At 42.1% G+C, this 61203-nt stretch overlaps 1 protein-coding gene across 1 annotated transcript; it reads right to left on the reverse strand.

Annotated features, from left to right (window-relative positions):
* Positions 1-30723: 30723 nt before the first annotated feature.
* nsmfb (NMDA receptor synaptonuclear signaling and neuronal migration factor b) lies at positions 30724-56711 on the reverse strand (the record flags this gene model as incomplete). The annotated part of the gene is made up of 15 exons (XM_071518365.1): positions 30724-30821; positions 31871-31946; positions 37261-37363; positions 38089-38168; positions 38704-38774; positions 39064-39097; positions 41286-41369; positions 41976-42103; positions 42734-42823; positions 44203-44255; positions 48237-48305; positions 51065-51070; positions 53275-53347; positions 54138-54908; positions 56624-56711. Coding segments are annotated over 15 exons (1824 nt in total), but the record flags the coding sequence as incomplete, so codon positions are not given.
* Positions 56712-61203: the final 4492 nt, after the last annotated feature.

The raw sequence follows: 61203 nt of genomic DNA on the forward strand, positions 1-61203 counted from the left end.
TCTAATATTTTCTAATATATGCGTATGCGTTTTGATACTTTCACCATGTTTAGATAGACCATCCAACTCCTTTATAATCACAGAGGCAAGGGAAATCCTGTTTTACACATATGGGACCTTTAATGTAATAATAGTGTCTACTGTGAGTTCTATATTAATGCAGAAAACGGACAAATGAGATATTACTAAAGTGAACTTATTTTATATACTCACTGCATTGTTTTGTCCTTATATTGTTCTGTGTGCTGAATTTACAAAACATTAGTGACACTTTCCAAATATTGAGTAGCATTTTTAACCATCAATATATAATTTTCAAATTAACTGTGAAACCTTGGTATAATTACAGTAAACAAATGAGACCATGGCTGCACCGCCAGTGGCATTGTGTCCTTCCACCATTCTGCCTCTACAGAGGGAAGGAAAGAAGGATGGAAGAAAGAAAGAGAAACAAAGAAAATAGTAAAAATATGAAATAAATTGACTCCTCCCCATCATCTACAGTACATTCCTCCTTGAGAATGAAATGGATTTAATGGGTGTAATCTGTATCGGATCATGGCCGCCACCTTGAGTCTTTCTCATGAAAAAAGTATTTTTATTTTTTTTTCTGCATATTTGCATACTGTAAGACTATATCACTGACGAGGACCAGCTGCCTTCACTCCAGATTCGCTGATATGGGCTACCAAGCTCTTGCAAGGTGAATAAATATATGTGTGTGTTTGTGTGTGTGTGAGTGTGTGCCTTCATTTTAAGACTACCTGAGTGCCGCTGAGATTTAGCTTTGATGAAGTTCATCCTTGTTATTAAACTACAAGTGGGTCTTTGTCCCAGTTGGGTGTTTGAGGTGGTTAAAGTTCGTATAGCAAACAGCCAAAGTGTGTGTGTGTGTGTGTGTGTGTGTGTGTGTGTGTAGGCGGTTCTATACAGGTGTGTATGCAGCACCCTGAGACATGGATTTGAATGTGATGAGCCCACACCTGGCCAGATAATGAGTTTCTGGACTTCTGGGCGAGAACCATAAAGATTAATCAGAGATTTCCGTCTCACTGAGCACATGCGGAAAGCTATAAAAAACCACCGGGGTGATTAAACAATACACATGTGCGGACACTGTGTGTGTGTGTGTGTGTGTGCATGGCCTGTGTGTGTGTGTTTGTGTATAGGAGCGTGTGTGTGTGTGGATGCCTGAGTGATTCTGTAGCTTTGTGAATGTGTTTGTACTGTGCGTGTATATTATGCATGCGTGCCTCTTTATCTGTGTGATATATATTCATATGCGTGTGTGAGTGTGTGTGTTTTTCTATCTGTGTGTGTGTGTGTGTGTGTGTGTGTGTGTGTGTTAATGTGTGTCATAAAGGCCTGGGAATTGAAGCTGGAGTGCCATATAAAATGGACACGTAGTGTTTTTTATGAGCCTCTGTCTTTCTGCTCTGGGACATTCAGCAGGAGTAATCAGCACTGGCCAGACTGAATGGCTTCCAGTTTAATGTGCTGTGTAGAATGGAGCAGATAACAGGGAGTCTGCAGGAGGAGGAGGTGATTTCACCCCAGGAAGGGTGAGGCGTGTCCAGGCTGACCTTCAGCTTATCTCCCCCCTCTGTGGAGAACCTGCATGTGCACGTGAAAAGTAACTAATTACAACAAGACAGATATAGGCAGGGTCTGACATTAACACCCGCCAAGTGCAGAATGCTGGTCAAATTGTTTTGGGTAATCAATAAGAGTCACCCACCTCACTGTAACTTTATGAGACGATAACACTTGAATGCCTATATGAAGTCTTTGGTCTTCGCCTGGTGTAAACCTTTGCATTCATGAGTTACAAATGTGATCCACTGTCTAAGTGAGTGAGAAGTTTTAAATTAACACACAGTACCTGATTCTGTACATGAAGTTATTTTGAAAACAGGTAGGATGACATATTCCTATGAAATATTCCTATGTTTTGGCAGGTAAAAATTATTCTTGGCAGGTCATTTTATTTTAGTTTACGAGGCCTCGGCACCGGAAACACGCACTCCACTATCACTCAACATAGTTTATGCTAAAGTGTTAGCATGGAGCCTACTATCACTCAACATAGTTTATGCTAAAGTGTTAGCATGGAGCCTACTATCACTCAACATAGTGTATGCTGACGATATTAGCATGGAGCCTACTATCACTCAAACCTAAAATGCCTCTGCATGTAACTGATTGACTCTTTCAGGACTATATTTTATTATATTTATCTACATATTGTTGTTCAAATAGACTGTTATGCCTTTTTATGTTGTCCTTGTATGTACTTCGGTTGTTTTTCTGTTTTTTATTATGGATATCTTGGATGTTTTGTCTGTTTTTATTATACTGCCCTCTTGGCCAGGTCTGTCTTGTAACAGAGGTTTTTTTTTTAAATCTAAATTAGACTTTTTTACCTGGTTAAAGAGGTTAGAGGTTAAAGGTTAAAAATTTTTTTTAGCATGGGGCCTACTACCACTCAACATAGTGTATGCTAAGTATTAGCATGGACCATGAGAATCAATCTATGTAGATTTCTATGTAGAAATCTACTAGGGACACATGGATGGATGTAAGTTTCAATGACATTTTTTTTTAGATAGCCACAACTGTCCCCGAACAAAATAAATGTAGCCTGTATACTTTTGCTGCTTTTGCTTTTGCAGTTGGCTCCAATCTATTTTGCTGATCTTTCAAACATTGCAGTAATGTTTCAATAGTCAACCAGAGTCAACCTGGCAGGAAGCAAAAGAATGGGACAAATATTGTATTCTAGTTATATGTTATTTGTGATTCGTATATCTTTACTGACTCATTGTTTACACGGCTGTTAGTGTAGTAACATTATTAGCAACGGGTAGCTAATCAGCTAGCTAATTAGCCTTTTACAGAGTAGGCTAACATTCATTTTCAGTGCCAGTCACTCACTTCTATTTTAACAAGCTATTTTGACATTTTGTTTGTGGCCACAGTATCATTATATGACCATAAATGAGTGCTACAAAAATACAATTTTTTTTTACAAAGTTACCCTGCTTGAAGACATTTTCCTTTATTTCCCTGACTGTTTCTATAGAACAGTTACAACCAGTGTGTGCCAGCCAATCTCCCTGTATTCCTTCAACTTTTATTATCAGAATATTTGCAAACTTTTGTAATCGTCTAGACTTCAGAATGAAAAATAGCTCTAATACCCTAATACTTTTACATGAGTGACATATTTCAGTCCTCTCTCCACCTCTGCCAGTACGGGTCTGGTTCTGTCAGACATACCAACCGGCTCTTGGAGCCTGTGATCGATGAGCGGCCTGGAAATGTCAAACCCCAGGCATGGAAAGAGCCGGCCAGAGGGGTACAGGAGCATTCTGCATGGCATCAAATCAGCTCCCCGCGGAATCACAATGAATGGCCTGCGTGATTCAGTCAGATTAGGCGCCTGTGAAATAGTGCATGACAGTGTGTGTGTGTGTGTGTGGGAGAGGCATTTTTAGATCAATAGTTAGAGGCACTGGTTGATTGCAATCTCTTATGATTGTAATGGCGGGTATTTAGTGTATGTGTGTGTATGATATGTGCTGATGTGTTCTGTGTGTGATATAAGTTGAAGAGGAAGGGGGTTGTCACATGCTATAACAGTTTTTTAATCACATTCGATGGCACAGAGGGCAGAGTTTGTTTTGCGACTGTCCGTTTTTCGTTTTCAGGTCAGAGTCAAGCGTCAAGAATTGCTTTTGTGTGTGTGTGTGTGACTCAAGTAGGCCAGGAGGAGACTTTTTGGGCAGCAGAGAGGGGACTATAGCAAAGGTGACCTAATACCAGAGAGCGAAACCCAAATTGATTTTGGAGGACGGATTAAGGAGGACATTCTTGTCAGGCCCAGTTGGCTCACAGGCCAGCAGTATCTATATTTCTGTGTAGGTGTATCAGTAGCCCCCTCTGTGCAAGAGCCAAGCAGAAAGGCAAGACTCTTTTCTTTAAAAAGGATAGAGAAATCTGATTTTTTTTAACCCTTTGTGGCACAGGGAGAAATCAGATTCAATGTTAAAGGTTAAAAATCTGGTTTTCTGTTTCTGTGTAAATTGGAGATGATATACAGTAGAGTGATATATCAGGTTGCCAATATATTGGGCTGATGTTTGCCTTTTGTTAACAATTGGATATCAGACAGTGTGGTACCACCTCTGATATGATGGATTATGGATATGATGCAGTTTGATTGATTACATATTTATTGTCGAACACATCAATACTACACTGGTTGTCTATGGGAAGCCCTTAAGTCTAAATGCTTTTTCAGAAGCTTTCCACCCATCTAAGAATATTCCTACATTCTGGAGGAAACTCTGAAAATGGTCAAAAGATATTGAATTTTGGCACAAAATATCAGTTGCAGGCGGCTTCAATCCAAAAATATTGAAGTTGTCCTTCAAAAACCCATACCAGTCGAACCCTAGGCAGGACATTAACTATGAGGCCGCTGCTCTGGCATCCGTCTCAGTTCTCTACACTCATTCATTTACATGTCACGTGTCTTTCAACCATTCCTCAGCACACACACACACACACATCTGTAATCCTTACCGCCGACTCCCCCCCCCTCGCGTAAAAGTGGCTGCGCGCTCGATCGGAGTTAACGAACAAGAACCGATTTGCGCCAACTCCTTAACGTAACATTTTTTTTTCTAGAGAGACAGAGACACCGGTATCGGGTCCCCCTCAGCAGACCAGCCGTTCAATTAATGGCTCCGGGGGGGGGGGGGGGGCCTTCGCGAGGGCCCGGGCTATCCATTTGTCTCCTCACGCGGACGACCCCTTAAAGTGCTGAGAGAGCTGGAAGGCAGGGTGGAATGTGGCTGACTGTTAATGGATAGTTGGAAGGAGATATCTATAAAGCTTACAGTAGTGGAGGGCAGATCGAGAAAAGGAAAAGAGGGAGTCTGGCCAATCCTGGAGGTCATCCAGTACAGATGATACCCACCCCCCACCCCCCAACACACACACACACACACACACAAGCGTCATCAGTATTCTGGGAAGGCTCCGCCGCTGCCTTCTGCAGGTGTAAACGGGGGGGTTGTACATTACAGTTGTTTTTCCCGTAATTGGAGTGCAGCGGCTGACGGAGGATTTACCGATGTGCCAATAGCGGACGATTGAAGATAGATCAGAGCTGGCACGGCGGCGGAGAAGGATTGTTGTCGGGCCTCGGTGACAGAGCCGTTTGTTATCCGCTGACCACAAAGCCAAATCCGAGGGAAGGAAAACGTGAGCGAGCGGCGATGAAACGAAAGACCAAGAGGGATTTTGAAAGTGGCAGCAGGGGAGAAGAAGATGGTGGGTCGTTCCTCCAAATAGGTGCCGTTTGAGGAGTCCTAGTGGATCGGTATCCGGCCCGCGATCTTTGCCGCGTGTCATCTCCCTCTCTCTCCCGGTCGTCCCCTGGTTGTCGCGACTTGATACCGCCTAATAAATGTGAAAATGGCAAAAAAAAAAAAAAAAGGCACCTAAATCCTGTAGATTTTGTGCAGATGCTTGATACACAAACCATAAATTATGTCAACCCTGTTAGCGTCAAAAATTGCACAAAACTGTTTGAACGTGATTTCAGTGCATCTTTATATAACTTTTACACGTTTTCCTACAAATTGTCACTTATTCTACCATCATAATCTGTAAAACAATAGATAATAATGACATTATTATCAAATGAAAAATGCATAAATAATGATAAGTGATATTATATATTGATATATATTATAATGAAAGAAAGAAAACTAAGGAAATACAACATTTATTCAAGTGTTATATTATTTGTAGATTTTATTAGTTTTATTTCTATTAGAAGTTGAATGAACATACTTGGGGACATTGCAAATGACGTATTTTCAATCAAAAAAAGGTGGTTATAATTAATAGAACACACACAACACAAATTGTGCTTTATTATATTGAAATATGTGTGCTTGTGGATGACTCTTGCATTGCATCCAAATTCTAACAGATAAAAGTAGACTCACAAGCAAACACACACACACACTAGGCTAATATTTTTTGGATTAAACCTTGCTGATATTGAAAATTGTTAAATTTGACCATTTGCACAGCAGCAATTTCCAAAAACAAGTATTCAGTTTTCTTGGCAGGATGGAGATGCCTCTGAAACAGTGTTTAGACCATGTGACACTTAAACTCTAACATTCATGCATTCTTGAGGAATCTTGTGGAATCTGATCAATATATTGCATTAGAATCAATTCAGGTTCAGGATTTCCCATTGATCTGGCTCTATATCCCTACTATACTCCTGACCTTTTAACCTATAGGTTTAAGACTAAAGGTGACCAGGCTTTTGGCTTTGGAACAATCTGCCTAAGGGTCAGAGCTAGTAATAGACCCTGATAACACCTAATATGCATCCAGACCAGGTAAACTAATGTTAAATTGAAACTATACAGGTAGAATACTGGATCTGGAATAAAGTTGCGGATTAGTGGCAAAGTAAAAACTCTTCCTGTTTTGTGCCATAAAGGAATCCAGCAGATTTCCCACAAAATCTGAGAAGCTGACAATCTTCTTGGAAGTGGTCTACTTTGTTTGTGATACTTATACTAATGTCTCAAAATTAATATGATAATCATGTATTGATGTTAAAATGCACCTTTGAATGACTTTTACCATTGGAGTTTTTTTGCCCTCTTGTTTTACTTGTTCTATACAGTATTTCACGAGTTTGATGTTTGCTTTTATTTGATTGTTAAAGCACTTTGTGAAGCATTTTAAAAAAAGTGCTATTATAAATAAAGTTTTTTTATTATTTTAGTTAGTTTTTTTTTATTATTATTGCATACTCAAGGTAATGAATTGCAGTTAATGGGGGACATGTCTGATCTCACTGTAGGCAACGGGAGAAGAGGATGGAGGAGTAATTACTGCAACTGCTTTGAGAAAATGTGTCAGGTCGGCTCAAAGGAAGGTCAGCGAAAGGACATGGAAGTAGATCAGTAGCCTGGGTGCACACACACACACACACACACACACACACACACACACACACACACACACACACACACAGAGAGAGAGACGCCCATCACTCTGGGTTTTGATGTCATAAATGTTGGAAGAAAGTACAAGGAAGTTGATCTGCAGCAAGAACAAAATTCTGCGGGAAACACTGAAAAATGTTTTGTTTTGAAAGTGCTGGCATGAAAACAGTCAAATGTAAAGATACTGAATATTGCACCTTCAATCCAGCAAATATCTGTATCCCTGTTTTGTACCATCAAGTCACAGTGTGTGAAGAGAAATGGCTGCGAGAGGAGGCGAGTCGCGGTAAATAAAAGGGACAGATAGCAAAACGGATGATGTAGAGCGTCCCCCTGCGCAAATGTGATATGACTCTGGAGAGAGGGAAGTAATGAGAGGGGAGAGGAGGAGGGAAGTGGAGGAGTAAAGGAGTGGAATGATGAATGTTGGACTAGAAGCAGGGAGGCATATAGGCGGCCATACATTTTCTGGGCGTGAACTGACAGTGGCAGATGTATAGGGAGGGAAACTGATGTGTGTGTGTGTGTGTGTGTGTGTGTGAATCGCTGTGGTTTGGCATGTGGGCCGTTCATTTTCTGTACTTAAAAGGAAGAGTCATTTGTGTTAGTTAATGAGAGGCAAAATGATGAGAGAGAACAACAGAGGGAGAGAGAGTGTGTGGGAGTAGCTGAGCAGAGGCTTCCATAAAACCTTGCATTCTGGTTCTGTGATATTGAAGAAAAAGGATTTGTGCATGAGCTGGAGTAGCTTTCATGAAAAATATGAATGAGTTCACATCACAGAGCGAGGGAATTCCAGTAACGGAGAGAAACTCTCTGTGGTGCAGAAAAATGACTGTATATGCACTGGGTGGTCATATAAAAAAAAAAAAAATCCATTTTAACATTGCAAGAGTTTGGGGTTGAAGTCCCACTGGGCCCCCCCCATACTCAAACTGTACACGCTCATGGCACCATGAGGTGTTATGGGTAAAAGTGTCCACCAAACATGTTTTCTTAATTCTCATTTTGACCTAGATTCAATCAAATTCTAATCTTCCTTATATCACCTGTTCTTATTTTAGCTGCACTTGTACAGTGATGTCTAAAATAGTTTCTCATAATCAGCCCTGTGTGTCTCCATCTGTGGCTCCACTCATCAGCCTCTGCCCACAGGGATCTAATTTAACCGGCCACACCGGGAAGAATTAAATCCTGAATCCTTGCGTGAAATTATTCAACTTTAAAGAGTACCAAATCTGCAGTGAAGCCTGACATCTAATGGTGAAAAGTAGGGAACTGCACTGGCCGTCTGCTATTGGCTGGTCTTTGTGCCAGGTGATGTCACCTTCTATAGAGTACAACAGGTGGTGACATCACCTGGCACAAAGATCAGCCAATAGCAGATTGCCAGTTCAGTACCCTACTTTTCGCCATTAGATGTCGTCAGGCTTCACCACAGATTTGGGTTTGGGGTTCAGTTACTCTTTAAAAGGTATTGAATGTCTGGGCAAAATACTGGTTTCAATCCAAAAAAATTTTTGGTCAAACACCTAATCAATGCAAAATAGTGCTTTGAACTACTCTAATGTAACTTTGTAAATTTTGTAATTAATGTAAATTTGATTTAACCTTTATTTCACGTCAGAGTCAAAAGCAGTCTTTCCTAGATCAGAGTTAACATGTGGTACAGTACCTGGCACAATAAGCTCCAACTCTCCAGTCAAGTATCACACTAAATAAGGGGGACAATTTACACAAAAGGGCTTTGTAAATGAATATAAGATAAGATAGATAAGATATCCTGATTTATGGGTACATTGTGAATGAGTACTGGACTGTGGTCACTGATTGACTTTGGGTCGAATATCATCTCCTCAGTTTTTTTCACATTCACAATAAGGTAGTGAGCATCACACCAATCCACAAACTGTTTGATTTCGGAGTGGCAAAGTGATGTGTCTTGATCTCTGTATAATAAGCCAAGAATGGCGGTGTCATCAGAGAATTTCACAACGTAATTTTGTGGGTTTTTGCTCACACACCCGTTCGTGTATAATGTGAAGAGAACTGGGGAGCTCACACACACTTGGGGGGCCTGTTAGACCCGCAAACGTAACAACATCCCACAAACGTAATAAACCACAAACGTAATACAAATCTGCAGCTTTTAATGTAATAATCCCATTAACGTAATAAGTTTCCCACAAACGTAATAGCAGTTGACTACCACAAACGTAATACGTCATTTGTTACATTTGCGGGAAGGTGAAAATCTTCAGCTTTCAAAATTGTAATAACTTCCCACAAATGTAATAAATCACTAACATAATCGAAATCTGCAGCTTATACAAGTTGCTAACTCTAAATGTCTTCAACCGCCAATGACATTTTCTTCCCACATATTCTTGTCCTTTTGGTTCTTGCCTGTTTAGACTGATCAAGTGTTGTTGCAATTAAACCCCATCAGATTAATTCCAGATTTATTCCAGGTTTTATTACAAAGCCAAAAAATGACGGGAAATGACGTATTACGTTTGTAGGAAACTTATTACGTTAGTGGGATTATTACATTAAAAACTGCAGATTTGTATTACGTGTGTGGTTTATTACATTTGTGGGATGTTGTTACGTTTGTGGGTCTAACAGGGCCCCTGTACTAATAGATTTAGGGTCAGATATTGCCCTATTTACCTTTACATGTTGGACTCTGTTAGTTAAAAAAGAAAAATACCATTTGATAATAAAAGAATTTACATTCATCTGTTTCAATTTGTCCAGTAATAAATACGGCTGAAGAGTATTAAAAGCTGAGCTAAAATCAATGAAAAGTAAGCCTGCATATGCCTTAGTGTCCTCCAAGTGTTTAAGGATGAAGTGGATGGTACTGCTGACTGCATCATCTGTGCTCCTTCCTTGTCTATAAGCAAACTGCCAAGGGTCTAACTCTGGGTTTACCTCAGTTTTCAGTAAAGACACAATATATTTCTCAAAAGAATTTAATCACAATTGAGGTCAATGCTACAGGCCTGTAATCATTGTTCTCAACTGGGCAGGACTTCTTTGGAACTGGAGTGATAACTAGTGATAAATAGTGTTTTTTTTTACAGACAGAATCCTCTGTACTTGAGAGATTATTGGACGACAAACTTTTAAATCGTGATATATTTTGGAGCATTCTGGAACAGATCCTTATTCGGCATTCACCTTACCTGCCATGTCTTTATTTAGGAGCGCAATTATAATCAACACTGCGCCTCACACAGCGCTGCGAACGCGGCACTCCACGGCGGATTGATCGTTAAGTGTGGCGAAAAGGTCAAGTGCTGTACACACACGTGATTGTGTTGCATAATCTGGTCCTGAAATATTAATCAGGTCCTTGACCAAGAGAAAGGCCACTTCTCACTGTTGATGAATAGCGTGCTGGAGCCAGCGAGCAGATAAATATGTTTGAATGGAGTGTCCTTACAAGTGTTCCCTCTGCTGAGTGGATTTGAATTTATTTTGGCACGGTAATCGGCGCGCTCTGCAACTTCTTTTCTTATTATTCTGAAGCATCTGCATTAATAACTTTTCAAAGAGCGGGTCATCCAGACGTTTGAAAGTTGAAGTTATAATAATAATAATAATAATAATAAACTTTATTTGTATAGCACCTTTCATACAAGAAATGCAGCTCAAAGTGCTTTACAGCAAAGAAATTACATGCATGAAAATAGACATAGAATGAGCATGACATAAGATGGAAAATAAAACCCACTGAATAATAATACAAATAAAGTTAAGAAATACATAGTACATAGAATGCATAAAATCAAGTAAAATACAACATTTTAAAAGAAGTGCAGCAGTGCAGAAGTGCGAGCAAGTGCAAAAAAAACTTTAAGGCCTGTATCAGGAAAGTCATAGCTAGTTAAAGGCTAAAGTGAAGAGATAAGTTTTTAGCTTTCTTTTAAAAATATTTAGCGAGCTGGCTTCCCTGATATCTATAGGTAGTGTGTTCCATAACTTTGGGGCGTAATTAACAAAGGCTGCATCCCCGATTTTCTTTCGGCTGTTGCTGGGAACCTCCAATAAACCAGCAGCTGATGATTGCAGTCTTCTTGAAGGCAAGTAGTGAACAAGGGAGTTAGCAATGTAGCTTGGTCCTAGCCCATTAAGGGCTTTGTATATAAGGAGGAGGACCTTAAAATCAGTTCTAAATGTTACAGGAAGCCAGTGTAGAGCAGCTAAAACTGGACTAATGTGTTCTCTCCTCTTGGTTCTGGTTAATAGTCCAGCTGCAGGGTTTTGAATAAGCTGAAGTCTCTCAGTGTTTTTTTTTCGGGAGACCAGTGAAAAGTGCGTTACAGTAATCAAGTCAGCTGGAAATAAAGGCATGAATCAGTTTTTCAGCGTCTTTTCGATTTATAAATGGTCGTACTTTAGCTATGTTTCTCAGGTGGAAAAATGATGTTTTCGTCACCTTGTTAATGTGGGACTTGAAGCTTAGATCTGAATCTAGGATAACACCAAGACTTGTAAGTTGTGTAACGTGAACACGTTGCCCAAGAAGACTTAACCTGACCTGGGGCTGCATGGAAAGAGCTGTGTTGGATTGAGGAAGATGGACTGCTGGAAGGACAAAGTATAGGCTGATAGTTACTGGCAAGCCCATTGGCCTCAATGGCTTGGTCCCAAGTACTGGATAAAGTGACTCTACTTTAACCCCCTTAATGGAGCCTAGACTCACACAGCATTAAGTGAGGGCCAGCGGGGAGTAAGGGTGGGGTGCAACAGTTTCATTAATTTTCTTTACCAGCTTATTCCTATTTAGGGTCACAGGGCCTGTGGCCTATCCCAGCGTGCATTGAGGCAGTTGCCTAAATCAGGGGTTCTCAAATGTTTTCATGTCCTGGACCCCCCCACCCAAATAGATCCACATTCAAGACCCAGAGACCCATATGGGGAGATTTTTGTTAATGTTGATTTAGTGTTGAATTGTAACAGTGATAACAGTGGTCAGAGTAAAGCTTCATCAGATTACAATAATCATTCTTGTACATTCTCTAGTTGGGATCATTTCTAGTATAATTAAACTATTCCTCATTTTACACCGTATGGATTGTTTGTTGGGGACAGTCTGAAGATGCTGTGTACCAGGTTTGGTGACAATTGAACAAAAAATTGAGCAAAATTTTGTGCATTTTCATTTATGGGAAGGCAGTTACGAAAGAAAGAAAGAAAGAAAGAAAGAAAGAAAGAAAGAAAGAAAGACAATACCAGCAAAAAGACAGGCTACCAGCCCTGCGGGCCCGGTCGCCTAACAAAATGGCAGTTATGTACACATACTCAGCTGACTAAATATCAATGTATGGATCAAAGTATGAAAAAATAATGGTTTATATACTAGAATACATTTGTGTTCTTGTTTCCCCAGCCTGCCCTGGTTTGACTCGGTTTACAATCCCAAATGACTCACTGTTATAAAAGATAAGCGGTGAGATGATTCTCTCTCAACAAGTGTCATCAGGATGCCAATTAGTCCTGGGAGTAGCTGATTTCTGGAAGCATGAAGCTGAGTTTGCTAGAAATGTGCCGTCCCCTCGGTGCCCGGCAGGCCCCTCTGTCTCTGTGTTATTATACCAAGAGACAAGAGAGCGCCTCGGAGGAAGACAACCGACTCCGACGGCGATGAAAATAAACGCTTAGAGGCTGACGGGTGCTTAGAGGCTCCGCCGTCTCCGCCGTCACGACAGTCTCGTCCACCTCTGTCATGTAGGTCAGGCTATTTTGTAGGTACTGCTGAAAGAAAGAGAGGGAGGGAAGGGGGGAAAGGGAAGAGGGATGGGGGAGTGAGGGGGATAAAGAGTGGGGAGAAGGCAGAAATATTGAGTAAGACAGTAGCAGCTACAGTAGGCTATAGACCAAGGAGTCAAGGAGACAGCAACAAAGAGCGTTCACCTCTACAAACAGCCCAATAAGTCGTTACATAACACAACACACTATAACCTTTCCACCGACCCGCTCAGACGCCAAGTGACTAATTTCTTTGACAAATCCGCTGACGCTTCACGATGTGAGACTGGGTGACGTCTGGCTCGGGGCTCGTCTTCCTCTATTTTAGCTAGTGATGGAAAATAAAGCTGGTCAAACTACCCTATGAGAACCAGTTGGTGGTCAACAAAAATCAATCGTTTGTCATTGTCACTACCTCACCTTACAGCCAAGAAATTCAACGACTCTTGAAGGCTGATGGATGTTCTAACAACCTGCTTTATTGGTACAGAAAATCCAACGTATTTCGGTAGAAAGCCCCCAGTGGATCTTACATGTTTGTTTGCACATTAGTTTGGCAGTAGCCTAATATGTAGAGCCTGCATAAACAGGGCCTCTGTGTAATCATGTGACCCAAATCTGAGAATATTTTTATTGTTAGATACAATTTTGTCCAGAATCCCATGACTATCTGTATTGTAGGTAGAGAGATAACAGTGAAACTATGATCAAAACAGTCATTCTTCTACATTCTCTAATTGTGTTAACTTCTTGTAAATGAAATAATGCTGAAGTTTAACAATTCATCAATTTGCTGGGGACCCCCTGGAACCCACTCAAGGACCCCTGGTGGTCCCCAGACCCCACATTGAGAACCACTGCTGTACATAACACATTACATGACAAACATTAAATTACATTAATATACACTAAATTACATCAATATACATTAATATAAAAAAAAAATGCAAGCTTACATTCATATGAAATAAAAAAAAACAAAAAAACATTCATATACAATTCAAAGCCAGTCAACACTGAACGTACATTTAGGCAGAATACTAATTAAAAATCAATATATAGATAATATTTAAAAAGAATGAGAATTATACAACCCATATATAAGCGGAACACGAATATTGAAACCTGGTACAGAGTTATACCTCCTACTATTCAGTCTGTCATCTGCATGCCAATAAATGCCTCTGCATAATCTTTTTGAAGGATGATTAATTTGTTATTAGGCGGATATTAAAAAGTAAATTATTCCAGTTTGTTATGGCTCTGTAAACGACAGTTTTTTTCCACGAGTTAGTCCTTAGGCTGGGTACCACAATATGATCGCTACCGGCAAATCTGGTGTTGTGGTTATGTATGTTATTGCAGTAAACTATTTGGTCGAGTAAAAATGTGAGTGACCAATGGGAGCATGGTAGGAAATGACAGCATATTACCGTGCCCGCTGTGTAAAAACTAAACAAAACCAAACATGTGCCGAAATCCGTTGGGAATACAATAAAAGGGGCTTCTCAAGGCAAAACACTGCCACATTACATCGCTACAGTCAATCAAGATTTTACCTCTCTCCAATTGCACAGTCTGACATAAAGGAGGTCACAGTCTCACAGTCTGCAAACAGCTTTAGTTAGATAAACAGTGAGGGCGGCTGGACTGCTGAGCGGGCCATGGCATCCAGATGAAGCTGCCAGACAAGCCAGCAGGGCCAGTCAGACTTAGCAGCCTAAGCAGATGCAATGTGAATATGCAGACTGCTGAGTTTAATTCTAAATACTTATATTATATACGTATAATATTATATAATATTTCTGTCAAAATGGCCACCTTAGTCAGAAAATAGGTTAAAGATGTTAAAGATCAGTGTCTTAGAAATGACAATGAAGCTTTAAACCTACTGCATGCAATATAATAACTGAATCTTTTCCCTGTAGCATTGGCCACAGAGGTAAAATCAGATGTAGTGGAGGGTAAAACCACCTAAAAATCAATTTACCTACCTTTTTATCAGCAGAATAGTTTACCCAGATGACATAAATCGTTGTCACTCATGTCATTTGAATATATGATGTAATTTCACAGCATGCATCATAGTAAATAGCCTCAAGCTGGTGTAAGTTATACGAGGATAGGAGAAAAACAAAGACAGGCAGAACAGAACAGATCCTCAGCGCAAATTCACAGCGAGACGTGTTTGCTGAGGAGTTAAGAAATTACCACTTCACATCAGTGTTTGGTATGATTTTCCGTTACCGGGTGCCAATTTCGGCGCGGGCTCCTGCTGCCACCGAGGGCCCAGCATGCACAGCTTCCGCCCACCACTGTTTTGCGGTGGGAACACTTAAGATGTGGAAAACCTTCCCAGCTAGATCCCCTCGCCTGTTTGCCCGAGGCGCCGCAGCGAGGCCTTCCTGTCCCCACACTGTGCTCGCTCTCTCCCCTGCCGGCCCCTGCTGTCCCGCCCCCCAACCCCCCACCCCCCGCACCCCCCCCAACCCCTTCCGTCTCGCCCAGCCCCGCGGCAATTAAAAACACTGATTAGGCAAATGAGCAGCGCAATCAAAAGTGCGAATTAGCGACGTGGACCCAGCTGGAAGAGGCATCGGGAGAGGTCGGCTCAATTACATACCCTGAAGAGGATGTTATGCAATCTTTGTTCACAGATTGTAAATATAGACTGCATATAGTTAAGGGTAACTGATATTGCTTATTTATATAAGTTGGGCTTCAATGTTGAAAATTCCCCCCCAAAAATTCTGTGTTTTTGGATTGAAGATGCTGATATGTTGCCAATATGTAGTATATTCAAGAACTTAAAATTCATGTCAGAAAGTTCCAAAAAATTCCACATTTTCACTGTTTCCCCCAGAATTGTATTATTGTCAGATGGAAAAATCTTGTCTGTAAACTCACCGGAAAATCCATTGGCTTGCTTTTATTTACCAAACTCTCCTCGGACTGACACCCCCAGTCTGAGAAATTTGTTACAAATCTCATCAGCTTCCCCAACACTACGTCTGCTAAATGTCCCCAGAGTTCAAACCTCCCTTGGCCATTCCTCATTCCAGCTGGACTGGAATGACTTGCATGCAAAAGACTCCAAGATTGGACAACTTCATCTTTCTCTCTCTCTGTCTGCCTTCCAGGACTCTATCACAGACATTAGGCACACATGCCTCAGCAAAATGATGACACAGACTTCTCTATCGGTGCTGCCGTATGTTTTTCATTTTAGTGGTGTCCTTGTTGCCGGAGGTATTTGTTACGCTGTTTGCTGTCTCCAAGTCTTAATATGTGACCGTCCAGCTGATGCCTGGCCTACTTTACTCTCTCTGTCAACATTTCTGTCGCCTTCTGTGAACTGCTGGCACTTCTTGTCTCGTCTCCCTGTTTCTTTTGTTTTTGTCCCCTCCCCCAGTTCCCCATTAAAAGGCCTGTTGTCATCATTATAAATAACATTTTGGTCTTAATTTACTCGCCTGGTTGAATAAAGGGTAAAGTTAATTAGAACTCTGAAACCCATAATAATAATTATACTCCTAATCATAAAAAACATTGATGCATACTCAATTATACCACAAATATGCAAACAAATTGCATCATATAACTGGCCAATCCATTTCTGTTTTAGTTTTTTTTTAAGATTAGGTTTTTCCCATGGCGCAGCCGAGGGCATCGGGAGGCAAATTCAGGTCAGGCAGTCAGTCAGTCAGTCAGGTAATGCTTAGTGAGATGATGTGCTTCGTCAGATGGCCTCTAGAGGGCGTTTTCGACTGTGAGATGTAGTGTTTCCCATACAGAGGCACAAAATCAAAAGTTACTCAGTGTATATAAATCGATCTGAATCGATCTCTAATGTGCCTGATTATTTTATTGATTATAAGGTTCTATCTGCCTTCAGGATAGTTCTGAGATATTGAGCTTCAAAGTTTTCAGCATCCATTGAGTTAAATGGAGATGGGTCCTTTTGTTTTAGAAATTACAGACTCAAAAATCATTATTTTCAAAAAATAACACCACACATATGTCAACAGGCACTCATAGAATAGGTTAATGCGACCAACTCAGTTTTGACAAAAAGGTCAGATAGAACCTTATAATACCAAGGTCACGATTTGGAGATGCACAGACAGCAGACCAGCAGCACTGAACTCTATCCACAGAGTCTCCCGGTGTGAAAACGAAAGTGAAACTTAACATTCCACAGTCAGTAACAGGGATTTGCAGGGAGTAACTCGTCTTCTGCTGCCCTACAAACTTTAACGGTAGGCGATGTCATCTTGTGGTATTTAAGTAAATTAGGTAATTTAACCGTGTCGCAGTGCTTCAATGCATAGGATTGAACACACACGCCGTGGGTCTGTACAGGATAAAATCATTTACATAACTATTTTCTTAATACATTTAAACATATGCCCTATCCCTCCCTCAATCCTCCCATTACCCCGCTCCCAATATCCAATTTTGAATAAAGCGATAAAACCATTATATTGGTCTACCCCCTACTTACACACAATCAGGATAGGATCCCAAATGCTGTAAGCTGAAAATCCAAAAGTCAGACTTCCAAAACTTTATCAAGGTGAGTAGAAGTGACTGTAATCTTTTCAAAGTTAACCAGCCTCCTGCATCAGCCAGACATGTATAATGTGGGTCAAGGAAATGCTGAAGGATCTGAACGGTTTACTCTTGTCATGAGAAAAGCAAACATCCAAAGAAAATTTAAAAAAAAACACCGTACTCAGCAGAGGTTGAACAGACCAGCAGGTGCACGAGATCAGCTGCGTATTCCTGCTTTTCTCTTCTCTTCCCTCCATCTCTCTCTTTTCCTCTCGTCCTCCCTCGGGTGAGGTAATGTGCCACTGATGCAGGTTTTGTTGCGAAGAGAGGCGGGGGGGGAGCTGACAGTGCATGGAGGAGTCGAACAGAGAGAGAGAGAGAGAGAGAGAGAGTGACAGATAGATAGAGATGAAGGGAGCAGATACATGCACATGCAGGAAATGCATACTCTACATTTCGTCTTCAGGTCTTAACTGTACGACTGCAATAAAAAAAACCAACAACAACTACTTTCTATCTGAGCAGAAAGTCGAGGTAAGAGGTAAGAGGCGGGCCCAGGGGACGCCAAAGAAAAACTGCAGTAATCATTCATAGCACCAAAACTGAGTCAAAGTAGGACACATATGCAAAAAAAAAAGTAGAATGTGACGAGGTTAGGTAAGCAACATAACACCGACTCACATTTCTAGTGTTGTTTTTAACGCACCCTTGTTGACCGCTCATAAAAATGCTGTAAAGACAAAGACTACCTCTGATAAAATCTTAAGGGAATGCAGTATTCGTCCCTTACTTACTCTTTGTGTTGCTCACCAGCATTAATCAGCATTCCGAACAGTGCGGTAACCCAGAGAGTGCGGTCCTGTGTGTGGTGTAGCTCATTTCTAGCGTATACATCAGGTGTCTCTCCCGGGCCCCCTCCTGGCTCCATTAACCCGGCCTTGTGCGCCATGATGGCCCTATTAACATCCTAATGATGGAGAGATGAGATGAATGACGCCCAACCACCTCCACCCCTATCCCCGTCCCGTCCCGTCTAATCAAGATGGATGCCCGGTCGAGTGCCAGTGCTCGCCGGCACTGCCGCTAATCTCGCACGGCAACACCGTGGGATGAATTCCACCGAAGAAGTAGACGATGGAAGATGGTTGTGTTGTGTGTGTGTGTGTGCGTGCACATGGGTGTCCGTGTGTGTGTATGTGTGTCAGGTACTGACTTTGGCATTCTCTGCAAGAATGTTCATTTTAACAAGTCATTAGTCTAATATTCAGTGTTAGAATCTTGATTTCCTTAAAACAATTTAAAAAGCAGATTACTCATGCATTGCATTACACCACTTGTATTAAGAAAAATAAGATTTTAAGACTTGATTATTTGTTTCTAGACTTTTTGCAGTGTAGAGCCTTCATGGATATCAGATGATGCCCAGTCAGTGGTGTGAATGGTGATGAGGTTGCTGATGAGGTTGGTGACGAGGTTGCTGATGAGGTTGGTGAAGAGGTTGCTGATGAGGTTGGTGACGAGGTTGCTGATGAGGTTGGTGAAGAGGTTGCTGATGAGGTTGTACTCAGGTTGGTGACGAGGTTGCTGAGGAAGTTGCTGAGGAGGTTGTACCGAAGTTGATGATGAGGTTGCTGATGAACTTGGTGATGAAGTTGGGGATGAGATTGATGATGAGGTTGATGATGAGTTTGATGAAGTTAGTGGTGAGGTTGATGATGATTTTGCTGATGAGTTTGCTGATGAAGCTAGTGATGAGGTTGATGATGATTTTTCTGATGAGATTGATGATGAAGCTAGTGATGATTTTTCTGATGAGATTGATGATGAAGCTAGTGATGAGGTTGATGATGAGTTTGATGAAGTTAGTGATGAGGTTGCTCATGGTTTAGCTGATGAGTCTGATGATGAGGTTAGTGATGAGGTCGATGATAAGGTTGCTGTTAAGGCTGTGGTGAGATTGGTGGCGAGGTTGGTCATGAGGTTACTGATGAGGTCCAGAGTGAGCAGAGTGAGAAACCGGCTGTGAGGAGCATAAGAATGATGGTGCTGCAGACAAAGTCAATATCAACCTCACACAAATCCAAATCCTGAAACCCTCTCTCTCTCTGTCTTTTTTTCTTTTCTCGCTCACACACACACACACACACACACACACACACACACACATCTGATGCCTATGATGTAAAAGCCCTCTGATTGATCTCACCACTATGATCTATACCCGGGGTTCAACCCAATTAACCTTCAAACAAAGGGTGAACCGTGAAGAGGTCTGTGGATGTGTGTGTGTGTGTGTGTGTGTGTGTGTGTGTGTGTGTGTGGAGAGAGCGAGAAGACAGAGCGAGATAGACAGGGAGATGGCGAGGGAAAAGCTTAATCCAGCCAACAGTATTCTTCTCTTCTCTTGTCCACCAGCCTGGCAAAGCATGCTGGCTTGGTCAGAAACTGGAACATAGGGTTTGGTTAGATTACGTGTGTCAAGTAGCTATCAGGGTTGTAGTTTTGGTAGTATATGTTCTTATGCTTCTTAAAAACCATAAGAAAAGACCACATGTATGCCTTTTTTTTAGTAGCGTTATGTTGCTAAACCCTAAGCTATGTCAAAGTCACTGCATATAATATAATTTGCGACACCTTGCCATACCCAACTGACCCATGACATCATCCTATAGTAATAACTTGACCCATACATGCTCGGTACAAGCATTACATTTCTTTGTCAATGCTTAACTTTTCACAGCCTGTTGACACCAAGACAGGTATATGCAGTACATTTTTGACGCCCCTGCTTTTTTCTTCCTCCTTCAATATAATAACTTTATAATAACTTTATTTATATAGCACTTTTCTAAACAAAGTTACAAAGTGCTTTCTATAAATAAAAAATAAAAGGCAAGAAAAATAACAATTACAATAAAACACAACAAGGCATAAGCAAAGCAACAATATATCAAATAAAAGAGGAAAATAAAAGTTAAACCAATAAAACCATAAAAACAATGATAAAACACAGGTAAAAGGGTGTAGATAAAAGAATAAATCAGTAAAACTATGGGAAGGCCTGAGTTTTAAGAAGTGATTTAACACTGATCTCAGGCTGCGCTGTGGCTCATAAGGGACCAGCATATCTAAAATGTTACTAGAAGCCGGTCCCTGTAAAGCCTTAAATGTTATCAATAAAATCTTAAAATCTTAAAAATGAGTTTCAGAATAAAATTCTAAAACTCACAAGCAACCAATCAAGAGAAGCGAGGATGGGTGAAATATGTTCCCATCTCCTGGAATTAGTCAAGAGCCTAGCAGCAGCGTTTTGAATTGATTGGAGGCGGGAGATTGTGTTGTGGCTCAGCCCTGAATACAGAGAATTACAATAGTCCAAAGGAGATGAAATAAAAGCATGAATTACTTTTTCAAGATCAGCTGTGGTTAAAAGGGACTTAATTTTGGCAATTACCCTACGTTGGAGGGAGCATGACTGTACCAAGGTTATTATAGTTTTACATTTCTCATTAGTTTTTATTTTTATTTCGTTTTGACTTTTTGTTTTCAATTTCAGTTTAGTTTTAATTAGTTTTTAAAGTGGGTTTGCTAGTTTAGTTTAGTTTTTATTTTTTGAAATGCTTAGTTTTAGTTTAGTCTTTTTTGTAATATGGGGTATTTGTCAGGGGCGAGATTCAAAAATTCAAAATACTCGGCTTATGTATGAAATAAATTGACAAAGACGAAAACTAAAGACATTTTCTCTAATTTTAGTTTATTTTAGTTAGTTTTGTAAACACACAATGCAGTTTCAGTTAGTTATCGTTTTTTTGTAAAGCCTTGTTTTTATTTTTGTTTCAGTTAATGAAAATGTTTTTTCACACCTAGTTTTCGTTATTTCGTTTTTGTTAACGATAATAACATTGGACTATACGACCTTAGACACTGGCTATTATATCAATAAAAGGATCTTGGATTCATTGAGCTGGAGAAAGTTCTGTCCCATCCAGGATTTCATTTCTGCAAGCAATGACATGATATGGGTTAAACTGACTGATTGGTTTAAATGGGACATATAACTGGATATCATCTGCATAACATCTTCAAAAAATGTGGGCAGCATGTACATAGAAAACAATAATGGACCCAAAAGAGAGAGGGGTACCGTGGAGGAGGAAACGCCTCCAATTACTACAGAAAAACTTCTTTCAGAGAGTTATGAACGAAACCACTCAAGAGCAAAGCCTTTTCCAGATGGTCAATTAAAATAGTGTGATCAACTGTATCAAGGACAATTAAAACTGAACACTTACCAGAATCAGCAGCTAGCAATAAATCATCGGTAACCTTAATAAGAGCTGTTTCGGTGCTGTGCCAGGAACGGAAACCAGACTGGAATTTTTCAAAGATGCTATTGTTATTATTGTTTTTTTTTATTTTACTGGGTATATTATTGTACGTAAACTTTTAGATTAATCTGAATGTGTCTGTTTTGCTGTAAATCTGTGATTGTAGTTTCTGCCATGCATCAGATCCATCAACTACTGTGTTTTAGATCAAAGTTTTGATTGAAGACTCTGTCATCTATAATACCGATTGACCATCACATGTTTCTTTGTCAGCCTCTCAAATCAATGCCTAGCTCCTGGACAATATATTCATGATGGTGTGTTTTCATAGCATTGATTTTTTTTGTTGTCTATACACATCTACATTGATTTACATTTCAGAGTGGATTGCCACCAGTTTGCGGACAGAATACTAATCCTTTTAATAAGTTATTTTGGAATATTACATGGCAAGAATTAATACTGTAGCTGATGATCCAACATTCAAAATGAATTGCTCATTAATGCAAGTGAGAAGAACAAATATGAAGATTCATCTTTGGTTTGACATAAGGCTTATTAAAAACAGTTTCACATGCATACAGAATGAAACAATTTGTACAATACCTAATAAAAGACATAGTGACATTACACTGACAAACTAGATACTAAAACTATTGGAAGGAAGATCGCATTCATCAAAACTGGTGATGCACCACTTCCATTCAGATGGTGGAAATTCCAATCGGGAAGTGCTGTGGGGCGAACGGCAGCAGGATTTAAAGCCTGTGATTTAGGCCATTTATGGGATCCATAAAGGCTGTGACGGGCTGTGAGTTGTCATTGGAGAGGTGGGGGGTCGGAAAAGGGGGTTGAAGGTCAGGGCTTCGGTACAGTGAGATGACAAATGAAGTGCAGTGACGTAGTGCCCTTGAGCAGCAGGCAGATGGGAGCCAGTGCCACGCCATCAGGAGGAAACAGGTTATCTCAGAAGTAGCGCGGCAGCCTTGACACAGAGACTGATCACCTCCCCACAGAAGCCGTTTATTCAGCCTGTGTAAATGTCTGACTGCTAAAAAAGGGAGTGACTGTTAAAAATGAGGTCTTCCATTTGCTGATGTCTGACAAGTTCAGTTGCACATAAAACGCCATAGTTGCTGTTAATGATATTGCATCACTTTCTTCACAAGATGCCTTTTCTTGGTTGCACCTACCAGTATTTGTATATATTGAAATTGCACTGTTTATAATTTATACTTATTTCTGAATTCACATCAACAAGATTTGACTTGGCCAATCCTGCTTATTGACCCCTCATAGAAGTGTGTATGTGAGATGAGTATCTCTGAATACAATATAATGATATGTGTTTATATTCTATGTAATTGTGGCTACATTTATATGTAGGTGTGTATTGAGCTTGTCTTCACATGAGACTTTTGAGCATAACTGTTTGTTTTGTTCACACAGTATGGGAGCAAAGTTAGCCAAACATTTTTTGCACTGTTGATTCGTAATGGACTTCACTAATGATGAAAATTAAGATTTTGTTTTCAGAATGTGAATACAGGCCATGTAATAAACAAAACAATACCAACTTTAGATTACGAAAGTTATATATTCATACCTTGGATAATGCTAGTCGCCTACAATCACTTAACAAGCTGTATGCTAAAGCAGTGGTTCTCAACGTGGGGTCCGGGGACCACCAGGGGTCCTTGAGGGGGTTCCAGGGGGTCCCCAGCAAATTGATGAATTGTTAAACTTCAGCATTATTTCATTTACGAGTTAACACAATTAGAGAATGTAGAAGAATGACTGTTTTGATCATAGTTTCACTGTTACCTCTCTACCTACAGTACAGGTAGTCATGGAATTCTGGACAAAATTATATGTGGCAGTAAAAATATTCTCAGATTTGAGTCCGAGAGACCAAATCTCATCAAATGGGGGTCCGTGGCTCTAATATGTACTACATTTGGGGTCCTTGATATAAAAAGGGTTGAGAATCACTGTGCTAAAGTGTTAGCATGCGCACCAGACAGAGCTATCTACCAGAGAAACAGATGATTTTGGCACCAATCCTCTTGTCGCAGTGGGTTTTAACTCCCATAAAGTCGGTGTAGTGCTTTAATAATGTTCCACTTGTTTCCAATGCAGTTGCAGGAATTTTTCCAGAAACAAGTGTCAGTTTTTTCAGTCAGATTTTTTAGATTTTCTGTCCCTCTCTCTCTTACATACATAACCATGCTCTCTCTCTCTCTCTCTCTCTGCCTCTCCCCCTCCGTGAACGGATGCCACTGGCTGCAGCCCGTCCCCAGAGTGCTCCGCAGCACTTTGTTCTTGCGCGCCAGTGTGGTCTGGTTTGCTCCATCCCCTCTTCAATTATTCATCACACGCTGTTTACAGTAAGGCTGCCCAGTAGTGTGTGTGTGTGTGTGTGTGTGAGTTGGTGTGTGTCTGGTGGGGCATGTAATAAAACCACACAGTGAATTCATAAACCACTCAAAACAAAAAACTGTTTTTGTTTGGTCTTTGGTATTTTGTCTCTGACCAGTTTATCATGAATACTGTATCTACTGTATATGTTAAATCCCAGTGAGTCATGAATCCAGCAGGATTTTAATGATTGTACATTTTACTAGCTGATGCCGAACAATGCGCATCTGCACCCTCTGCACATATTTTTGCACATCTATTACCTCCATCTGTCAATCTGATACTTATATGTGCTTTTCCCAGAGGAGCTATAATGTGTATTTGCACACCTGGACGCATTTCTTTATATATGTTCTTCCATCTGCATACCTGATAATGTGAACAGCACATTTGCACATTGGCTTCTACCTGTAAAACTCATCTTTATACATGTATTTGCTGGATTATCTTCAGTATTTTCCGTATTAGTATCTTCAGCTCTCTCTACTTGCCTTATTCTTGTATATTTCTAGTTTTCTCTGCTGCTGCAACGACCGAATTTTCCTACGGGCATCAGTAGTTTCATCTAATGTAATCTAAGTTTCATTTCATGTAATCCGATGCATGAATGGTCAGGAGTAAATTTCCTGCAGCCTGCACAAAAAGTCAACAGTAATAACATAGATCATTTGGTGGAGGCTTTCATCCAAAACCCACTGCAGCAGCACGAACCCATACAGTGTTAGCTGCCTTGAGCTACACTGGGAATAGAACACCAAACCCTTTCTACAATATCAATAAAGTCACTCCAACAATAATAAAGACAATGACACAAGCTGCTTAGAACTAGGTAAGGTTTACTGGAAAAAAATGCCTTAAAAACAAACATTTTTTCACAGGTTATTACCATTATTGTACAATGCAAAAACATAGTGTATTTTTTTGCTATTAGTTCAATTACAGTAAGTTAAAGTTCTGTCTATACATTTCTATTCTAAGGAAAAATTACCCAACATTTTGGGTACACTATCCAATTTAGCTTCTTAACTTTAACTAGTATCAAAACCACCAGATATACAATAATGTTAATTGCTATTATACCTTTCATAATAAACAAGATTTTTTTTATCAAGACATTTGGATATTAAACCTGCTTCGAGCCTTATTGTAACATTTATCACTCCTACAGTCTCTCCTGTGTATGCAAATCTATCTAAGAAAGCTATTCCAAAAATGTAATGCTCAGTTAGATGACTTTGAAGTTGAAGCAAAGTGAAACAGACGTTACACTAACACATTATCGCATTCTTCCTTCCCCCAAAATACAATCGCGGCCCGGCGGGAGGCGTCGGGGCAATCAAAGCAGCATCAATCCATCATCATCATCAAACTCAATCACGCTCCCGACTGAGCGCCTGGCAATCTCTTCACATAAACCGGCAAGAGCAGCAGGGAGGGCAGAACAACACTTATTAATAATTCAAAGTGGGTGGAAATGTCTTTCTTTTCCTCAATGGTGACACACGGTCTCATTTGGAAATAACAGGAGAGGTGAAGCGTTCAAAGATCAGTCTCTTGATTTGTATAATTACGGTGTCAGGAAATGGAAATGGATGCTTCCCCGAGCCAGCATGACAAAGTCAAACTGTGTGTGCCGCTCAGCTCGGTGAACTCCGGTGTAATGGATTTACTCTCATCTGAATACAAGCTCTCATTAAAGAGTCTCTCTCGACAATCCGGAGTCTGTGAGTTATCTCTTCGCGCCTGAGTTTCCTCTCCTATCTCAAAGTTAACAATATCCGACGGAGATTGCCGCGGCTGCTCTCGCTCCACTCCCTAAGGTTGTCACCATTGAAATTGCTTTAGCTGAGGTCTCCCGCTTCCTCCCCTTGCCCATATGCGGTGAGCACGTTTGACCGTAAACATCACGGACCCTCTTTCCGCCTGGCATTAACACGCATCTGGGGATTTGGAATCTGAACGCAGAAACACATCAAATCCAGGTGCAAATGCGGCCAAGACGCATCAAAGATCCGATATCACCCAAACCAGCTCAGGTGGTCAGAGATGCATTTGTCCACATTAACAGCAAAGTGTAATTATGTAACAATTATGTAAATGGTAATTAACTTTAGCGTAAAATCAAAGGCATCAGGCAGCTCAGATAGTAACATACTCAAAAATGGATTGTCAAACAAGCGAGACAAGGTGTTTACTGTCAATTTTACAGGATCTGAATGTGACAATCTGACATCAATGTGTATACTGGAGTTTAATGTTTAATTTCAAGTGTAAATGTAATCCACCTAAATCATCTAATCATCACAATCCAGATTCCAGATGCATGTTAATCCTAAGTGTAAGGAGCCAGATTTGGTTGAGTTAGGCCGTGATCACATAGGACACTTTTGAAAGCGCCTCCACCTTTTTTTCAGTTATTTTCAGTGGTTTGGTTGCAGCAGGCATGTGTCTCAACCATCTAGGCGGAACTCTCGGAGGAGATGATAAAACTGTGGGTGCTCTGTTCTCCCCTGGAGGACGTCATGGACCCTTATCCTCCGTCTCAGAACGAACTCCTCATCCTCTTCTTCAAGAACAAGCAGAGCAATCCCTAACTTTCTTTTGTCCATTTTGATTTTCAACAACGTTATCCCCTTTGTTACTTTGTTACACTCTTTAGCTCTTCTCCTCTCTTACTAGCGGCTGTGCTTTGCATTTCGGCGTGAGAAAAAAAAAAAAAGCCTCCTATCTGATCACGGCCCTGGGGAGGAGTTCGGTTAGCTCCACAGCAGATATTGGATCGCCACTACTGTAAGCAAGATCTTCGTTTTCAGAAATCTATCAAGCGCGTGTCCATTTCAAGCGTAAACCCCGACTTGCAATTAAACCCAACACAGTGGCGGGATTAAATATATTGATTTTAAATGCAGTTACAACAAATGAGCGGCCATGTGATTAGACTCTGGCCTGGGTTTGCCTTTTACTCACAACCAGAGGACAAAGTCGAGGAGTCCACTTTGACCAAGATTGCATTTCTACAGAATTTAAAGAAGATGTAGTATGCAGACTGCACTCCTCAACACTCAATACTGTAATATGTGCTGTCCAAAAAATATTGAACACTTTAGACATATTGCCTACGTTCTATCAACCACAGTACTGTAAGTCAATAATCTTTAAAATAGTAAGGTATTGCAGACAAGTACAATACCTTGTACAATATTTCCTATGTAAATTGCAGAGGATTTAAATAACAGTACAGGAAAAATCTTACACAGTATGTTGCTACAGAAGAAGGATTTGGACAGTTAGGTGATATGTAAATAGATGCATATCAAAGTGAAGCAAAAACATGAATGTACAAATACACCAACTACCAAGTCCAGATCCTGTGAGTAACCGAGCAGAGAGACAAGCAGAGAGACAAGTGAGTTCTACTATGTACACACAGGACAGTGAAGGCCACGAGGTTCATCTTCACCATGATGAGTCGAAGACAGTCGGGATGTAATGTTTGAGAAATGTCAGAAGGGCCTTTTGGGTTATGATGCACAGGCCAAATAGAAAAAAAATATATAACAAGGAATATAAACAACAAAACAACAAAAACAGTAAAGAGGACCATATAGCCAGTGGATACAGTATTTAAAAGGTGCTATGTGCAACATTTCAGTTTCTGGCAACGGCAGATGGTTGAAGGAGCGAAAATCACTTCCAACATGTTGATCCTCTTCAGTAAAGACAAAACCTTTGAACAAGCAACATCCCAGCAAGCACATAGCACCTTTAAGGGCCATTTCATTGTGACATAGTGATACAAAATTGACAACATTTTATGCAACACTAATAGAGATTTAAGTACAGAGAAGAAACAGCCAGTGCTCATAATAGAGGAATAGGTAATGCATCAATGTATCAATGCTGTTAAGAAAAACAAACATGTCTTCATTCCAAAAAACCTGTTCAACCATTTCGGATAGGACATTTTTACCTCGTGTTTGCCATATTTCCAAAGTACAGTTCCAAAAGATTATGATGGCCTGTAAAATGCACTTATTTCATAAAACAAAGGCCTTACAATAACCGATAACGAATGATAGGTTGGCATTTCAAAAACGGGTGAGTGTCCCATTTTTGGAACAAAGCTCTCCATATAGAGAGAGCCGGTATGTCCTTATGGATGCATTAAGATGAACAGGAGTTGGCATTTGAATTCCCCGGCCTGATCCCGCAAGCTAAGAGCAGCTGAAGCACTCCTTCCGGCTGAGTGGAGTCGGATGGATGGGGAAAAGCAACAACACACAGACATGGATGTATGTACAGATATGCACTCAAAGGGCTCAGTCACTCATATTCATGTGCATCCATGCGTGGGAAGAAATTTAGGACGCACACGTGGGCGAATGATCGCTTTCTCGTACAACACGCGCACGTTTGTGTTACTACACTTGTGAGGACCTTCCATTGCCTCACATTCACTCCTTATTCCTGACATCAAGATAATCCTAATTCTAACAGTAATCCTAAACCCAAGACCTAAATTAGTCCCTTAAAGAAGTGAGGAACTGAGGAGGAAGCAAGGAGCAAAATGTCCCCACTATCCTTGTGGGGACATTTGGTCTGCATAAGGATAGAAGTCTAAGAACACACACACACATATAATCAAATGGCAAACCTGCATATTTGTTTAAGAGGGGAGGGATTATGAGAGAATATGAGAAAACGGACACCTAATTGTGTTCTTTCAGGTCTCCAGTACAAGCTTGTTGTGATGAAGGAGCGATCTAAATGTCACGCAAAATTATTCAATGCCGATGGTGGCTCCAGTTAACGCTGACCCACCTAAAAGAATTTCATTAGTATGGCTTTCAGTGGAGGGTTTTCGTGTCCCAAAATGCTTTTTTCACCCTAGGGAATATTTAATTTGTTGGCCTGAAAACTGTCAAATTTAAAGGTATTGAATATCGGCTGTCTGGTTCAGTCCACAAAAAATACAAAAATCAGTCAAACCCTAGCAAAAATGGCCTTATTAAACATGAAGAAATTGGAGTTGTCATTGTAAGAATTCACTTTGAATCTTTTCAAAACCTTTCAATAACTTCTGATGTCTTAAAATCGACACCGATGCCAAAAATGTGTACAGAAACAACAGGTTCTTTTGAGACCTAATTGACAGTGACTTCATTACACTGACTGAGTAAGTGTGTTAACATACCAAAAATACACAATGAGGTGGTGAATGGCAAATCAAAACAATCACCTCCACCCCTCTGCTGCTACTTTGAGCGAATCGAGGAAGAATATTGCACTATTGCACAAATCTCAAAAAAAGCAATCCAAACTACTCACACAAACGCTCCAAAAGATGAGTAAATAAAATGGCGAAAAAGTCAAATATATCCACGTTATTTGCCGTGTGTCTACTTATTATAAGAGTAGACAGACTGCCGCTGCGTGAAGAGCGTTCATCAGGTCCCATAGGTCTCCACCTGCACCCTATGTAGACGCGCACATGCAATACACACACACACACAGGTTAAAAGACGGTAAAAGCGGGGCAGCACCCGCGACCCGGCGCTTCAAGAAAGAAAAAGCTCGCGCCGGGGGCTCGCCGAGGGTCACGATTTGTGTATAATGTTATGAAACATGCATGAATACGTCTTTATATTAGGCTACAGTTGACTTGAAAGACTATGAAAACATTTGAAAAACCTCCCCCCCCCCCCCCCCTCACACATAAAGATATGACATCCCTGACAGCCGTAACACCCCATTAACGGTGACTCTGTGGGTGATCTGTTGGTGGCATGAAGGCTTTCAATTCCGATCTACAGTATGTTGCATTATGAACAGTGATATAATTCTTAGTATCAAACTAGGGATCGAGTTAACCTGAGTTAATACAACAGTCCGTACGAAATACTAACACATTTAGTCGAAAATAAAAAAAGCTGTGTTTAAATAGATACTCTCTAGTCATTGTAATAACACTAGTTCTAGATTTTCACATGATATCATGGAGAGAGATGTTGGAAATCTATTCTCTAACGCTCCAGAAAGCACTTATTTATTTACATATGCTATGATAATCCCCTCGGGAATAAGTTCCACACCTGACAGAGAAACTTTCATCCGTACGCCTCCTTCCAAAAAAGGAAGGAGGTTAAAAAAAAAAACATCTCGACTTCTTGCTCCTCAGAAATAAAAGGAGTCCTTGCTCTTCTTCCGCCGTCACTCTTTCCTCTCATCTCCCATCGGCTCCGGAAACCTCAGAAATCTAACTCTAGTTAGCGCTTTCTGACACATTTAGGCTACAGGATGAAGAGTCTCTCGCTTCTCCTCCGTTTCTATCGTTCCCCTCTGTTTCTCATCCACGGCGAGAGTGGCAGAAAGTGAAAATGGATAGGGGGGGGAGGAAAAGTACGCCTCGTGACACTGGCTTAATCTACAGACCTGCCCCTTCGGAGGGTAGAAAAAGACCCAAGCGACGGCACCGCCCCCTCCAGCTCTACCGCAGAGAGGTCTAGGGGCCTCTGGGGGTGTGGGGGGCCCCTTCAACCAACGCTCCTGTCGCCATACAGGTAGGCTCAGCCATGAGATAACCGGCACAACAGGCCCGACCGAGGTGGGCGGTGTCACAGGAGGTCGTCGTAGTCCAGCAGCTTGGAGTGCTGGCGGCTTTTCCACAGGCGGAACAGGCGGAAGTCGAAGTACATCTCGATCATCTCCTTGCCTGCGGAGAGGAGACATGAAGAGAAGGTGACAAAGTGTGCGTGACAAGCAGATTACAAGCCTGTTAGAAGCATAGAGAGATGTTCCTTCCAATATCATCATCAAGGCAAACATCAGAAAATTTAACAACCCTATCATTTGGTTATACAGTATTCAACCCCATATATCATGCTCTGATTATGAGAATTATCACGCACTCGCTTATATTGCTTATGATGCCCTTCTTATAATACCTCATGAGCAGCACTGCAAGTGAAGTGGTAGCCACATTTTTTTTTTTACACCAAAAACATTGGTCTAAAAATATATCATGTGACCTATTGTTGCATCCTTCCACACTCTGTACAGCAGTAGGAATGCAACTGGTGCTGGTGGGAAATAAGAGTACAGGCAAAAAAAGAAAAGGAGTGAGGAAGTATGCTATGAAATGTGAACAAATGCATCCTTATATTAGGCTAGAACTGACTTGAAAGACTGTAAAATATCGTAAAAATCGTCCTTCCTTTTTTTCCCATTTTCCTCCTATCTTTCCACACCCTGTGCAACAATATGAATGAGTGTCAAAGCCTTAGTCCCCCAGTATTCCAGATTGAGGTTAATGGGAAATAAAGAGTATAGAGAAGGAGAGCAAGGTGAGTGTTGTGGGTCAGCGGAGGAGGGCAAAACACATAGCGGCGCTAATGAGATTTTAATTGGAAAATAATTAGCGTGCCATCGATACATGTCGGGGGAAAAATGACTGATGAGGGGTGCGTTCACAGCTCGCAGGGTTCACGTGTGTGTATGTTTGCTTACACTCCCTAATGCGTTTTCATCAGTGACTGACTTACTAGCTTTGATTAATGCCCGCTATTAATATTCAGCGGGAACACTGGCGAAGGCAGATAGCAGAAAATCAATACAGATATTGTATGTATGTTTGTGCATGTGTGTGTGTGTGGATGCATTTGTGCATGTCGGAATATGTGTAGATATTAGAAAACTGCACTGTGTAGTATGTACTGTATGTGTGTGTGTGTGTGTGTGTGTGTGTGTTTCTAGTGCACTAACCTTGCGCAGACAGTTCCAGTGGGGACTTGAATTCCACAGAGTGGGGTCTCATCAGCCTCTTCAGCGTCTGAATCAGCTGCAGAGAGACACACAGAATGAGAGAGAGAGGGAGAGAATACTTCATTTCAATTCAAAAAATACCATCAGGATAAACAAACAAACAAACAAACAAACCAGTGATGACGCAGTAGGCCAAGTGCAGAGACTACATGTGCTTTTCTTTTTTTTTGTGCTTTTCTTTTTTTTTTTTATCCATGCAGCACTGCAGCTGAATATAAATGAAAAGGTCAGTGTGCCATTTAGAGAGGAATAGCTGTGTATGGGTGAAAGGCACTTATGGTAATGTTGTCTGTCTATATAGCAGCATCCGTCAGTGTGGGGTCACAACCAGGCATGTGAACTCACTTTATCCCCCTTTTAAAGCTGCCATGAATCTTTATGACCCAAGTGAATGGTAATATATAATGTGCGGTATCAGTCTGAGGTATGAGGATAGGGCCTTTTAAGGGATAATTTAATGCTTTTTCTGGAATTACATTGCCTTATTATGATGTCCATGGTTTACTACTATACACCACTGGTTGCATCCAAAGGTTAACCTGTGTGTGTTGCCATGTCTGCATTGACCTTACCAAGAGGACCTCAGTGTGTGTGTGTGTGTGTGTGTGTGTGTGTGTGTGTGTCTGCACATGCATGCATTGATCCGTGTGTGTGCACCTGGAAGCTGAACCAAGCCTGTCAGACTTCATTACACCGCCTGTTCTCCTGCCTTTGCCCCCTCACCACCCTTTCAGTGCCTCGTCCTCCTCCTCCTCCTCCTCCTCCCCTGCCCCTCCCTCCCCTCGCAGCTAAATGGCATTTGAAGGTTTCCACCTCCAAAAAAAAAAGGCTAGATATCCATCAGGTCAAAGAGGAGAGCTCTTTGGTTTGGGGTTGTTGCTTTCAATGTAAAAGATTGAGTTCCATGACACTCTTTAAGCAAAAAAAAAACTTAAATGCCTTTATTTCATGGCTACTTCAAAAGAGCATATTAAAATCATAATAATAAAAAAAACCCAGACAAATTTTGGCCATGTTCTTCATGCAGGTTGGTGATTTTTCTTGAAGCATGCCTTGGAATTCCTTTTTATTTGCTATACATCTATTTCGGAAAACCTGAAGTTTATGATTAGATATCTCTATAACTTAGATCATCCAGTCGCTAAAAACATTGCTGCAAGTCAGACATCTTACATCTAACAACTTAATTTACCTGCTGTCAGTCGTGTGTTATCAGTCAAGAAGAGTGTCACTTGTAAATGTCACTTTTTACCAATGAACGAGGCAGAGGCATGGCAGGGCGTATGGCCCTATCGATAACCATGACAACTGGAACTCAATGGGAAAGGGTCAAAGGTCACACAACCCGCTAGAGCAAAACCTGTGGCCCGCTAATGCAACCTGCTCCAGAGCTTAACCTGGACTTTTCTCTGTGGCTTTACAGTGGCAGGCCAGGCAGCTTGTCTCGTCAATAGAGTGTGACCTCTGAAGGCCGGGGGGTCAGCGTACCAAGTGAGCGGGAAGGTCGGTGGGTTTATCAAGTGCAAACCTCCCATCACTGCTGTGTTGCTGGATTAAGCCCACGACACCTCCACATTAATTTCACATAATACATTTTTTTTTTTTATTGCAGATTGGCTGCGTTCGCCATCTGCTTCTCCTTTAGGATGCCGGTTACTTCAGCTTCAGGCTAGATGACAGCTCGTCAAGATGAGTGACAGGCGTCGGGGGGGCAGGAACTAGACCGACCGAGGGGGAGGAGGGCGGGACTAACAGTCAGTGCGGCAAATGGCCAGATTTTACTGGGGTCCTGGGTGTCATCATCCAGAAAGCCACTATGAGCAATGTAATGCACCTGTGATATATAGCCTGCTAGACTAGTCAGCTGCTTTTACCTCACTCTAATTCTGCCAAAGTGCCAAAATAAATCATTTGATTTCTGCCTGTATATTATGTTTAGAACACTGGGCCTGTTTTAACAAAGAGTAGAATATGTCATCTATTCTTACTTCTATTCCTTTGATCATTATTCTATATCAAAAAGAAAACTGTAGACAGATAAGATGAAGCTCAGCCTATTGATCTCTGTTTCTGAAAATTCACTATTTCTCTGAATACTTTTTATGCAGTGAATCTTGGCAGTTCAATGATACTTTTTCCCATGAAATCACTTTCTATCTGCTTACTTCATAATGCAAAAGACAAGGCTATCCAGACAAGTTATGAAAGAGAGAGAAAGAGAGAGCGAGGTATGTGATATTGCATTGCACATGGGGATTTAGACAGGATCAACTGGCGTTTCCTTACACTTCCCTCTCGCATCGTCAGGCTGAGGGAAAGCTCTGCCGGCAGCGAGGTTGGGCTACGTTGCCTTGGAAACGAGGGTTTCACCCGAACTCGGGTTACGGGAAGATTTTGAAATAAATCACAATAATTTTTAATATCAAACAGACGCTCGGGCTTCTCCGAGATCGTTAAACTGTTGCGGACGACCATGAGGGTGTGAAGGCATCGACTTTGTTTTCAAACCACTGTTTCATGTTTTTAACAAGAGCAGTTGCTGCTTCCGGAACCAGTTTTCTGGTGGATCCTCTGATTTATTTATCTCTTCCTACTGGCCAAATTTTCCACTTGTTCCAAGAAAAATAAGATTTGAAAACTGAATATGAGACCTACAGTAATGAATTGTTAAGAAGGACATATTTTGTCTATCCACTCTCAGCATTGACCAGCTCTTTCAGAATGTCTTGAAGTAAGGCAGGTCACTCCACTTGTTTCGAGATGATGTGACTCGATTCAAGAAAGTTACTGAAACAGGTTGAGTTGCACTGGATGATCTCATCCCATTGGCAGCTTAATTTCAAGAAAACTAAGACTTCTTACGTACATTCTTTGAAGTGTAAGATGGGTGATAGTAGAGATGTCGGGTAGCGAGGCTGGAAGGAGCGTAGCATCTTCTGAAGCGAGCTCAGTCTGTCTATTAATAGCAGGGTGACACAAGCATTCTGGCAACCCAACTGAGCTTGCAGGAGTGCACACAGGTAGCGGCAAAGGGGAAAATTGCTAAATGCTGTGAATAAGCCCTTCCTTGTTCATCCCCACCCTCCTCCTGTGACTTGTACCGAATCACCGTGGAGAAGCTGTCAGATGTCACGGTGACTCAAACACCTATGGCACTGGATTAGGACAGTGTGTGTGCCGTGGCTGAGCAGTGTGAACAGGCACCGGGGGCTGATATTGTTGGGAATTCTTCAAGTCTGGAAGGTACAGAACCAAAGATCAAGCAAACGACAGCTGTATTTTAAAGGTGCTACTTGTGTCATTTTTAAAGCTCCCATATTCTCCACTTCCCAGAGTTTTATTTTGTGTCTTGAGGTCCATTCAAAGCTGTGTGTGTGGTGTCATGTACCAAAAACACTCTCAATCCATTTTCACACGTTCATTTTCCAGCATCTCTCTGAGCCTTATCGAAGAACAGGCTGTTTCTGTCGCCGGGTCTTTAAGGCTCATTAATATTAACGACCCCTCTGTTCCGATTGGCTAACCGTTTCCAGAGTGAAACGTGAGACACCGCGGCCTGGCAGCTACAGGTAGGGAAAACTCTCCGGTAAAGAAACAATGACAACCGCTCAACCGCTTTGAAAAAAAACACTTTGTTAGTCTATTATTTCTTACAAAAATGATAATGAGCGAACCTTTGTGACGCCACAAAGTTCCGGAAGTCCAAACGGCTCGTTTAGAGGCTCGCTTTTCTAATATGGATTGTGTGGATTTAGTTGGCAACCGTGCGTTTTGACACTTTCACCATGTTTAGATAGAACATCCAACTCCTTTATCATCACAGAGGCAAGAGAAATCCTGTTTTACACCATATGGGCCCTTTAAACATCAATACATCCTTGTTAAATTAATTGGGACCATGGAGATGATTGATAGCCTCTATCTCACACCAGTGGTATTGTTAGCGCTAGTGTTTCTCTAAATGAAGACCTGTAAAGCAATCACCCTTTGTGCCGTAAAGCCATACAGTAGATTTCCCACCAAATCTAACCCGGTGACACAATAGCTGAGGCCTCAAAATGAATCTAGTGACTAATCTCTAAATCCTACATGTAGCACCTTTAAGAGGTTTATCGATCTCGATGCATCAAGATGGAGAACGAGCCAATCCTCGATCAAGCATCAGCCTTCGCTGCCCGGTCAAGGCCGGCCAGACCAGTTATGAATCCTCTTCCAATGACAACATGAGATGCTGGGCTTTTTTCTATCTCTGTCGTTTCTACCCCCCGAATCAATGCACTTCCAAGCTATAAGACATGGTCAGCGGTAGAGTAGGCATTCGATGACTTTTTACCCTGCACCTACCTCTGATGTCCAGAGATTGTTTATTCTTTATCTAGACCATAGACCTCTTTCCCTAAGTGGGAGGGAGATGCCTTCAGACTTTTCACCATCACAGTGCAGAGTGATGACTCGGCGTTGGAGTAAGTGAGCATAAGAAGCGGCAGCACGGTGGATCTAGATGCGGCCCGCATGAGAAAGCATGAATATTTCAGTGTGTGGGCATGTGCGTGTGTATGTATGTGAGCGAGCGAGTGTGCATATAGTAGCGTCTAAGTGTGTGTGTGTGTGTGTGTCGGTCTCTGCGGGGGTGGGAGGGTCACGGCAGGGGTGCTGGGGGAGGTGTGTGTGTGCGCGCGTAATTGCAGCGAGGGGTGAGTGGGTGCATGTGTGTGTGTATGTGTGTGATGCTAGCTCAAGTGAGTGGGTGTTAGGGAGTCTATTTGCCTGTCACTCTGGATTGCTGTGTGTGTGTGTGTGTGTGTGTGTGTGTGTGTGTGTGTGTGTGTGTGTGCCCTCCTCTTCATTGTCCTCCCCCCCCCGCCGGTGCTGTGTGACAGGCTGACAGCAGGCTCAGAACTGGAGCCAGGCAGCATAAGGTGCCAGCTAGGCCATAATTCATACTCTTGCCCCCCCTAACATCTATAAAAAAAAAAAACACTCAAAATTACTATTTCACATGCACAAAAATTGCTCTCACTTTCATTATTTTACCTCTTGCATATGCAGAAATTGCTCTTGCGTTCACCTCATTAGGTATAGGAGAATACAGGCAAAGCCAACAGATTGTCTAAATGATTTATCAGCACCGCGGTATAGACAACATATGGCTGAGTGTGTGTGTGTGTGTGTGTGTGTGTGTGTGTGTGTGTGTGTGTGTATGCTGCACGCTGCAGATGAATGCAGAAATTTGAAGTCAACTTGATCACTAACTAGCAGAGCGTGGGAGTGCTTGTTCTTGTTCTTGAGGCTCAAAGTGACTCAGACTACCAAGCCGGAGACTGCCGTACCTTTTCTCCATTAGCGCTGCCCAGCACATAGCAGCCCATAATGTGGATGAGGTTGGGCTCCGGGTTCAGCTTACTCATCAGCCGGCTGAGCCTCCGCCAGAACCTGGCCGTGAAAAGGGAAGGACGCGAGGTGAAGAAGGAAGAAAGAAAGAAAGAAAGAAAAAACGAAATGAGAAAAGTGAGTTTGCAAGGCGGTCGAGGGCAGGGAGCGCACGACAGTTTGGTGGGAGTAGAAATGGCCATCGGCACGGCAATAAAACATTTCTAAACACAATCTGGAGACTGCATTGGTGTTTCCATATTCTGTTGACTCATCAAAGTCGAATTCACACATTTCTTCATTGGTGAAAGACAGAGGTGACAGCGAAAAACCTCATTTCTAAACCATAAGCTAAGGCAACGTCCCTGCATCTGAGATCATTTGCCAACAAATCTTCCCAACCTGCTTATGTCCACTAGACTTCTGACTGATATTATGATAAATTATTAGATGTAAGTCACTATTATCCTACAGGGAATATTGGTCCTGAATGCTCCACTGTAGTGTTTTTCTACAGAAATGATTTTTACTTGCTCTTTTCTGTATTAAAATGATAAAAACTACAAGAACAAATCTGGATCGGAGCCCACAAAAAAATCCCACATCTCCCACTTGTAATTACTACTAGCAGGTTGACGTTTTTTTTTATCGTATTTATGGTGCGTCCGATATGACGTGATTGCCATACCCAGTTGACACCCATGGGTGGTGATGCCTCCAACCGTGACAACTGTCTACATGTGTTGGTTACACTTATAAAATGAAAAAGTGAATAAAATGAGTCTCACTGGATCATGTCCTCCTCCTTCTCCACCTTGGCAAATGTGGCGACTTTGTTCTTCAGTAGGTACAGATGCCCCGGACCTCCCTGGGAGAAGAGTTTCAATATCAATATCAATGTCAATCTAGTAATATCATATTGATACATAGTATTTAACTCAAGGTACTTGTAAATCTTGGCACATGAATAAACTAAAATTAGCAAATCCTGTCAGAAAACAAACTGAAACTACAGTAAAATTAAATTAAAAAACAAATAAAGCTCTGTGGCCTTTTGGTGATCCTGCCACCCATTATGTTTGACCAGTATTGGTTTTTGAATTCTGAAACTAATATTTTTGGATCAGTGCTGATAACCGATATTCAATACATATCTTTAAATTTGACCATTTTCATGCCAAAAATTTGAGGTGAATGACACCGACTGGCCAATTTGTGATTTTTACAGGCAAATATCAGCCTGATGTATCAGTCTTACCCCGGAATCCACAATTAATGGTTAGAGAGCACCAATCAGCAGTATGAGCACCAATGACTATCAAATATGACTCACTGTGAAAGAAAATGTGACCCAATAATGACACGATATTACTCAGAGCTGATTGCTCTCTCCTCTCACTCACCTGGCAGAAAATGAGCATATTCCAGATTTTACAGCCCTTTCTGTAGGCAGTCAGCTTCTTCTCGATCTCCTCTGGGAGAGAGACAAAGAGAGAGAGAGAGAGAGAGAGGTGTCACTTTTCCCACTCAGCCATAATGGTGAGAAAGATAAATTGGCAGTCCCTAAAGGATTGAGGTGAGGTCTCACACATGCGCGTGCACACACACACACACACACACACACACGCACACACACAGAAAAACAATGAGTCATCTTTCCATGCTCCAACAAGCTGAAACTCATTCCAAGCTCATCCACTCCACTTTTTTCACTGTGAGAGTCATTTTCACATGAGAGCCGAGGCAAAAAAAAACGCACTCACCGAGGATGTCATCAAACGTGGCGTGCTCATGGTCCTTTACACCGAAGATAAAGACAGAATTATTATTTCATTAAACCCTATTCAGCAGCTATTGAATCAAACTGAAAACGATTGGCTGAATTACAAAACAGAGCATTAGTGTTCATTTAAATCCATATTAGATTATATTTTGTCATCATTCTTTCTTTTAAGTAATTCAAAGAGGGCTGATTCTCCCATTTCACATCTACAGCACATTTACACTGTAGGCATTTGGCTTATCCAGAGTGACTTACAATGAGTGCAACAGTAGAATAAGCTTCAATTTCTACATCACCGACATTACAAGAAACCAATACTAAGGAGTATAAGGGGCAAAAGCCATATTAGCCTGAGAATGATTATTCAATTATATGCATTGTGTGTATTGCTGGTATTATTCTGAGGTTGGTGAACCAGGAATATAAGCTTGCTTTATCCTACAAAGAATTCTCAGTCTATCGCCAACTGGTATAACACCACAGTGATTCAACCTATATCCAGTTCATGAAAGCTTTTACATTTGCTTACATTTCTCCGATCAGGAAAAATCCTCTGGTGCATAGGAAGTGATGTGTTTTACATTTACGGTTTGTTTGGAATCAAGAGAAGAAGAACTGGGAAAAGAAAAAGGAAAAGAGCGCCACCTACAGAAACTCAAACTTCACCAACAGAAAATCCAAGGAGAAAGACGTCACAGTGCTGGACACACTGTTTGATTGACAGGCGATCTCTGGGAAGAGCAGTGCAGAAACACCACAACAATGAGCTTCCAGGACCATCAGTGTACACCATATTGGATTTTCCACCATTTCGAGTTTCTTGAAAATCAATTCCCCAGAAGACTGCTTCATTCGGGCACGGGCTACAGCATCATGTCATGTTCAACAAGTTCAGTTCAAAGCACAGTTCTCCATTTGTTTGTAGCGAGTGGTTTTCACCCAATTTTTCGCCACTTCCCGTCCCACTTTAACTCCCCAGACTCATTAAAAACCAGACCAGCTTCAAGGAAGCATTAAGCTGTAGCGTGGCTGTTCCTCTTCTTTTCCACTGCAATCTTCACGGAGACAGCAGCCGTAAGAGAGTATTAGGCCTAACACTGTTTGTTTGCTTGCTGATTTACTGGAAAATAGCTGTAAACCACTTGCTAAACTGTTCTGGATTCCCTTGGTCTTCCCTGCACATTTGTCTACTATCAAAGCTTCTTTTATATTTTCTTACAAACTGTGGCTGATTAAACCTGCAATAAGCGATATCAGACCTTACAACCAATCCTGAAACTAATGTGTGCTATGTGGAGATTTCATTGAGATATAATGATATAAACCAATATCCACTGTGTTGCTGTTTTCACTTCTTTTCTAAAGCTTGTTGTCAAATTCCGCTCCAGAACGAAGCTCCTCCTCCGTTTAGTAGTTTTTCATTTTTTTTTAAACTAGCTTGGCTGTTTAAAACCTCTGAAAAAAATTCTCCTAATGGCGGAATCGATGAAGCGAACGAGTAAACTTGTTAAACTAGTAAACTTGCTACCTACCTCTTCACTTGCCATTGTGTATGTAACCTTTAGCAAGAGATAGTTCTGGCAAACCGAGGCTGTTAACTGACGAGAAGTTTAGCTTAGCTGTTAGCATTTATCCTTTTGTCCTTCGCAGGCCTCCGTAGTGCAGCGGCTTTGCTGTGTGTTATTTACAAATGTGCCGCGGTTTCTGTCGCCCTCTAGTGGTCAGAAAAATCGCTTATTGCAGCTTTAAACAAATATGTACGAGTGACGGCTCCTCTTCAGTTCTTCCAATCCCACATTAAAGGAATAGTTCACCCAAAAATGAAAATTCAGTCATTATCTACTCACCCCCACGCCGATGGAAAGGCGGGTGAAGTTTCTTAGTCTTAAACAAAGCTGTATGGAGCCATTTTATGGGGTTTTTTTGGTTGTTTTTTTACGTTTTAAGACAGGTCCCCAGCAACTTCGGTTGTTTAGGAGAAGTTTTCAACATAAGAAACTTCACCCGACTTTCCATCGGCTTGGGGGTGAGTAGATAATGACTGAATTTTCATTTTTGGGTGAACTATTCCTTTAAACAAGCGCAAGGTGACATATTTGTTTTTGACTGACCCCGAATCAGTGTTAGCTCGTTCTGAGTCACTCTGGATGAGCTAGATGCCTGAAACCTACATGTGCTGGCAGTGGAGTGACAGCTACTCACGTAAAGAATGGGGATGATGGAGGGGTCGTCCCTGCGGATGATGTTGGGAACGTATTCGGCCTTCGGGACCTTGGAGGATATCAGCTGAGGGAAAAGGGGAAGCAGGTAGAGAAACTTATTATACAAGACTAAAAAAATTGTTTATGTGTGTAGTTATGATTGCTGAATGAAAAAGACAAAAGTACAGGTCTGAGATTCTTTTTTTTGTCTCTGTTCTGTTCGACTGTTCACCCATTCTGTGTTGTTTTCCTTTGACATTCTAATGATTATTATTATGAAATAAGTGTGCAGGCTTTTTTCCCCCCCCTACATTGTTAACTTTATTATTATCATTATAAATAGGCTCGAAGAAAAGTCTGCGCGCTAATTTCATGTTTCCGATGTCGAATCTTTTCCTCCTCTCTTGGGATGTGCGCAGCCTTTCTTTTTTTTTTTTCCGACAGTCATGTTTGTGACAGCATGCAGCCGCTTACATCAGTGTTTATCATTGCCTGGGTCTGGAGCCATAATTGGGTCATGGTGTGTGTGTGTTTGGGGGGGGGGGGTGCATGTTTGTCCCCGGAGAAACTCTGCGGTACACAAAGTCCCAGAAACTACAAATAGATCAAATAGGTAGACGTGAACACGGAAATAGGATATATTTTTTTTTTTTTTTTTTTTTTTTTTGGGTGGATTTGCTGAGAACCTCACCATGATTTTGGGCGGGATGAAGTCCTCTCCTTCGCAGGCGGCTCTCTCCATCTCCCGCTCCTCCTCCCAGTCGGCGTCCTCGTCCAGCCCTTCATCTAGTGTCCCTGAGGAGGTCTGCAGGTCGCCACCTGGCGCACACACACACACACACACACGACACACACACGCGTAGGAACAAAGAGAGAGATGAAAGGCACACAAACAAGATTAGAGAGGAGGGCGCTCCATTTAAAAGCGCTGCACCTGTTTTTTGTTTTTTGTTTTTCAGACAGGAGGGGAGGGAGGGAGGAGTTAAAGTCAGACAGAAAAAACGACAGAAAACGACATGATGACTCTTCGTTTACACCCAGCCAGGTAACACAAAGCAACAGCCAGATGGACAACAGGTTGAATGATGAGGACAGACGTGGATGATAATGGTACATATATATGCGGTACTGTATAGAGTACAGTAGAGTGACCACATACACACAGGCAGAGTGGAGATCGACGCAACGCTTACATAGAGAGATACAGATTGGACACACACCGACACCATCGGAGACTAACACTGAGTGTGTGTGTGTGTGTGAAGAGAGAATGTGTGTGTGTCTTGGTGCAGGCGTGTATGCATTTGTGAGTGCACTTGTGTGTGTGTGTGTTTAGGCGTGTGTGTCTGCATTTTTGTGTTTGTGTGTTTTGCATGTGCATGTTCATCTGTGTGCTAGTGCTAGTGTGTGTGTGTGTGTGTGCGTGCGTGTGTGTGAGCATCGACTCACTGTCTCTGGAGTCATGCAGCGAGTCGGGCTTTACGGGGGTGGGGTCACTCCATGAGCGGCTGAAGCTCTTGGCTCGGCGGTCGGCGAAGGCTGATGGGAGTTGGGGGGGGAAGAGAGTCATTCACACACACACACACACACACCACCAGAAGCTAATCAACCCACAACCCACACTCTTAAAGGAATGCAAGACTTTTTTGTCCCGTTGGTCAACTGAGCTGCTAAGTGATGAGAATAGATACTATATCCACGTGTCCCCAGTAGATCATTGGCTCCACTGCTCCACTTTAGCATACACTATGTTGAGTGATAGTAGCTCCATGCTAACACTTTAGCATACACTATGTTGAGTGATAGTAGCTCCATGCTAACACTTTAGCATACACTATATTGAGTGATAGTAGCCCCATGCTAAAACATTAGCATACAATATGTTAAGTGACAGTAGGCTCCATGCTAACACTTAGCATACTATGTTAAGTGATAGTAGGCTCCTTGCTAACACTTAGCATACACTATGTTGAGTGACAGTAGGCTCCTTGCTAACATTTAGCATACTTTATGTTGAGTGACATAGGCTCCATGCTATTACTTAGCATACACTATGTTGAGTGACAGTAGGCTTCTTGCTAACATTTAGCATACTTTATGTTGAGTGACAGTAGGCTCCATGCTATTACTTAGCATACACTATGTTGAGTGCCAATTGCACTAGCATTATCTCAAAAGTGATACAATGAGAATTTGTAACAGCTCTAAAGCTAAATGGTTGGCTTTATGCTAAATGCGGCTAAGACTAAGGCTTATACGGTATGTGTGACGAACGGATGGACAAAACAGATGAACAGACAAATGGACAGAGACTGTACTCTGTAGAGCTTGATCAATGAAAAAAATAACACCAGCTGGAGGAGGAAAGCAAGAAAGAGACTCTTTGGATACCAACATCCTGTAGCTCATTGTTGTGGCACTAAGGAGGGTATTTTGTGTGGAGGAAATTTTAAAAAAAAGACACAAATGTGTCCATCGTCCCACATTGGACTAACACACGGATCTGCTAAAAATGACACATCCTTTTTTAAGAGTGCATAGTCACAAACACATGCACGCTCACAGTAACACGCACTCACTAACATAATCACACAACACACATTATCATACAACACTAACCGAACGGTCGTCAGAAAGGGTTTAAAGGACTAGGCTCAGACTCATGTATTTTAAGGTATGACCCTTTTCCCCTCAAATGACTTATCATTATTGCAGTGCAATGCAAGGCTTAAACATGCACTATACTGTAGCTCTAACAGGGCAAATAGAGATCCACAACATGAACAGAGCACATGTAAATTATGATGAAATTGAATATGAATGTTGTGACGGCAGACACTGTAGCCACACATGCATGTGCACAAAAACACATGAATACATGCACACACACACACATACATATACATTGAAAAACTCACTCTGGGCCTTCATCCTGCGGCTTCCCACCATCCTAAGGTGTTTCCGGAAATTTCTACCATGGGAGAAAGAAGAGAAAGAGGCAGAGAGATAAAGATTGCGGGAGAGAGCCAGATTAAAAGATATATTCATTGTAATATATTCATTGTACAGACACAGATCAAAGAGACAGATGAGAGAAACAATTTGGATCCTAACTGGAGCTGTAGTTCAGTCAATGTCTGGCACTATTTTATGAAAGGACGTACGAAAAACACAATCTAAGTCTCTGGTAGATAGCTCTGTCTGGTGCGCATGCTAACGCTTTAGCATCGTTGGCGACTAGCATTATCCTAAAAGGCACTTTCACATTTACGATAACTATTAAGATAACTATAAAAAGATTTAAAGGGTTACTAGGTAAATAGAATGTCGTTTCCACAGTAACGATAACTATAAAAACCAAAACTATAACTATAACTATATTTTTGGTTCGCAAAGTTAGCTACACAGCTAAAGTTTTTGCACTGTTGAGTCATAATGGACTTTCACTAATGGCGTGAATTGAGATTTCGTTTTGAGAGTAGGGCTGAACGATTTTGAAAAAATATCTAATTGCGATTATTTTGACTGATATTGCAATTGCGATATGATTTGCGATATTAAAGGGAATGATAATTTTTACATCATTATTCTCTTTTTCATTGAAAAACGTATTAAAATGATTATGGTGTGATTTTTGCAGGGATCTGTACCAAACAAAGATGTTTTCTTAAGTCTGTAGAATATGATGTGTAGGCCAGGACATCTCTGCAGCACCACAATATTTCATTTAAAATGCTATTTTGACACATTTCACCTTTAACAAATATTGCACCTCCTGCGATTTGAAAATTGCAGTAGGTCATATTGCGATTTCGATAAAATTTTGATTAATTGTTCAGCCCTACTTAAGAGGTTATGAATCTACAGACCATAGAATAGAAACCAATACCAACTTTGGATTACTAGGTTTATCTTCATACTTTGGGTAATGCTAATCGCCTACACTTAACATACAGACAGAGCTATCTACCAGAGACACAAAGATTATTTTGGTGATAATCCTCTCGTCTCACTCTTTCCCTGTTTCCCGAGCCGTTTCTCTCTCTGCTCAGCTGGGTGCCCGGCATTGCATCCGCACAGTTAGGAGTCATGCACCCTGATCACCAACAAACGTCTGGATTTCAAGTGTGATTTTTTTTTCTCAGTTCACCCATAACAATGCTGGGCTCAAAAGGGATCAAATGGTTCGAACCAGTGAAAAAAAAGTAGAGGGGTGGAGAGAATAAGAAAGAAAGAAAGAGAAAGGAGGGGGAAGAAACAGAGAAGAGAAATAGCCCTAAGTGGTAGCAAGTGGGAGAAGTGATGTGAGGCCTAAAACACAGCTTTTCATTATTCATCAAGGCTTGTCTGACTGTGCTGGTTCAGTATTGTACAAGTAGCCCGCTCAGTCACTTGCATTTCTGTCACTTGTATTGCAATGAATCCAAGCGGTTCCTCCAGGCTTGAGCAAGGCTTAACATTACGGTTCGACCAATATGGGTCTTTGAAAGCCCATAGTAATTTGTTTTGATTGAAACACATCAGTATATTATATTTAAAATATTGAAAATATTACAAGTATTCAGTGTTCCCCCCAGAATTGTATTGTTGTCAGGGTGGAAAAGCCTCTGAAACAGCATTTAGACCATCATGGGACACTAAAACTCTCCATTGAAATCTGTAAAAAATTAACATAATCATCAACACTTGTGTCGAATGTGATCAAAATATTCAGGCTTTCCACAGACAACAACTGTAGTATTGATCAACTCTACAATAACTATGCAATCGATCAAACTGCATCATCCATCATTTTTTTTTGCTTTTTTTGCAAACAGCAGTAAGTAAGTAAAATGCGAAGCAAAACCCTCATGTTGGCAATTTTTATCCACAGTGATGCAAACAATTTTGTATCCAGACTGCAGTTTCAAGGCTTTCCAAATAAAACCGCTGTCATGTCAGCGGAAGGCGTCGGCGTTATTGAGTGTTGATTCCAGTGGTTGTGAGGGCGCAGCCTGAAATAGAGGGATGACTCAGAGGAGAGGGGGATCCATCAGTCAGTGTTTCCATACTGAGTGACAACAGCTTTTAAAATCACCAACACCCTCACATCACGACTACCGAGTCAAACTCATGTTTGTCTGCGTGTGTGTGAGAGAGTGTGTGAGAGTGTGTGTGCACGTACACCGGTGCTCCGTCTCATCCGAGCCTCTCAATCCGGTCGTGACCTTTTTTCCGAAAAAGCTTTGCGAATAAAACGCCTTGCTTATTCAAACGGGCATAATTCGATTTGTGAAACTAACTGTGATGTACCTTTCTATTAAAAGCTTTGCATTCGGAAAGCCGATGTACACGACGCAGCCCTGTACAACACTGCTGCGCTGTTTGGAGCACTTGCAACACACACTCACACACACACACAACACACAACACACACACACATGCTGACAAGACCAACGGCACGTTTCAACCTTGGTGAAAGGGAGCTCTAGTGCCAAATATTGATTCATTCATTCACTTTGAGTGCGAGCTGCAGAGCGGTGAGCTACGGCCCCGTATTGATGGACCCCCTTCACACTCCAGTGTTCAGTCCAAATGAGGAATGCTGATTACAGCTGCCACCCAGAGCCTCCGGGATTCATGGCAGCAACACACCGGCGGACACTGTTACATACACCAAAGAAAGGGGATTTGTTGTGTAAGAGTAGCTCAGGACTGCAATGCAGGGAGGGTTTTGTTTCCCAGATAAAACCACAGTAAATGTTCAAACGGTAACAGCGGACCATCGTACTCCGCGGGGTAAGAAAGCAAGAAAAATCCATCCAGTGTATTTGCATAATGTGTGTGCTTCGAGGGAGGTAGAACTGATTTGATTCACATACACCCACACAACCACAAAATCACTATTGATATTGAGAGTCAATTATCTGCGTCTTTAAGTGTTGTATCATCAGGATTGCTGGAAGAGTGAAAGGTTCGATATTGGTGATTCAATATGTTTGGGTATGGGAGGGGAGGGGGCCATAAAAGCAGAAAAGCAGAGAGTGTGTGTTTGCTTGTTTGTATGAGAGACAAAGATAGTTGTTGTTTTTTTTTCTTAAAAGTCAAAAAGATCTGAATCTTGGACTTCGTTGAAAGAGGAATATTCTGCCTTGTTTCAAAATATTCACTTTATTCACCAGCCAGGTCAAATTCTTAATAATCGTCAGCATTATAAGTCTTTAATTTATGTGTTGGTAATATGCTAATTGCTTAAAGCTGCAATAAGCGAAATTTTCGGACCACTAGAGGGCGACAGAAACTGTAACACATTTGTAAATAACACACAGCAAAGCCTCTGCACTACGGAGGACAATTGGAAGGATAAATGCTAATAGCTAAGCTAAACGTACCTGTTGAGAAGTCTCGCAAGTTACCAGTCTCACTTTGCCAGATCTTTCTCTCTCTGAAGGTTACATATCCCACAATGACAAGTGAAGAGGCAGGTAGCAAGTTTACTAGTTTAACAAGTTTACTCGCTTGATCGATTCCGCCATTACGAGAATTTCTTTCAGGGATGGGAGGGGGAGGGCAAATTGTTTTATGTTAGCTGTGTCTGCTAGCTAAGCCTAGTGCTAGGTCACTTTATCTGATACTACACACTTAGACCTGGTTTGTTTGGACAAATATAATGTTAACAACATGAAGTAGCTGACTGCTAACATTAGCTAACGTCATGGATGTTCCTTCAAGTCAGTAGCTGTAGCCTTTCATTTGGAACATCAGCTCTGCTCATCTCTTGACAATATTTAGAGGTAACTTTAGTTTATATTTAAATCTTTTTTTCCAAAGGTTTGCCTCTGTGTTCATCTGTCTGCAGAATTTTTAGATTTAATGTGGGATTAAATGACTTGTTAAGATAGTTATTTCTTTGCAGTGTAACAGGGGGGTTTAGCACAGCACAGGACAGGACAGGACAGCCAGGACACGGTACCTCTCCATCATGGCAGCTGCCTCCTGCTCTCTTTTCCGCCTCTTTTTCTCAGCAATGCCTCGGAAAGCCCTGCCAGGATGTGTCAAAGCGTTAACTGGATCGGGGGGGGGGGGGAACATAAACTTGACTCAAACTGTTTAGCCGTTCCTGACCTAAACTCGAACAATTTTTGTCTGAACCCAAACTGACCCGAGGAGTAATTAGCTATTTAGGAGAAATTTGATTACTTTTGCTATTTAGGAGTTAAAACCCGACTTAAGCCTGAAATCGCTCAAATTTCAGCAATATTTGACTGAAAACCCAAGCAGTTAAGAGAGATTCCGTTTGACCAGACTTAAGCCCATCGGGTACAACTGGGTTCGGGCATAAATGTAAAGCTCCAGTCAGTGTGGGGTGGGGCAAAGGTGAAGGGGTTAAAGGTGAAGGGTTGTCCAAGGGGGTTAGTGAGAGGTTTGCTAAGCCTTGCTAAGTGGTTAGGGTCAGCAGCACAGGGACGTTTTATCCACCAGAGGCAGAAGACACACACACCACACACACACACTAGGACCACGATGCAAGTTAGGAGCCAAAAGGAACAGACATTGAGGAGTCGAGTACACAGGATACTACCCAAGCCACCTATCCTTATGTGTATATATATATGAGTATATGCTTAAACTACTGTACTGTAGTGTTCTGTACTGTTCAACCAACATGGGATTATGAAGGCCAATACCAATAGTAGCTGATGCTCTGTGCTGATATTCAATAGCTTTAAATTTGAAATTTTCATGCCAAAACATTTCAAAGAACATAACAAGTATTCAGTGTTTCTGCCAGAATTGTTTTCTTGCCAGGGTGGAAAAACCTCTGAAACAGCATCCTAATATTAAATATAATCAAACTGCATCATATCCATCATATCAGAGGTGGACAACTGGCGGATACCTGATTTTTAATAACCGGCCAGTATCGGCCTAATGCTGATTATTTGTAATTTTGGAATCGAAAGTACGATAATTTAATTGCTTTTTCTGTCCGCCTGTCGATCAATCTCAATCTGTCGTTCTGTCAGTGTGTAAGTTTGTCAACGTGGGTGTGCCTTTCCCAAAAGGCATAGCAATGCCTATGACAGGGCGTCAGGCGTAATGAGAATCATCAGTGACAGTGGATGTCAGAATTGAAGCCATGTCCTGCAGTCTGGGGTTAATGACAGACAGGCAGGCAGAGCGACAGCTGATGGGCTCTGGGCCTGCCGGTGCTAATAATGAAGTCGTTGGAGTCTGCACAGTACTTATTATCCAAGAGCCTGAAAAACACTGCCACCAGGTACAAATTTTGCATTGCCAAATTGTCAGCTTTTGGGGACTGCAATGAAAAGTGGCTTTATTTTTTACAATAATAACCATCGTTTTCCCCCCCAAAAGGTGCTATGTGTAGCATTTTTAAACATCAATATATCACTGTCAAATTAATCATGGTACATTGGTATAATTACTGTAAACAACTGAGGTCATGGTGGACATCACTGGTAGCCTCTGTCTTACACCAATGTGTTGTTACTGCTAGTGTTTCTCAGACTTGAGGCCACATTTCCCATAAACCCCGTTGCCTCCTCTCGCCCCTCCCCCTCCCCGGTGTCTTTGTTTTTACTGAAGAGGATAAACATGTTGGAAGTGATTTGTCCATCGGCCTTTCACTCTGTTCCACCGGCTGCCTTTGCCAGAAACTGAAAGCTTTAGCTCTGTTTGCACTAGAAGAACCGCACTGTTCCTGTTTTGTGCCGTAAAGCAATCTCCCTTTGTGCCGTAAAGCAACCCAGCAGATTTCCTGCAAAATCAGACCTGATGGCACACAATGTAAAATATTGTTATAATATGTTATACTAACTTCTTAAAATGAATGTGATGATGATGTATTGTTGTTAAAATGCTACATGTAGCGCCTTTAAATTATCCAAAGGATTTTGAAAGGGTTTCAAGAGCCCAGAGGTCGTAGAATTTTCTCAACCCATGGAGGACCATTTGATCCTTCAAAGAAAATCACCAAAATTGATGAGTTAGGAAGTTTCCACCAGACAATGGCATTAAGTTTTACCTCTTCATCTGATTTATAGGACCCATTTGATTAGTGATAATCCAAATTCAGTTTTCTGTCTGTGTTTGTGTGTGTCTGTTTATACAATTTAAGTCCTTAAAGAACACTAATGCTAGTTGAATACATATCCTTATGCAATATGTCCTGGTCATCATCCTCTCTGTCTATCATGAGAGTGAATGACAATGAAAATGACATAATTGCTTTGCTCAGGGCTACGCACTACATTTACAAAATGTACTTTTTTATAATGGTTGCAGGAGTTTTACACGATTGCATAAGCACATTGCTTTAGGCAGGCATTAAGTATATAATAAAAGCCATCGCTGTTGCATTGCGTTGGTGTGTAATAGATGAAAGAACACTTCAACTGTCACTGTACGGACCTTGATTTTATTTAAAGAGCAGTGCATAATTTATTAATTTCTGAACGCTTTCACCTGATAACTAAAAATGAGACACCGTTCCATATCGATAATAGTGCAACTCATGAATGTAGGATATTTAGTGTAGTGCAATCAGTGGGTTCAGCATCACTGATTCCTGCTTGCTTCTTGCTGAGTGAATCTATAACTTCAAACACCCAGTCCTGCAGACACTGAGGTTAAGGGGTTAAGGACACACCAGACAGAATCGCACAAAGCCACATGAGGGAAAGGGTTCAAGGCGTGTTACCTAACTGAGAGAGAGAGAGAGAGAAAGAGAGAAAGCAACAAGGAAGAACAACGGGGGCGGTTGAGAGAGTTACTCACGATATTCTACGGCCGCGGTCGGAAAAGAAGCCACGCAGCAAGGAGAGAGGGAAAAAAAAAAAAGAGAGAGAAGAAACAGAAGTTAGTAGCGTCGGGGGGGGGGGGGGGGGGGAGGTCAGAGAGATGCTCCGTACACATCAGAGACGGTTTTCACGCCGCAGCTTCCACAGTCGGCTGCGTGAGGACACGGCGAGCCAGAGCGAACCTTGAGTGGAAGAACTCCTACTTACTTCTCCCCTCCAAAATATCTGCGAGCAAGGACAGCGTTTTGGCAGAACACATCAGAAAGTCTAATGAGGCCGTGCGCATGGGCTATCGAATGTGAGAACAAGAAGTGAGGAGTGAGTGAAGAAGAGTGGAGCACAGATGACAGGGAGGCAAAGGGTCAGGCACATATGGATTTTTGAAGGCCAATAGCGTTACTTTTAGACTGATATTTGATGCTGCTATTCAATATCTTTACATTTGAAATATTGCAAGTATTGAGGGTTTCACCCAGAATGTTATTCTTGTCAGGGTGGAAAAGCCTCATCATGGGACACTAAACTCTTCACTGAAACCCAGGATAATAATAATAATAATAATAAAACATTCATGTCTGCCTCCGGGATCTGATCAAAATGTTGCAGTAGAATCAATTCCCATAGGCAACCAGTGTAGTATTGATCAAAATCTACAATAAATATGTAATCAATCAAACTGTGTCATATCCATCATATCAGAAGTGGATGACACCGATGTCAAATTTTTAATAAAAGGCCAATGTCAGACCCATATATCAGTCTGACCCTAATACTGGAGACATGGGCAGACAGAGACAGATGGACAGGGAGGAGAGACACGAACATATGGAGAGGAGAGGGAGCGTGGGAGAGAGAGAGGGGAAAGATCATGACGGGCGAGCTTTGTGTGTTCGAGGGTCATAATTATTAGCTCTGGGTGATAGGTGATAATTAACCAGTCGAAAGAGTGGAGGGGGTTCGTGTGTGTGTGTGTGTGTGTGTGATCCATCCATGCATGTGTGTATTTCTATCTGATTCTTGCTGTGTGTGTGTGTTGAGAGGAACAATGAACTGTCTAGGCCAACACACACTCCCTAGCTAGCTCCCGAACCTGGTTCCGGTGTCCTGGATTCCCCCCCCCCCCATCCCTTATACCACACTACAGTCTGCTAGTGTGTGTTAGAAATAGCGTTCGACCAATATTTTTGGATTGAAGCTTATATTTTATACCGATATTTTTTAGATTTGCCAATTACAGGGCATCGACATTCCCCAAAAATTACAAATATTCAGTGTTTCCCCCAGAATACAGTATTATCTTTGTCAGGGTGGACAAACCTCTGAAACAGCATTTAGACCATCATGGGACACTAAAACTCTCCACTAAAAAGCCAGGCTAATGGAATTCTTTTAGGTGGGTAGCAGCTTCTTAATAACCACACCAACTTTTTCAGAGTTTGGCCCAGTATTAGTCGACATACCTAACATGTGACGAGAGGACTGGCACCAAAATCATCCGTGTCTCTGGCAGATAGCTCTGTCTGACGCGCATGCTAACACTTTAGCATACGGTATGTTAAGTAATCGTAGGCGATTAGCATCCTAAAAGTGAGAAAATGAAAACTTTTTCACAACGTGGCTAAACCTGGCAGGCTTCTTGAGGGGATTGGCGAAATAGACGTGGAATTTGTCAAGAAGACTGCACTTGAATGACACTTAAAGCTTGACTTGTGAGTGACGTTAGCAAGACGGCTAAAGTTGTTTTTGCGCCGTTGCTTGAGGAGGATTGAGATTCTGTTTTCAGAAGTTATGAATCTACAGGCCAGAGAATAAAAACTAATACCATGTTTGGATTACTGAAAGGTCTATCTTCATACTCTGGATAATGTTAGTCACCTACAGTTATTTAACATATACTAAAGCGTTAGCATGTGCACCAGACAGAGCTGTCTACCAAAGACACAAAGATGATTTTAGTACCAATCCTCTCAAATGCTGGATAAGGTGACAAATGGGGCAATTAACCTCCAAAAAGTCCTCCAAAAAGCCAAGATATATCAGTCTAACCCTACTGTAGTTAGAGATGTGTGAAAGAATATGAAAACCTCATGTGAAAGCCACAGTGCTGTACGGTATGGGAGAGAAAAGCTGGCTTTCTAGCTCATATAGCGGCGTGGGAGTGAAGGCGGGTCTCCGTCCCATACTCACGCCTGCATGGTGGTGGTGGCTGTCTGGAAGCTGAACATGTTCTCTTTGGGGAACCAGCTATTAGGGTTGTCCTCTGCAAAACACGGGAGACAAAAGGAAGGCGTGATACTGTAGCACCAAGCGGAACATTCAAACGCGGGGCTTACAATTAGCGGAGGAGGTCAGAGAATGTGTTTTGACAAGGGAGCAGGAGGTGAAACAAACTCCAACTCCAGTGATTTTAATTTCAACTATAGTAACCCTAAACCTTTTCAAAGCCAGTTATATAAACTGAAAAATGCAAGGCTGTCAAGCTGAAAACAAAGCTGTTTTTTCTTAAAAGATGACATTTTGGAGATACAAGGATTTCACCTGACAACAGCAATATATTTTATTATATTATTATATATTTTATTTCAATATATTATACTGCATATACTTCAGATTTTGGGTATATTTTTATATCGCAAATATTTTTAATTCTTTTTGTCTTTGTCTCAGGATGCTCTACTGCTGTAATTTTGCCATTTTTTGCTATACTAGTGTTAAAATTGTCAGTTGCATTATGTTTAATACCCCCCATTTTCTATATTATTACTTATATTCTGTTTTTCTTTGATGTATCCTATTATTGCTATTATTTTGCTGCTGCAACGACCCAATTTCCCCACAGGGATAATTAAAGTTTCTTCTTATCTTATGAAACCTGAAAATTGGTCAAGAAGTTCTAATGACAGATGGACAGAAGTGCACATCTAATTCCCTTTCCTTCCTTCCCTCCCTCACTCCCTCTATATGCATCCATATGAATCCAACCACCCACCCATATACTCATTATCCATCCATCCATCCATCCAATTATCCATCTATCCATCCGTCTTTACCCCTGTCCTCAGTAGACGCTCTATCCTCGCTGTACATCCTCTCCAGCTTCTTGCGGTGTTTCCCCCCCTCCCGCGGCGAGGTGTCCAGGTCCAGGGAGCGCTGGCTCTGACACGGAGCCCGGATGCAGGCCACGCAGTCCGGGGTGTAGTCGTCCCGCGACCCCCCTCTCCTCACCCCCCAGTCCCGGATGTTGTGGGCGCTCCCCGAGCTCTGCAGCGGCTGCGACGGCGCCGCCGGGCCTCCCTGATGCTGTTGTTGCCCGTGGTGATGGTTGCCGCGGTGATGGCTGCCACGGTGATGGCTGCCACGGGCGGCAGCGGCGGGTTGGCTGGTGTAGGACGGGTGCTGGCTGGCGGAGGCGGGGGCCTGGGTTAGAGGCTGCTCCCTGGAGCCCTTCAGCACCTCCAGCTCCAGGCTCTCCTCGCTGCCGCGGCCCCCCAGGGTCATGCCTCCCTCCCTGGTGATGGTGTACACTCTGGCCGGCTTCACCGCCACGCTCCCCTCTGGCGCTCTGGCACCCGGCTGGTCCTCCGAGGACAGGCTGCGCTCTACGGAGAGCCGACGCTTGGAGGGGCCCGAGGGGACCGGAGCCTGGAGGGCGCTGGCCTGGGGCTGAGCTTGGGGCTGAGGACCGGGTTGGGACTGGTCGGTCTGGTCGGGCTTAGCTATGGGCAAACAGCGGCTCTGCGGTGGCAGGTTGTTGTTGTGCAAGCGGCTGACGTCTGGGGAGTCGGAGTCCTGGCCGATGAAAGTCTCAGACAACAGATGATCTGGAGAAAGAGGGAGAAAGGGAGAGAAGACGGGGGGAGGAAGACAGAGAGAAGGATCAAGGAGAATGATCGTTTTATGTTTCCAGGGCACTCCTTAACTTTAGCTGCTTGTCACTTTTGGGTGATCTAGAAACTGGAGCTTGTTCTACTGATGCACTCATTGTAAGTCCCTCTGGATACGAGCGTGAGATAAATGCCGAAGATGTAAATGCGCATGAACAGAGAGATAGAGGAGAGACGGGGGAGGGAAAGACGGCAGTCGGTCGGTTTTTTCGGGAGTTGCGGCTTTGGCAGCAGCGGGGTAAACAATTTTGCGAGCCAACAAAGCTTTCGGGGGGGGGGCGGGGGGATGAAATGCAGAAAGATGGGTGATGGATAGCGGCGGAAAGTGAGAGGAGAAGGAATGAGGAAAGATTTGGAGATGGATAAGCCGGTAGATGGAGGGCTTTGGCAGAGACACAAGCCCGGTGTTGTGCTGGAGTGTCCTGGAGGATGGATGCATCTTCTCACAGGACAAGCAGAGCCAGATGCAACACTGCAGGCTTGTAAATAACTGTTAGCCTGAAGGGAGGGATGAGCCTTTTGATGCAATCTGTGATGTGCTGGATAAACAGCCAGGGGGACATGCTGGATACTGAGAGATACTAATATTAACTGAGCAGAAAACTCACTTTTTTTTTCAGCTATTGGACAGAGTGGCTGATGGATTCCAAAATTCCCCAGTCACTTTTGCTATTTTTTACCAGCCAAATATGAACTGTACAATCGAATAGAGCCTCCAAACAAGGGTTATCATAGTTTGAGATTTTTCATTAGTTTTTATTCTGATGTAGTTTTCAGTTTCTATTTCAATTTTGGTGTGGGCTTGGTAGTTTTAGTTTATATATTTATTTATTCATTCTTACAGATTTTTAGATTTGGTTAAGTTTTAGTTTCAGTTTTAGTTTTAGTATTTTTCAAGGTTTTTAAAGGTATTTGTCAATTCATTCTGTACAAATAGCCAAAAGATCTTTGCCCTCACTACGTTAAGGGTTTGTTAATGCTTAATAAGCATTAACTAACCCTTAATTAACAGTTAACTAATGTGTAATTTACTAATGGTGTTCATGTTAACTAAGGTATTAATTTATACATGATTTAATAGTTTATAAAGATGACTATTAAATAATGTATAAATTAATACCAGACACATTAGTTAACTGTTAATTAAGGGCTAGTTAACGCTTATTAAGCATTAACTAACCCTTAACTTAGTGACCCTTATTGTTAAGTGTTACCAGTAGTTTTAGATCAGTAGTTTTAGTTCAGCTTGTCCTTTTTTCAGTCTTTCAATCTTTTACATCTATGATATAGCCTACCAATCAAAGAACACATTCCAATATTATTTTAAATCTAAAATATGGTTTGTTTTGTTATTATGCTAACCCATTGTGATGCCTAACAAGACAGCATACGAGATATTACACAATTATTCTGCATCTGACCAATAAAATGACAGTCCAGTGCAGTGATGATAGGGCAACTCAAAAGCCTTTTGCACTTTTCCACTTTAGCAAATGTCAAGTTTTTTTTTTTCTTGTGGCTTTTTCAGCCTATACGAGGCAGTGCAGTAGCCCCGGATTCAGATTTCCCGAGCCATACTGTCGAGTAGAGGAGTATGTTAGTGTCCTGTGCTGGTGTTCTGTACCGGTGAAGGGTGTCTGCCGGTTGCCTACCTGCTCCGTTGCGGTTCTCTGGGTTCGCGTGGGACAGGTACTCTCCGAATGCTCTGGCTGCTCTGCAGAGAGACGACAAGCGCGGCGGTTAATCCTCGAGCCGAAAAACACAAGCGACTCACAAACAGTTAAAGGAATGTTCTTTAGAGTTCCAAAACAAAAACAGCCAAACAATCACACTGTGAATAGAAAGACCTATACACCATTATTTGTTGCAAATCAATCAGCTGTAGTTAAGATTTGCACTAAATGATGGTGTAAATATACTGTAGGTCTTTTTGGAACTCTGAAGAACTGGTCCCCACTGACTTCAGCTGTTTTGGAGAAGGCTGCTATGGAGTTGTGCTGGCAGCCTCCCTGTGTGTTATATGGACAAACTTCACCTGTGTCTCAACTAGGCATGAGGGTGAGGAGATGATGCCACAATTTTCATTTTTGGGTGACCTATCCCTTCAAGCTGTCGCAGGACTCTCCGCACGTAAACGCCCTTTCCGAGCCATAGGTCTATACGCTGCAGACCCTCTTTTGCGGGTGTCTGTCATTACCTGCTGCCAGTCAAGTAGATTACACCATTACAGCAGTGTGGGAGAGGCTATTTTATTGCCGGTGGCCAGAAGCCATATACCGCTACGGCCCGTTCTCTCTCACACCGGTGTAATTGCGTCCTCCTACACGCCGACTGGGAGACAGTATGCTGCTGGAAAACAGCTTGGATGCTCCAGCCTCGCTCCCCTGATAGGTCCCATAGGGGGAGGGTGACATTACATGTGCCAGCCATAAAGCAAGGGAACACAATTGCACGTACACACACACACACACAGTTACGAAACCACACATATTGGCAGCGATAGTACTAGAACTGGCATGGTGTGCAGAACTGGTATGTGGGAGACTGTCTCTAGCATAGAGAATATTATATCCTGCAATACATATAATTCTCTTTCAGCACTTCAGAGCGACTCCCTGCTGCTCTCGGCTTTCCGAAACATAAAGATGACGACTTTTCGGATTAAAGCAAGCCGTTTGGTGCCTTTCAGTAGCATGACTGCATGCGTTTTCAGCATGGGTGGGAACCAAACCCCCGGCCGAGACTATGAATAGTGTCATCCTGTAGCTCAAATCCACCCCCAGTTTCAGGTGCGTCTGAAGCCAGAAGGAAGGTCAGGCCTGGCTCCATTTAATGGGGCCAATCAAAACTATTGTAACCCTTTTATTTGGCATATCGCATATCTTCTGAAAGAAAAAGATCTCATCGACAAGCTTGTATTTTTGAAATTATCCAATGGGTTTTACACTAGTTTCAATGGCTGAAGCATTAAAGGATTCAACTTGCAAATGATTTCAATCCTGAAACACACACTCGTATCGCTGGCAAGAGACATGTAAAATCAGCAGTTGTACTACAGCGTTTAATAGTTCTGCTTGCAGTCACCCACACAAACACATTTCTCCTGCTGAAACTCCCACACACTTACAGCGTGCATGTGCAATAAAACATATAGGCTACACACACACTCACACACACTCACACACACCTAGAGAAACAGTAAAGCCTATAATCATTCTCCTCCTACCCGCTCCTGCCCGGGATTCCTGCCATCTGCACGCACAAACTCCTGCATACAAGAGTGTGCATGCAGGGAAATAAAAGATATAGGCTACACACACACACACACACACACACACACATACACACAGGGTTGAGGGAGCTGCAGTGAAATGGGATTGCTGTGTTGTCGCCGTAGCCGCGCCTCCCCGCCACGACACTCTAAGTAATTAAATATGAGGCGGCACGTGCAACGCTCCCCGTGAAAACTCCCCTCCCAGGCCTGGAGGGTGGAGGAGGAAGGAGGGAGGGAGGGAGGGAGGGAGGGATGACACGAGGAGGAGGAAAATGCAATCATCTCTTATCTAGCTCGCCCGACTCCCCGCGCTCCCGCCAATAAAAATTCCATATGGCGTGCGGTGAGAAAACAGGACGGCGTTAACGCATCACACGGAGGACAAAACTCGGACCTGATATGTTGGTTTGTGCATATTTTACTGTTCTGTTTGATTGATTAAAGATGCACTATGCGAGATTTTTTATGTAAAACTAAAATCCCCATAGTAGGGCTGCAGCAGGTCCATCCCCAGTAATTGAGACACTGTACATTCTCCCCATTGGCTCAAAGAACTCCATTAGTCCGGGTTTCAATGGAGAGTTTTAGTGTCCCATGATGATCTTTTCCACCCTGACAAGAATACAATTCTGGGGGAAACATTGAATGCGTCCAATTTTTTTTTTGGCATTAAAAAATAAAGATACTTAATGTTGGCACGAAATATGAGTAGGGCTGAACAATTCATCGAAATGTTATCGCAATATGGCCTACTGCAATTTTCAAATCGCAAGGCAAAATGTGTGTCAAAATAGCATTTTAAATGAAATATTGTGGTGCTGCAGAGATGTCCTGGCCTACACATCGTATTCTACAGACTTAAGAAAACATCTTTGTTTGGTACAGATCCCCGCAAAAAAATCACACTATAATCATTTTAATGCGTTTTTTCAATGAAAATGAGAATAATGATGTAAAAATGATCATTCCCTCTAATATCGCAAATCATATCGCAATTGCAATATCAGTCAAAATAATCGCAATTCGATATTTTTTTCAGAATTGTTCAGCCCTAAATATGGGGCAGTGTTAAAACAAAAAAATATCAATATCAACCTTCAAAAACCCATATTGGTAGAACTCTAACCCCACCCCAAGCACACACACAGTCACATACATTTGCATTACTATACTTATGAGGACCTTGCACTGACTTACTGTTTTCATTCCTTAACCTCTCTCTAACCTAACCTAAACCTAACTGTAACCTTAACCCTGAACCCAAGTCCTAATCCTAAATAAACGAGCCGCTTGAAGACGTGAGAAATGGATTTTTGCCTCATCGTTCTATCCTCGTGGTGACATTTGTGAGTACAAGAAAACACACATACACACACACACACACGTCTTATTCATCTCCCTCTGGCTCTCGAGGAGTCGTCTTCTTCTTCTTCACTCCTGAGGCGGGAGGCGGGTTATCTGATGAGCTTCTGAAGACGGGCCGACGATAAACACACACAAAACGCTCCTGTGTCCCGCATGTTTTCAGCCATGTGACGAGGGGAAGAGGGGAGCGGGTGGGGGGGGTGGGGGCTTTGAAAGGAGGAGGAGGAGGAAACATGTGGAGAAACGCGGCGACGAGGGGTGGGCTGGTGCGTTTGTAAGACCGAAATAGAACGGAGAGGCTAGGAGTAAAGCGGGAGTGACTGGGGGGAGGGGGGGGGGGGGGGTGTTATTATGTTATGTGTAGGAGCCGGTCATATATGCCTTGGCTTCTCTCTGTGTGTGTGTGTGTGTGTGTGTGTGTGGGATGCAAGGGGACGCGGACCAACATGAATAGTGCGGCCTAACGACGACGCCCGGGGGCACATTCACATCTAATGGGCACAGTGGTGAAAGCTACAGGAACAAATACAGAAGAGGCTTAGACTGTGTGTGTGTGTGTTGGTATGAATACATGGCTGTGTGTGTGGGGTCATTGTTATTTGGTTTGAATGGGATTGATAGATACATGCTTAAAGTGTAAGTGTGTCTGTGTGTGTGTGTGTGTGGGTTGACATAAATACATGGTCGCATATGTGTGTTTGTTTGTGTGTGTGTGTGGGCTTCTGTACGCACGTGTTGGCATTAATACATGGTTGAATGAATGTGTGTGTGTAAGTATGAGTGTGTGTGTGTGTGTGTGTGTGTGACAGGACGTCCCTGTGGGCCTGCAGTGATGCTGTCTTTTATGTGTCACACTCATTTCGGGGAAGAGAGGCTCACTCTGCTCTTCAGCCAATCAGCTTCCTCGCTGACCTCCTTCTTCTTTGTCTCCTCCATCCCTCTTCCTCTCCCTCTTTCTCCTCCATCCCTCCTCTCCTAGTCTTGCTCTATCCCTGCTTCTCTTACTCATCCCTCCTCCTCTCCCTCTTTCTCCTGTTCTTGTTCTATCCCTCCTTTCTCCTCGTCTTCCTCCTCCCCTAGTCTTACTCTATCCCTCCTTCTCTTCCTCCACTTCCTCCATCCCTCCTTCGCTCCCTCTTTCTCCTCCATCCCTCCTCTCTTAGTCTTACTCCATCCCTCCTTCTCTTCCTCATCCCTCCTTCTCCCCCTCTTTCTCCTATTCTTGTTCTATCCCTCCTTCTCTTTCTCCTCGTCTTCCTCCTCCCCTAGTCTTACTCTATCCCTCCTTCTCTTCCTCACTTCCTCCATCCCTCCTTCTCTCCCTCCGATATTCTTGCTCTATCCCTCCTTCTCATCCTTTTCCTCCCTCCTTCTCTCCCTCTTTCTCCTTCTCTTCCTCCATCCCTCCTTCTCTCCCTCTTTCTCCTCCATCCCTCCTCTCCTAGTCTTACTCGATCCCTCCCTCTCTTCCTCCTCCTTCCTTCTCTCCCTCTTTCTCCTATTCTTGTTCTATCCCTCCTTCTCTTTCTCCTCATCTTCCTCCTCCCCTAGTCTTACTCTATCCCTCCTTCTCTTCCTCCACTTCCTCCATCC

The sequence above is a fragment of the Centroberyx affinis genome, unplaced genomic scaffold (genome assembly GCF_046629955.1).
Source record: "Centroberyx affinis isolate AG114_WGS23_722 - 3 ecotype Tasmania unplaced genomic scaffold, CSIRO-AGI_Caff_v1 ptg000575l_1, whole genome shotgun sequence".
NCBI classification, from domain to species: Eukaryota; Metazoa; Chordata; class Actinopteri; order Beryciformes; family Berycidae; genus Centroberyx; species Centroberyx affinis.